A 72089-nucleotide genomic window follows, 5' to 3' on the forward strand; every position below is an offset into this window, starting at 1 on the left:
TGCGAGAGGTTTTAGATTCTTTGGTACCCATATTTACACGTCGTTGCAACATGTGCATGGGTCAAGGTTGATTTGGTACACTTCACTGCAAGTTTAGGTTCTTCTGCATTCTCTTCAACAACTGCAGGTTTTAGGCCCAAGAGTAAGCAATGGATGTCTTCGATGAGATTAAGAGTCACTCGGTACACTTTGTTGATATCTTCGTCGATGCATGTGTGTAGGGACTACCATCAACTGGCCACTAAACAAATTCAGTAACTCATTCTCCATATACTAGTGTTGGTAGTGGACCAAGGGCGTAAAATCCCCCATATAATAGTCCATTCGAAGCCATCTATCCATCCAAGCATTCCATATTATGATCCACTATTGATGCTCCGATGTTTAATTCTTTGCATCTTTTCCCATCTTATTATTGCAGTGGACATTGTCGAAGTTGACTAGAACGTCAAGAACATCTTTGCTTACACCCGAATTGTCGCATATACCACTCAATGGTTGAAACATTCAGGACGGGTGCATTAATACACCACATGTATGAATGGTCGCAAGCCAACCAAAAAATTACACTCGCGACATCTGACGGAACATATAACATCCATACGAACTGCACAATTAATAACATGATTATAATGACATGAATAAAATAACATAACTAAAATAATTACATGACATAAATATAATTTTATTTTGAAAAAAGGTTTACTCGCTCTCCGGTGTATGCCTTATTCATTTGTCCATATAGAGCAAGGGTTTTCGACTTCCTAATCCCCGGGCAAGTACACCATCTAAAAAGAAAACAAAATTGTTAGATAACATTTTCATAAAAAATCATTCTTAATCAATGTTTTAATTTTTTTTTACCTATTTACAAGTGGGAAAACATATTGTTGGTGACTCAGTGATGCTAGAAATGACATCCTGTACAATGTGCAGGATTGTAATAATAGTAGGCAACCACCTATATATTGTGTATCGTGCTTTGTCGCCCGACAAAGCTTATGATACAACATTGCCAATACTGCTGAACCCCAATTATACAAACGAACAACTTGAAAATCTACCAACATAGGCAAGTTCATTAGGTGCACTTTATTATTATATAAGTCCAGAATAAGTACCCCCTATCAGCTCCATTATATACTCTTGAGCAGCGCACATCTTCTCCCACTCAAAGATAGTACTCTATGAAGTTTCAAAATTTTGCTTGAGCCAAGAAAAGTTTAAACTAGAAAATTCAGTAGCACCATTAGCCAATGATTGTCTAAGCAACTAATAGCAAAACGATGCAGATTCAATCTTTTTACTTGAACCCGTTACCACAACATTGTCAACTGGGAGCCTAAGTTACAATGCAACATCTTCTAAGGTGATGGTGCACTTCCTACACAACAAATAAAATGTATGGGTCTCTGGGCATCACCTCTCAACCAAGGCCAATATCAAGTTAGCCTTAAGCTTAAATGTGCTAATCAGTGCCGTTGTTCCAAATTTTGTGGCATCCAAATATGGGAAAATATGTTTGTCCAATTGGTAACTCGGACCATAGACATGCTCTATTAATATGCAGTATTCACCTTGCCTATAACAAATTACCATCTTATTTAAATATGCAAATTAGAATATTAATGACGTGCAAATTTATAAAACACTCATTAATAGCAAGTAGCAATTTTTTTATTGACACATGAACCATCATGGCAATGTGATCGATTGCTCTAATTGATGAATCCATTTTAATATTTGCACAAACAAACTTTAATAAACATATCATTTTAAAACAATAATGCTTCCACAAAATAATATTTAACATAACCTATTTTCATAAATAAATTTATTTTTATTTAAATAAAATATTCACAGAATAATATTAATCACCAACTAAAAAATATTAAAATAAGTTACCTTAATTTGGATGTTTGCAACTGAAATTTTCTATTCTAAACAAATTAATAGTAAAACATAAATATTGTTATTAAGAATATATATATATATATATATATATATATATATAACTAATCCATTCAAATATAATTAAAAACATAAAAAAAGCCAAAAACTTAAAACATACACGCTAGTAGAAACAATTTCACAAGTCAGTAAACACGACAAATAAAATATAAACATAATTTATAATAATATAATTTTAAACATTAAATATAAATATTAAAAATAAAATATAAACATATAATATACAAATTATTATTACAAGCAATAAAAAAATCATACCTTTAAAATTTCACAATCTCTCCTAAAACTCCAACACAAACAATTAGCAATTTTTTCTCCTTTTACTTTAGCTGAGATTTTTGTATTTGGGGTGGGGGTGGGGGACCAAATGCAATATATAAGCTAAGAAAGGAAAAAAATGCTAGTGTTGGATAGGCTGTTATGATTGACTGGTCACGACAACCTATCACGGCACAGACTTGACATCCTACCGCCAACGTTACCAATCAATCACGATAGTCTATCCAACAGTAGCATCTTTTTTTTTCCTTTTCGACTTTTTTTTTTTAAAACCAGTTTTTTTTTTTAAAATCCTAACTAATGCCACCAATGTGTCAAGCAACACTACCTTAAAAAATATTTTTTTCCCTTACACGTACGATATTTATCCAATATTTAAAGAAGATACTCGTATTTTTTGGTATTGCCTAACAAGGTGGCTATACCACTTAAAAAAATATTTTTTTTCCACTTGGAATGACTGGGTGATGATGATGTGTATTTTGGGTTGGTGCCGCCTGATACATTAGTGGCACCCATTTTTACAGTAAAAAATTTAGCATTCTTGTAAATAATCTAAAACATGCCCTATTTTTTAATTAATTTTTTGTATTATCTAGGTAAAAAAAATGAAAATATTTGGTACATTGCTAATAGAATTTTTAAACTTCACAAGAAAAAAATAACTAGCATAAAGGGAAAATATATGATAAGTGATAAAAGTAACATATTTTAATCCCGTTTTTAATGCGTTTTTGGATGATTATTCGATGTAAAATGATGAATTTTATGCTCCTAATCTTTTAAATTTATTTTTCTATACTCAGTAGAGCATTTGGGAGCAAAAGGTGCCAAAAACGAGTGAAAATCAAAAAATTGGAAAATCAGAGCAAGATATAGGGGCCACACGGGCTAGACTCTCCCACACGGGTTGGGCACACAGATGTGTGCCAGACTGTGACAAAATCGCGATTTGCACTCCAAACAGCGGATAAATGTAATTTTTAGGTTTTTCGGGCATTTTAAGACCTATATATGACAAAAATAAGAAGATATGAGAGAGTTGTTATAGAATATTAAAGAAAACAACTTGAAAAACACCATTGAAGTTGGCTCTGAAGTAGATTTTCATCAAAATTGAAGATCTCCTTTTGATTTCTTTGACGTTTCTTATGTGTTTCTTTGTTTCTTGTGGTTATACTTCCTTTCAGATGTTTTTATTTGCTATCGGTCGCGTGTGAATATGTAATGTGAATGTGCAAGTAACACGTTAAATCAAATAATAAAGTGATAAGCGAGATCGTCTTCACAGGGACCAGAATAGGTAAAAATATGGTTTAGTTATTATTAGCAACTATACTAATTAGGCTTATGGTAAAGTAAACAGAACAATAATTTGAAGTGAAGTATTAATGTATGAAATATAAAAAATAAAATAATGTCCCAATTCTATGAGACAGTTGAAAGGATTGATGTTGTTGAATGGGAAGGTTGGAATTACTTGGATTATATCTTAATAACATAATAATGTCATGGCAAAATCTTGACCAAATTACTACTCAGAGTATAACTACTGCATTCTGCTTCTTTCAAGAGCTACAATTAAAGCTATCATTCTAAGTCTTTGTACGTTTACAAGTCTCAAGAACAATACCTAACAATATTCTTCCTCATTATGTACAGATCACAACTCTATGTCTATAGTGCTACGAGTATTCACTCGAGTACTCACTTGTATCATTCGATCATGATCCAACTTATTTAACTTTTTCAGAATTAAATCAAGTCTAACGATATACCATGCATTCATCTACGTCTAAAGCTTGCATGTATATGTTTAAAATAATCCAAACTGAATAAAATAGTAGATCTACTCAAAATATCACCATGATCATCAAATATATCAAGATAAATCTAGTAATTCCAACCCAAATTAAATTAGCTCATAGGTTAGGATTTAAAATCTAAAATTAGAATAACATTCAACATCATCACTAACAATATAGAAATCACATAAATTAATTAATAGAATGAAGGTAGAACTACAGTAAGCTTTTGCCACTCCAGCTTTCACTTTGACGCTACTGAATTGTGCAAGACCCAAGGCTGATTGCTTGTCCCTTTCATTGTGTCTTCGCTCTGTTCTTAAACTTCTACCCTCTCCCTTTTCTCTGGATTTTTTCTCACGAGTTTCTTGCAGAGAAAACCATTCTCCAAAATCCTCGTCCAAAAATCCTCTTCTTTTCTTTCTTTTCTCTTTCCCCTTTTATAGGGTAGGCCCCCCTCTCAGCACGCACTTTTCTCCCTCTTTTTTTAATTGGAATTATCTGGTACATGTCCAGTTGGTTGAGAGTGACAAGGACTGAGTGCTGAGTCAGCATTTTACTAGAACTACCATTGCATTTTTGTTGACAATCCATCCAACCTTTTGCCATGGCAATATTTCACTTCATTCTCTTCCTCCTTTTTCTCATTTTCTTCATCCTTCCTACACCTGTTGCATACAACAACCAATTCCCTTCTTCCCAATAGTAAAAGTAACATGAAATGACATTTGAAGAACAATCCAAGCGTTATTATGCAACGTTCTAAAAATAACCTAAAAATGCAAATATATCTATTTAAGTATAGACATTTAATCAAGCTTAAAGGTTCGAAATATAACTCTTTTCAAGAGTTATCACACCCCAAACCTGAGTTCTTACTTGTCCTCAAACAGAATATGTATTAATGCATGAATGGATAAATTTTCCATAACTTCACAATTACTTCTTGTATTGTTGAACCAAATGAAAGATATTTTTACCTCCATTCTCATCAATATTCAGTCTAAAAAAATTGGTTCAAATTTTATATTTTCGTTTAGCATACAAAGTGTAGAAAATGTTACCTAAAAATACAATTAATAGTCATGCAATTCTAACTATAGTAAGCACCTCCTAATGTACTTAGTTTATCTTTCCACTAAACTCAGTTTTCTTCTCATACTTATTCTATCATTGCATTATAATTTTTTTAGGGAATTCATCTTGTCACATGATTTCTTTACTTGACAATCTTAATAGACCATACACTAGATTGCCAGGTATTACATCACGCCACAATTTGAATGTAATTCACTCATGAAGCTAAAAATTTTGACTAAAAGATGGATGGAGCAAACAACTACCCCTTAGCTACTCAGCCTACTACTACATTGGAGTGCCCCCAAACTTTTTTTTTACTTACTCTTATTTGATCTTGCTTTTCTGATCAATAATACAATGGAACGAACAAAGTATTACTGGTCTACTCAACAATTTCTGTAACGACCCAAAATTCGTGGGCACCGGAAAAGTATATTATCGGGCCTTCGACGTAGTGAACCGAGTTTAAAAATAATTATTAGAAATATTTATGAGTTTAGTGGTGTGTCTAATTAGATTTTAATTAGGTGAATTTAGCTTAATTCAGAGTAATTAGCAAAAAGGACTAAATTGAATAAGAGGTAAAAGTTTAAATCTAAAGCAATAGAAAGTAAAAGGGCCAAAATGGAAAATATACAATTAAGTAATGGTTGAGGCGGCATAAATGTATTAAAAATCTAAGATTTTATTTAGATTTTATATATTATATTATATAATTGATTATTATAATTATTAATTGTTATGGTTTTATATTGTTATTAGTATTAATATTAAATTATGATTATGATTATTATTATTAAAAATAAATTAAAATAAAGACAAATGTGTGGTGATTAAATTATACAAGTGTAATACATATATTTATACATTTGTAATATATTTATTTAATTATTTTTATTTAAGTAAAAGGATTTTATTATATTAAAATATTAAATTATATAAAATAAATAAAATAAGAACAATTGGATGGTGATGACAATAGGTAAGTGTAAAATATATGTGTGTCCAATTGTAATATATATTTGTTATTAAATAAGATATTTATTATTATTATTATTATTATTATTATTATTATTAAGTTAATAAAATAAAATAATAAAAGAAATGAAATAAAATAAAGAAACAAAACAAAGTAAAGAAGAAACAGAGGCCACTTCGAAACAGAGCAGGAAAGAAAAAGGAAAGAAAGAAGAAAGGGAAAATTAAGGTTTTAAAGCTTGAAGGTTAATTGGTAAGTTTAATTAAGTTATTTTCTTATAAATTTAATGTTTTTGGAATCCTAGAGTGAAATGCTCTTGGATTTAAGTTGAAATTTTGAAAGTTAATAGATTTTTGAGTAGGGTTTATGTTGAGAAAATGATGGAATTGGGGTTTATTTGATAGAAATTTTAATTGGAATTATATAAAGGATTGAATTGTAAACTAAGCTATAAGTTTTGAGTTTTAGGGATTAAATTGAAATAAATTCGAAATTATAAAAATATGATAAAAATTAAATAATTAAATGTGAGTTTGGCAAGAAATTCAGTAGCAAAAAGGTATGAATTGAGAAAGAAAAATATATAGGTTTAGTTAGGATTAAATTTGAAATTAAAGTAAAAGTTAAATAACAATTTCAGCATTTAAATTGTGTTATGGTAATAATTGTGGAATTATTTTAATTGTTTGTAGCTAATATCGAGCTTGAAGCATCGGCCCAAAAAGGAAAAGAAAAGATCATCGAGGATTAAATTCGAAGAAAATTCTAGTTTGTATCACTATAACTCAAGCTTTATAATTTATGTGTTTAATTTAATATGTATGTGTGGTAAGTATTTTAAGGTAAGTATTTAATGAACTGATAAAATTGGTGATTGGGTTTTAAAATTGATATTGATACTGAACTGAATTTATGGGTTACTAAATATTATTTTGAATACCGAATTGAACCGTGAAATTACTGAATATTGTTACGTATATTGCATTGAACTGTAAAATTTTTGATGAAAAGAATTACTGTATTACTGTGAAAAATTGATCGAAATAATAAATTATAATTAATATTGAATCGAAATGGAAATTGTACTGAAAAATTATTTGAGTACCCTATTAACTAGACGGGCTAGTCGGATATAGTTGGCATGTCATAGGATATGGAAGACTACGGGTTTTTGCCACCATCGATCGAGGCACTTATGTGCGACTATTATTGTTATTTATCATTCTTTATTACTGATTTAGCACTTTTTGTGTCGAATATTGTTACCGTTACTATTACTGCTACCGTCACTGATTACTTTTTAGGTACTGTGTACCGTTAAGGCACAATGTACCGTACTGGTGTGTTGGCTGGAATCCGTGTATCCGCCGAGTCCGAGTCAAGTTAATAAGGACAAATGAAATAAATTTACTGATAAAACTAAATTTAAATGATATGGCATATGTGAAAGGTGAGAATTGAAATAAAGAAATAAGAATGGTATATATATATATATATTCAAATGATAACATAAAAAGATTGAATTGTTCATTAAGTGATGATAATTGTGATGTAAAAGTATGTGTGTGATTTAATGTATTTAATTATAAATTGAATTATAGTGATACCACTGAGTATATGCATACTCAGTGTATGGTTGTTTCCATGCGCAGGTTGTAAAAGTCAAGTATTGAACCAGCATCTAAAGCCAGACCCGACTTCAGCAAACTTTTGGTGATGCATATTTTCTTTTGGTAATGTGGCATGTACATAGGATGTGTATAAAGGTGTTAAAAATGTTAGTATTACAAGTCTAAGAATTATAATGAAAAAAGTTTATCCATTTCAATTTAATTAGTACATTGATAAATTTAAATTAATATTATATTGATTGAGTTTGATTAGAAGGTATTTAGAATAGAAATTGAGTATGTGAAATGAGTTGGTTGAATTGGTTATGTTTGAAATGGATACGGTTTTAATTGCAGGAGGTTTTATGTAAAAATAAGCAGAAATGCAGTCGAAATTTATAAAAAAAAATTTGGAGTACTTGAATGAGTCTCGTTTCACTTTTAATACATGTTTTTCGAGAGTTCATTATAGGGACTTAGTTATTAAATTATACTATGAATGTTATTTCATTTTTGAATTATTCGTAAGTTGTCTGATATGTCCGGTAATGCCTCGTAACCCTGTTCTGGCGACAGTTCGGGGTTAGGGGTTGTTACAATTATTTGTATCAGAGGTTTAGCCGATTCTTGGACTAAATCAAGCTCATAAATGAGTCTAGAAGTACTTGCCACATTTAAGTAGAAACCGAGTCGGGTTTTTGGATGCTAATATATTTATTTCACTTTGTTTTATAAATAAAATGCCAGATGAAAGAATGAATGATGTTGAATAGGAAATGTATACTAGAAGTCGAGAATTTGAAGAAACTGAATCTGCTGTACCTAGTGTGAATCCGTTAGATAATCAACCTCCTAACGTAGGAAGAGAAAAAGATGACTCACAACTGTTAAAAGCTATAGCTGATGTATTATAGAGTGTAGCGGGAATTGTACTTGCTACTACATCAGTACCTACTGCCAGACGGGCCCCGATTAAAGAGCTACGGAAATATGGTGCCACAGAGTTTTTAGGACTAAGAGGAATTGATCCGTCCGCTGCTGAAAATTGGATGGAATCAACAAAAAGAGTTTTGCAACAATTAGATTGCACCCCTCAAGAAAGTTTGATATGTGTTGTATCACTGTTACAAGGAGAAGCATATCTCTGGTGGGAATCTGCGGTTAGGCATTTGCTAGATGATCAGGTAACCTGAGACTTGTTTCAAAAAGAATTTCAGAAAAAGTTTATTGGGGAAATGTACATCGAAGAGTAAAAGCAAGAGTTTTTAGTGTTGAAACAGGGTTATATGTCAGTACTGGATTATGAGCGAGAGTTCTCTAGACCGAGCAGGTATGCATAAGAATATGTTCCAACCGAGGGTGATAGTTGTAAACAATTTCTACGGGGTCTACGAGATGAAATCAAGATTCAATTGGTAAGTCTCAGAATTACTAAACTTGTTGATCTGGTTGAGCGAGCGAAAATGATAGGACAAGTACTGGGCCTGGATAAAAAGTCAAAAATGGGTAAATCAGCTGGGAAACGTATGGGAACTACCAATTCTAATCCATTATCGAAGAGATTCAGAGAATCAAGAAGTGGTTGGAGATCAAGCTTTCGGTCTGATAGGGGTGACAAAAGCTGAGGAAAACAGGCTATTTTCTTCACTAGTAGTGTAAAAGCTCCGCCCCGGGGAATTGAAAATCATAAATGCGATTATTGTGGGAAAAGACATTTTGGTGAATGCTGGAAGAAAATCGAAGGATGTTTCCGCTGTGACTCTACTGAACATTTTGTTAAAGATTGTCCGAGAACTCAGAGTAGTACACTTGCCACATCTCAGAGATCGGTATCGACTGCCAGAGGTAAAGGAATGTCCAGAGGAAGTTCTGTTTTTAGAAGAGGAGGAGGTGGTAGAGGTAGTGATATAGCTACACATCAATCTGAAGCCAGAGCTCCAGCTAGAGCTTATGTAGTTAGAACCCGAGAAGAAGGCAATTCTCACGATATGGTGATAGGTATATTTTTACTGTATTCTGAGTCTGTTAATACTTTGATTGATCCTAGATCTTCACACTCATATATTAATTCAAAATTAGTAGAGTCGGGGAAATTAAAAACAGAAATGTCTAAAGTCTCAATAGAAGTATCAAGTCTATTGTGGCAAACAATATTAGTTAATCAGGTATGCCCGAGATGCTCGCTAATGATATATGATAAAATTTTTCCGTTGGATTTATTAATAATGCCTTTTGGGGATTTTGATGTTATATTCGGTATGGACTGGTTAGCTGAACATGGGTAATTTTTGGACTGCTATAAAAAAAAAATTCAGTGTTCAGACTGAAGATGGTGATAGTGTTGAGGTAAATGGAATCCGTACTAGTGGGTTAGCTCGAATCATATCAGTAATTAAAGTTAATAAGTTGCTTCATCAGGGTTGTACAACATATTTGGCATATGTTATTAATTCTGATTCAGTCGGAAGTCAGTGTAGTCAGATTAGAGTTGTATGTGAATTTCCTGATGTATTCCCTAAAGAGTTACCTAGATTACCTCTTGATCGGGAAGTTGAATTTGTGATCGAAGTATACCCGGGTACAGATCCAGTGTCGATACCTTCATATCATATGTCACCTACTGAATTGAAGGAGTTGAAGGTACAACTGCAAGATTTACGAGAACGAGGTTTTATACGACCTAGTACCTCAGTGTGGGGAGCTCTAGTGTTATTTATTAAAAAGAAAGATAGTTTGATGCAGTTGTGTATTGATTATCGACAATTGAACAAGGTGACAATCAAGAATAAATATCCGTTACCACGTATTGATGATTTATTTGATCAATTGAAAGGAGCTTCAGTATTTTCAAAGATTGATTTAAGATCGGGCTACTATCAGTTAAAAGTGAAAGAAAGTGATGTATTGAAGACAACATTTCGTACAAGGTATGGTCATTACGAGTTCTTAGTGATGCCATTTGGGTTAACAAATGCCCCAACTGCTTTTATTAATCTTATGAATCAAAATTTTCAGCCGTACTTGGATCAGTTCGTGGAGTTTTTATTGATGACATTTTGGTATATTCAAAGTCCGAATCTGAACATGAGTAGCATCTCTGAATTGTTTTGCAAATGTTACTAGAGAAACAGTTGTATAAGAAATTAAGTAAATGCGAATTTTGGTTATCAGAGGTGGTAATCCTTGGTCACGTGGTATCAGCAGATGGAATTAGAGTGGATCCAATGAAGATTGAAGCAATCGTCCAATGGAAAACTCCCAAAAATGTGTCAGAGGTACGTAGTTTTCTTGGATCAGCTGGGTATTATCGAAGGTTTGTGAATGGATTTTCAAAATAGCTTTACTGATGACAAAATTATTGCAAAAGAATGTTTCGTTTGTCTGGAATGATTAATGTCAAGAAAGCTTTATGAAATTGAAGCAGATGTTGACAGAGGCACTAGTTTTGACTTTACTAGAATTAGGAAAATATTTTATTGTGTATAGCGATGCTTTTTTGAATAGGCTCGGGTGTGTACTAATGCAAAGTGGGAAAGTGATAGATTATGCTTCTAGGCAATTAAAACCACATGAACGTAATTATCCGACACATGATCTGGAATTAGCAGCTGTGATCTTTGCTTTAAAAATATGGAGACATTATTTATATGGTGAAAAATGTTACATTTATACAGATCATAAAAGTCTCAAGTATCTTCTATCACAAAAAAAGAGTTGAATTTGAGGCAGCGTCGATGGATAGAACTTCTAAAAGATTATGATTGTGTTAATGATTATCATCCAAGTAAAGCTAATGTGGTAGCTGATGCATTGAGTAGGAAGACATCAATTGAATTGCGATCGATGTTTGCACAGCTCAATATTAGTGATGATAGAGGTTTATTGGCTGAATTAAGAATTAAACCAGTGATGTTTGAACGAATCAAGTCAGCTCAATTAGAAGATGATAAGCTAATGAAGAAAAAAGAAATGGTTCAGAGTGAGATAGCAGAGAATTTTAGTATTGATGAACATGATTGTTTGATATACCGAGATCAGATTTGTATTCCAATCAATTCAAAGATTAAAGAATTAATTCTCTGAGAAGCACATGACGGTCCATTTGCTCTACACCCTGAAGGTACAAAGATGTACCGTGAATTACAAGAATTGTACTGGTGGCCAGGGATGAAAAAAGATATAGTTGAATATGTCAGTAAATGCTTGGTTTGTTAACAGGTGAAAGCAAAGCATCAGGTCCTTACTAGATTATTACAGCTGATTACTATTCCAAAATGAAAATGGGATCGTGTTATGATGGATTTCATTACGGGATTGCCATTGTCCGTAAGCAAGAAAAATGCTATATGGGTAATAGTTGATCGACTTACAAAGTCGACTGATTTTATAGCTGTCAAACGAACTGGTCACTTTAGAAACTTGTAGAGGTCTACATTGGGGAAATTATAAGGTTGTATGGTATACCGGCTTCTATAATTTCTGATCGAGATCCTCGGTTTACATTGAGATTCTGGAAACAGTTACATGAGTCTTTGGGTATTAAACTTAATTTCAGTATAGCATTTCATCCACAGACTGATGGGCAATCTGAGTGAGTAATTTAGATTTTGGAAGAAATGCTTTGAGCCTGTGTTATTGATTTTGAATCTGGTTGGGAACATTACTTGCCATTAACTGAATTTGTTTATAATAACAGTTTTCAGTCCAGTATTCAGATGGCTCTGTATGAAGCTCTATATAGTAGAAAATGTCGACCACCTATATGTTGGACAAAATTAAATGAAAAGAAGATAATTGGACCTGAATTGATTCGTGAAATAGAAGAAATAGTCAAGAAGATTCAACAAAGATTAAAAGCAGCTTTTGACAGACAAAAATCTTATGCTGATCTGAAACATCGGGACATTGAATACTCAGTTGGGGATAAAGTGTTTCACAAAGTTTCTCCTTGGAAGAAAGTATTAAGATTTGGCCGAAAAGGAAAGTTAAGTCCTCGGTTTATCGGGCCATATGAAGTTATAGAGAGAGTTGGACCAATTGCTTACCGATTGGCTTTACCTCCGGAATTACAAAAAATTCATGATGTTTTTCATGTTTCCATGTTACGAAGGTATCGATCGGATCCATCTCATATTATTTGTACTGAAGACATTGAGATTCGACCGTATTTGTCATATGAAGAGGAACCAGTTCAAATACTAGCTCGAGAAGTGAATAAATTAAGAAACAAATGGGTCCCACCAGTAAAAGTACTGTGGAGAAGCCATAATGTGGAAGAAGCAACATGGGAGCCGGAGGAAACTATGAGATCACAATATCCTCACTTATTTTCAGGTGAAATTTCAAGGACGGAATTTTTTAAGGGGGAGAAATGTAACGACCCAAAATCCGTGGGCACCAGAAAAGTATATTATCGGGCCTTCGACGTAGTGAACCGGGTTTAAAAATAATTATTAGAAATATTTATGAATTTAGTGGTGTGTCTAATTAGATTTTAATTAGGTGAATTTAGCTTAATTTAGAGTAATTAGCAAAAAGGACTAAATTGAATAAGAGGTAAAAGTTTAAATCTAAAGCAATAGAAAGTAAAAAGGGCCAAAATGACAAATATGTCATTAAGTAAAAAGGGCCAAAATGGCAAACATGCCATTAAGTAATGGTTGAGGCGGCATAAATGTATTAAAAATTTAAGATTTTATTTAGATTATATATATTATATTATATAATTGATTATTATAATTATTAATTGTTATGGTTTTATGTTATTATTAGTATTAATATTAAATTATTATTATTATTATTATTATTATTATTACTATTATTATTATTAAAGATAAATTAAAATAAAGACAAATGTGTGGTGATTAAATTGTACAAGTGTAATGCATATATTTATACATTTGTAATATATTTATTTAATTACTTTTTATTTAAGTAAAAAGATTTTATTATATTAAAATATTAAATTATATAAAATAAATAAAATAAGGACAATTGGATGGTGATGATAATAGGCAAGTGTAAAATATATGTGTGTCCAATTGTAATATATATATATTTGTTATTAAATAAGATATTTATTATAATTATTATTATTATTGTTATTATTAAGTTAATAAAATAAAAGAATAAAAGAAATGAAATAAAATAAAGAAACAAAACAAAGTAGAGAAGAAACAGAGGCCATTTCGAAATAGAGCAGAAAAAAAAAGGAAAGAAAGAAGAAAGGGTAAATTAAGGTTTTAAAGCTTGAAGGTTAATTGGTAAGTTTAATTAAGCCATTTTCTTATAAATTTGATGTTTTTGGAATCCTAGAGTGAAATACTCTTGGATTTAAGTTGAAATTTTGAAAGTTAATAGATTTTTTAGTAGGGTTTATGTTGAACAAATGATGGAATTGGGGGTTTATTTGATAGAAATTTTAATTGGAATTGAATAAAGGATTGAATTGTAAACTAAGCTATAAGTTTTGAGTTTTAGGGATTAAATTGAAATAAATTCGAAATTATGAAAATATGATAAAAATTAAATAATTAAATGTGAGTTTGGCAAGAAATTGAGTAGCAAAAAAGTATGAATTGAGAAAAAAAATAGGTTTAGTTAGGATTAAATTTGAAATTAAAGTAAAAGTTAAAAACAAATTTCAACATTTAAATTGTGTTATGGTAATAATTGTGGAATTATTTTAATTGTTTGTAGCTAATATCGAGCCTGAAGCATTGACCCAAAAAGGAAAAGAAAAGATCATCGAGGATTAAATTCGAAGAAAATTCTGATTTGTATCACTATAACTCAAGCTTTATAATTAATATGTGTTTAATTTAATATGTGTTTAATTTAATATGTATGTGCGGTGAGTATTTTAAGGTAAGTATTTAATGAACTGATAAAATTTGTGATTGGGTATTAAAATTGATATTGATATTGAACTTAATTTATGAGTTACTGAATATTGTTTTGAATACCGAATTGAACTGTGAAATTACTGAATATTGTTATGTATACTATATTGAACTGTAAAATTTTTGATGAAACGAATTACTGTATTACTGTGAAAAATTGATCGAAATAATAAATTATAATTAATATTGAATCGAAATGGAAATTGTACTGAAAAATTATTTGAGTACCCTATTAACTAGACAGACTAGTCGGATATAGTTGGCATGCCATAGGACATGGAAGAGTACGGGTTTTTGCCAGCTTACTACAAGCACTTATGTGATGACTACTGTTACTGGTACCATTACTGTTACAGATTCAGCATTTTGTGTGTTGAATATTGTTACTGTTATTGCTACCATTACTGATTACTATTTAGGTTTTGTGTACCGTTAAGACACAATGTACCGCACTGGTGTGTTGGTTGGAATCTGTGTATCCGCCGAGCCAGAGTCAAGTTAATAGGGACAAATGAAATAAATTTGCTGATAAAACTAAATTTGAATGATATGGCATATGTGAAAGGTGAGAATTGAAATAAAGAAATAAGAATGATATATATATATATATATATATATATATTCAAATGGTAACATAAAAAGATTGAATTGTTCATTAAGTGATGATAATAGTAGTGTAAAAGTATGTGTGTGATTTAATGTATTTAATTATAAGTTGAATTATAGTGATACCACTGAGTATATGCATACTCAGCATACAGTTGTTTCCGTGAGCAGGTTGTAGAAGTCAAGTACTGAACTAGCATCCAAAGCCAGACTCGACTTTAGCAAACTTTTGGTGATGCATATTTTCTTTTGGTAATGTGGCATGTACATAGGATGTTTATAAATGTTATTATGTTTTGAATATAAGTGGTTAAAAATGTTAGTATTACAAGTCTAAGAATTATAATGAAAAAAGTTTATCCATTTCAATTTAATTAGTACATTGATAAATTTAAATTGATATTATATTGATTGAGTTTGATTAGAAGGTATTTAGAATAGAAATTGAGTACGTGAAATGAGTTGGTTGAAATGGTTATGTTTGAAATGGATATGGTTTTAATTGCAGGAGGTTTTATGTAAAAATAAGCAGAAATGCTGTCGAAATTTATAAAAAAAAATTTTCAGAGTACTTGAATGAGTCCCGTTTCACTTTTAATACATGTTTTAGACTTCGAGAGTTCATTATAGGGACATAGTTATTAAATTACACTATGAATGTTATTTTATTTTTGAATTATTCGTAAGTTGTCTGATATGTCCGGTAATTCCTTGTAACCCTGTTCCGGCGATGGTTCGAGTTTAGGGGGTGTTACAATTTCAAACATTGGAGTGCTTTATAGTGTCTTTTTACATTTTATTTTATTTTGTTGTGGTATTTATTATTACACGATGATAATTTACTAATCTTAGTTTCAAGACTTCTAAGTGTATTAAAAGAAACCTACTATAGACCAATTGCGATTATACATAGTTCATTCTACTTTTAAGCATCAAATTTCACACAACTATTCTAAGCCAAACATACCTAATCAACTATCACAATTTTCACAGTTTGAAGAGTTATTATCCTCATCAAACATCATAAATAACAATATACATCTCATGGTCTAACAGTTATTTAGCATTTGTATGTCATGGCAAAGTGAGTGACAAAATGATCTAATGTTCAAACAAAATATCTCATTCATGCAATATGTATAACACACCCCCAAACCTAAGGGATGCATTATCCTCCATGCATAATTAGAGACAAAATTTCACTTATGCAAGAACAAATAGATATGTAGAAAATGCAATGAAAACAAATATGAATGCAAATAAAAATGAAAAATATGCAATTGAAAAGAAAAATCAAAAGCTTGAAAAGGATTTGTGTTACTTTAGTTCGGTAGAGTGGATTTCCTGGTAGCGTGCTTGTATCGCTGCTTCCATTTGAGCTGATTGATTGGCACCTGTTCTTCATCATCATCTGATTTCGTGAGATCATCAATTAGTTGATTAATCTCACGATCTTGCTTCGATATGGTTGCAGTGGTTTGAGGTGCAATAGCAAGTTCCTGAGGTACAAAAGTTTGATTCATATTATCTCCTTCCTTATCTGATTCAATGTTCGCCGATTCTATTTTCTCATCTTCCCCCTCTGTTTCGTTGTTTGTCTTTACTGTAGTGGCCAGATGTGTTGTAGTGTCCGTCACAACAGCTTCAACTTCATCCTTTAGATCTGATAATAACTCTTTGGGAAAAGTAGGGAATGCAGACATGGGCCTGGTAAAGTTTTTCTGAAGAGATTTATTGATGGCATTATCCCTCATTGTGATATAGCCCCAAAATAAAGTCATTTAATCTTGAGCCCTTCTTAGATCTGTAGCTGTCCTAAGTTATTGCTTCTCCATCAAACGAAACTTTTGTTTCAAAATATCAAAAGCACCGAGCACTTGTTGCTCGAAATCATTGTGAGATGTGGATGGAGCATAATGGGTACCAGTAGGTGGAGAAGAGGTTGATGTAGAGCCAGGATGCCGTGGCACTTGTTCCCCTGAAAATATCATAGCAACCTATTTGGTAATGGCTCCTTTGTTAGAGATTTTTTCCTCATTTTCTTGGATAGGGACATTGACCTATTGATAAAGTGCAGTAATGAGAGATGGAGAATTCAGGGTGCCAACATTCTTTTGTGCGCAACGATGAACTTCTCTAAAAATAATTTTTCCAACATTTATCTTTCTTTCAGTCATAAAAGAGTGCAGTAACAACATACGTTCCTTGGAAATAAAAGAGTTATGAGTTGAAAGGCTAAGGTGAGATTTAATAAAATGGTATCGTACCCTACAATGAGGCTTCAAAGAAACACGGTTGATGATGTAGCAGTCATTCTGAGAAACTGTCAAATTGGTCCCTTCCACGCCTAAATCCTGAAGAACTTGATTGATTCCTTCTACTGTTACTGTCTTGACAAGTTGAGGATGTTCATCAGGGACTTCAGATAAACCATATTGTACGTTGATGGAGTATTCATCAAATAACACCGAAGCACTGCGTACATAAATGAAAGCATTACCTGAAGAGGTTAAATGGGCATAAAATTCCTTTACAACTTTTGTAATAACATCGTCAGGATGAAGGAAAAAGAGTTGCCATCCATGTTTTTCTACCACGGAAGAAATTGCTTCAGTGTATCCCATAAAGGCTGTGTCTTGAAAAAGAAAGCCTTTTTCCATACACAATGGTCACTTTGATGTGTTCATGTTGTATTTTTCTTCAACGGCTTTGTTGAACAATGTTCTTGGAGGCATAGAGGTTGATGAAGATGACATATGTCGAGCAATTTGAGAAGAAATAGGAACTGTAAAAAGAAAAAGTTAAGACCTTTACAGTTATGTAGGAAAAACTGAAAATCGTGAAAAAGAATAAACTGAAAATAACTTGGAGAAAGAAAATGAATCGACTAGGGTAAAAATGAGAAAGAATATAACAATAACATGAGGTATAATATTAGCCTGAAATTATGGCCTGACATGATAAAGTAAAAATTAGGTGGGAAAAGAGAAAAAATATATATATAAAAATTAAGCTAAAAATTTCACAAGTATCCTAAGTGGGCTAACTATGACAAAGCCTGGGCCAAAATCTTCCTGCAACAAAAGAAATAAATAAAAATCAATTAAACCGATAAAAGAAAGAAATCAAAAGCAAATTAATTAAAGAAAATCAAGCAAAATAAAACACTATGCAATTTGAAGAGCAATGGAATGTTTATCATGAAGCATGGTAGCTCCCCAATAATGCTTCAAACATTGGCCATTAACTTTGAAATTAGAGCCAATCTTGCCATTTTTGAGTTCCATAGCTCCATAAGTGATAAACATATTAATTTACATGATTCTTGTGTTCAATTTGGTTTATTTCTGAATTGATCCCTGCTTAATTGGTGTTTTTATGATTTAATCTTGTCAACGATACAATTGGTCAAAAACAAACAACAAAGGGTCAAATTGAAAGACAAATCGTTGAATTGGGGCCAAATCAAAAAGATGGAGAAAGCCAAGGATTTATCATATATTTTGACTTTGTAAAAAGCTAAAAATAGGAAGATATTATTTTGTTTTATTTTATTATTTATTATTATTTTATTTTATTTTATTAATTTAGGTTAGGCTATTTTTAGTAAACCACATGTATATAAATAGGGGCTTTTAGTTCTTAGAAAATCATCCATTTTTAATTCTAAATTCCTATTTCAATTTGGAATTGAATTACTCTCTCACTTGTATTTCCTTCTTCAGTTTGGAATTGGAATATCAGTTTTTTCTCTTCAAATTGACATTACATTCTGTAGCCTTATCTCCTATTTTTGTTTCTTTTCCATAATTGGGCCAATTGCTCTCAAAGTCCTTTCTATTCATTTTTTCGCCATAATCATCAATCTTCTTTCCAAGCTCACAAAGCATGAACAATTTCATGCTTAACTAAATTCTATCTTAGCTTTAGGCCGGTGTACTTTCCGGTCGAGAATCATGAGATTTGTACTTGAGCTTAAAATCCTTCCAATCGGTATTCACCTTTTTCCTAAGTATCGAGATTGACAACTCATCTCTTAAGGATAATTTGATTTCAAGTCAAAAAGAGCTCATTGGGTTGGAGTCGTGTTTTCTGATAGGAGAAACGAATCGGCCGTGCTGTATTTGGATCTCCGAGAACAAATCGAGGAAGAGGTGATCGGGTTTAAACGACCCACGCGGTTGAGGCCGTTAAATCAAGTTGGGTTCTTCAGAATGCAATTCTGTCGGAATCTTGAATCGGGAACACGTGTATCTCGGTTAGATAATTGGTAATGGTTGGTTTGCAGGTCGTACCGGAACCAACTACTAGAGGAAGAATTGCTGGTTAGGATGTTCTTAACTGCTATAACCAGCTTATCGTTTGGAGGAGAAGATTAATTTTTGAGGATCGATTCTTGATATGAAATTTACCGAGCCTAAGGCTAAGGCTTATTTTATATGTTGCAAAATTTTGAATTTATTTTCTAATTCATTTAATTTAAACTGTTTCAATTATCTAGTTTCTAAACATTTCAAAAACCCCCGATTTACTTTTATTTCTAATTTTTACAGGTACAATTGGAGTCGTGGGCACGACTATTGCTATGACCTGCGACACAACAAAAAATCTGATCATAAGCTATACACGAAAGTAGATTATAACATCCAATCTTTGTGGACTCGACCTTACTACCATTCTTACTACTAATAAGAGTTATTTTGTAGGAATTATATTTGGTGGTTTCGACGCCCATCAAATTTTGGCGCCGTTGCCGGGGATTGGAGATATTTTCTAAATTTTGTTTGACTACCTTATGACCAGATCAGAACCAGGAAATCTAGAGTTTGAGCCAGAAATTGAGAAATTAGCCCGAAAACTACGAAGAGAAGCCATACGATGTGATAAATGACCAATTCCCGGATTTGAAACTATATCTTACACCGAAGAAGTTTTTGACAAGTCAAACGAGATGGTCGAACAGACGATATGCCAGCTTGCAGCGGCACCGTATGAATAACAACCCTTATGTATAACCTATCTGGAAGGAAACCGTTCAAGCTAAAGTCGGGTTTGATCCATCTACTGGCCACTTTTCGTGGACTACAAAATGAAAATCCGTACACCCACCTTAAGGAGTTCCATATGGTGTACATAAGCATGAAGCTTCAGAGAGTAACAGAAGACCAAATCAAACTTCGTGCTTTTCTGTTCTCATTAGCCGACTCTGCTAGAGGGTGGCTATTTTATTTGCCTTCGAGATCTGTCAACACATGGTCTTACATGTCTAGTTTGTTTCTTGACAAGTTCTTCCCTACAGCGCGAGTGGCTGAACTAAGGAGGGACATTGTAGGAATCCGTCAGAAGGACACTGAATCGCTCTACGATTACTAGAAGTGATACAAAAAGTTGTGTGTGAGATGCCCACAACATGGACTGACTGAGCAGTCACTCTTGTTGTATTTTTATGAGGGTTTACTCCTGATGGAAATAAAAATGATAGATGCTGCAAGTGGGGGGGGGTGCTTATTAACATGACGCCTCAAAGAGCAAGAGAGTTGATTTCAACAATAGCTGCCAACTCTCAACAATTCCGGCCAGTTGCAGAACCCACGAGACGGGTTCATGGGTTAAGTTCTTTATCTCTAGAAGATAAGATTGATAAGCTGACTAATGTTGTTCAAACTTTGCTTTTAGATAAAACAAGCTAGCACGGTTATGCGAAATTTGCGCCAAGCCAGACCACCCGATGGACTCATGTCTGATTTGACAGGAGGATTCGACAAAACAAGCAAATGTTGTAGGAAACTTTTCAGGACTACCCCAAAGACGATATGACCCCTACTCGAACTTGTATAATGTGGGGTGGAAAGATCACCCAAACCTAAGTTATGGGTCGAACCCTCAATTCAATCAACCGTACAAACAGAGCCACCCCAGAATCAACCGTTACCACCCCCAAAGTCATCTTTGGAAGCCATAGTGGAAAAGCTAGCCAATAGCACTGAAAAATTCCAACAAAAAACTGACATGCATTTGCAGGAGTTGGATAAGCAAGTGAGCAAGCTCGCGCTCGCGGTTAGCTATTTGGAGTCCCAAGGTAAACTTCCATCCCAAACAGAATCAAACCCTTGACACAATACAAGTGCTATGACATTAAGGAGTGGGAAGGTTTTGAAGCTTGAACCTGACACGAGTCACGCCCACGACACTAGTCTTGATAAGGAGAAACTCGACACGGAAGCTTCGATAGAACCAACGCCAAAAAACTCATTTGGAATACCACCTCCGTTTCCTGGAAGGCTTGTCCAGTGCAAGAAGGAGCGTGAAGAGAAATAAATCCTCGACACCTTCCGGAAGGTAGAAATCAACATACCTTTTCTCGATGCGATCAAACAAATCCCACGATATGCCAAATTCTTGAAATAATTATGCACGAGTAAGAGGAAACTCCTGGGAAATGAAATGTTAAGGAGAAAATGTATCCACTGTTCTGCAACGGAAAATACCACCCAAATGTAAGGACCAAGGTATGTTTTTCATATCTTGTAAAATAGGTAGTGTCAGTATCAAAAAGGCAATGTGTGACTTAGGTGCATCAATTAATGTTATGCCTTTGTCAATCTATAAACTACTTAACACGAGTCTTTTGAAGGAAACAAGTGTAATTATTCAACTTACAGATAGGTCTGTGGTGCATCCGGAGGGGGTGTTGGAGGGTGTTCTTGTCAAAGTAAACGAACTAATATTTCCTGCAAACTTTTACATTATCGACATGGAGGATGACAATTCGGCCAATACATCGAACATACTTCTTGGAAGGCCATTTTTGAGTACTGAACAAACGAAGATTGACGTACGAAGTAGGATACTCACTATGGAGTTTGATGGGGAAGTAGTGAAATTTAATGTCTACGAGGCCATGAACCATCCTATCATGATTTCTTATGTTTTTAACATTGATATTATTGATCCTTTAACTGAATTACATTTGGAATATCATGATGAGGATGAATTACGAACTGTCCTTTGCAGGAGTTTAGACTTTGACGCCATTAAGGAACTAGAGGAGTGGATAATCATTGAAGATTCTGTTCATGAAACAGTAGCACATATGGAGGCATCGCAACTACGGAAAGCTTCAGGTAAAACTTTTGAATTATCTCCCTCACAAACTAAACTCGTACTGTCTGTTTTGCAGGCTCCGGAGTTGGAACTCAAAACACTCCCAGGCCACTTAAAGTATGCTTTTCTTGGTGAAGGAAATACACTATCGGTGATAATCTCGAGTAAACTCTCAAGGGTAGAAGATGAAAACTTGGTACGAGTACTTAGGGACTATAAAGAGTTAATTGGATAAACGATAGCTGACATTAAGGAGTTGATCCCCTTGACTTGCATGCACAAAATTCAAGTGGTGGATAATGCTGTACCTAAAAGAGAGGCTCAAAGGCGCCTTAATCCGCCCATGATAGAAGTGGTAAAAAAATAAGTCCAAAAGCTACTTGATGCTAGGATGATCTATTCCATTTCCGATAGTAATTGGGTTAGCCCAGTCCACTTAGTACCAAAAAAGACCGATGTAACCGTAATTCAGAATTCTGCAGGTGAGATGGTTCCCACTCGAGTCAAAAACGGGTGGAGAGTCTGCATTGATTACAGGAAGTTGAATTAACTAACTCAGAAAGATCAATTTCCACTTCCTTTTATTGAGCAAATGTTAGAACATTTAGCTGGAAAGTCTCACTATTGTTGTCATGATGGTTATTCAGGGTTTTTCCAGATTCCAGTGGCACCGGAGGATTAGGAGAAGACGACGTTTACGTGCCTATTTGGCACATTTTCTTATAGACGGATGCTGTTTGGACTCTGTAACACACCGGCCACTTTTTAGAGGTGCATGGTAAGTATATTTTTGGACTACGTTGAGAAAATAATCGAGGTGTTCATGGATGACTTTACTGTAAATGGTGAGTCCTTCGAAGTATGTCTGACGAATCTTGCAAAAATTCTGTAAAGATGCTTAGAATTTAATCTTGTTCTAAATTATGAGAAATGTCATTTTATGGTAGACAAGGGATTATTCCAGGTCATATTATTTCTACTGAGGGAATTTCTGTCGATAAAGAAAAAATCGACATCATTAACTCACTACCATACCCCACAACTGTGAGGGAGATTCGGTCTTTTCTTGGTCATGTAGGTTTCTACAGACAGTTCATTAAGGACTTTTCGACAATTACGCAACCTCTCTGCAACCTATTACAGAAGGACAAGGAATTCGAGTTTGACCAATCATGTAGAGAAGCATTTGACACGCTCAAACATAAGCACGTTTCGGCGCCTATTGTTCAACCACAAAATTGGAGTTATCCTTTCGAGATAATGTGCGATGCTAGTGACCATAGCATAGGAGTAGTCCTTGGACAAAGGATCGAGAAAGAACCGCATGTTATCTCTTATGCCTCTAAAACTTTGGACGTAGCCCAAAGCAACTATTCAACTACTGAAAAAGAGTTTCTAGCTATAATCTTTGCCTTAGAAAAATTTTGTTCATATTTATTAGGAACTAAGATTGTGGTTTTTTCTGATCATGCAGCCCTCAAATATCTGATTGGGAAGAAGGAAGCAAAACTGAGACTTATAAGGTGGATACTACTTTTGCAAGAGTTCAATCTCGAAATAAAAGATAAAAAGGGATGTGAAAATTTAGTGGCTGACCATCTGAGCCGAATTCCTCCATCAAAGGATGTAACACCACTTTAAGATGATTTTCCAGATGAAAACTTGCTTGCTACCCAGACAATTTTTCTTTAGTATGAAGATATGGTGAATTATCTTGCTACAGGTATAGTCTTTCTTAACTTATCGCAATCTGAAAAAGACAAGATTAAACATGAGTCTCGATATTATATTTGGGACGACCCCTATCTTTGGAAATATTGTTCTGACCAGGTAATTCGTTGATGCGTTCCTAAAACTGAGGTAAAATCAATTCTATCTTTTTGTCATTCTTATGCATGTGGTGGACATTTTGGCCCTAAACGAACTGCGCATAAAGTACTTGAATGTGGACTATATTCGCAAATATTTTTTTGTGACGCATATCTGTTTTGTAAAACTTGCGAAAAATGTCAAAGGATAGGAAACTTGAGCCAAAAAAATGAAATGCCTCTAACCCCTATGCATGTCTATGAAATTTTCAATATATGGGGCATTGATTTTATGGGCAAGTTATATTTTTTCCAGGTTTGACACACTGTAAGCTTTAATCAGCGATCGAGGGACGCATTTTTGCAATAAAGTAATTGATACGCTTTTGAAAAAATATGAAGTGGTGTAATGAGTCGCTATAGCTTATCACCCACAATCGAACGGTCAGGTGGAAGTGTCGAATCGAGAAATCAAGTTGATTTTGGAGAAGGCCGTTAAGCCAGATAGAAAAGACTGGAGTTTGTAACTTAACGATGCATTGTGGGCATACCAAACAGCTTATAAAGGATGTAACACCCCAAATTTGGGCCTAGAAGTATTGGGCCTTGAGTGTGGGTTTGTAAGGAGGTTTTATATAGGTATTTAATTGTCCATTGAAAGGACACAATTAAATGTTTGCTTTAGTGGTTAATGGCTTTGAGAAGTGTTGGAGAAATCTTGGGTTCAAACTTGGGCTTTAGCAAAAATTTTGGTATTAAGTGAAAAAAAACCTGGATTCTTGGATGAGGGTTTTTAAATTATTGTGTTAAATAAATGACACAAGGAAGCTTGTAGTCTAGTGGTTGTGGCGTCATTAAGGTTGTATGGGAGCCTGGGTTCAAGCCTTGGCTCTTGCAATTTATTTTGGGTTTTTAAAGGGAACCAGGACTTTGGCCTTTAGACCTTATAATTAATTGGGGATAAAATATAACACAAAAAGCCTTGTGGCTTAGTGGCAAGTAGCGTGTGGAGCATTTAAGGGGAGGCATAGGTTCGAATCCCATGGCAAGCAAAGAGCATTTATTTTGCTAACAGGTGCAAGAGTTGGTGTTGAATTTAAACTCTAATGTTGGAGGATCCCACATCGAAGCTAATATAAGAGTGGTTGTGAAGCTAGCTTTAAATAGAGGGAACCATGAGGAGAGTAAATGTACCTTTCTTGGCTGATCCCTTTCGCTGTATAGCGTGCTCGTTTGGGTTGGGCGTCGGCTAAGGGTGCTCGGAGTGTGGATTAACTCCAGTCTCCTATCAGGTGTGTATTTCTTACTACTCTAGCTGTAGGATGGCTACTTCGGGCCGCGATGGGCCGAAAGGGGTCATGTGGGCCTAATGGGCCTACAGGCCCAATTGGATAGTTATTTGATTGTGTAGTAAATATTGGGCTAGGCTAGGTGAATCTCATATTTGTGGCTAGATTTGGGCTAAAAGGGCTACACGAGCGTGTGGGCCCATTTGGGCCGAGAATAGGCTTTAGGCCCATTCGTATTATTATCCCTGTTTAGAATACTTTAGTTTACTAAAGTTACCGAAATACCCTTAGTTTGTAAAAATACTGAAATACCCTCGATTTGTAAATTTACCGAAATACCTTCGACTTGTAAAATTACCAAAGTACCCTCGATTTACAGAATTACCGTTTTACCCCTAATTTACATAATTACCGTTTTACCCCTGATTTACATAATTATCGTTTTACCCTCGACTTATAGAATTACCGTTTTACCCCTAATTTACATAATTACCGTTTTACCCCTGATTTACATAATTATCATTTTACCCTCGACTTACAGAATTACTGTTTTACCCCTAATTTACATAATTACCGTTTTACCCCTGATTTACATAATTATCGTTTTACCCTCGACTTACGTAATTCTTGTTTTACCCTCGATTTATTGAATTACTGTTTTACCCTTGATTTACAAAATTACTAAAATACCCTTGGTTTGTGAAATTATCGAAAAACCCTCAATTTGTAAAATTACCAAAATACCCCTAATTTACAAAGTTACAGAAATACCCTTGACTTTCTAAAAATTATAGAAATACCATTGGTTTACAAAATTACTGAAATACCTTTGGTTTGTTGATTTACCAAAACACCCTTGTAGGATGAAATGACTAAAATACCCCTAAAAGGTAAAAAGACCGTAAAGCCCCTGTAGGGTAAAGTGACCGTAATACCCCTGTATGGTAAAATGACAAATATGCCCTTATGTTTCGTATGACTGATGTGCTTAGGATTTACATATATTGATATTGGATTAGTTAAGTTTGAGTGACAGGTGGTGGTTATCGTAGGCGATTGATTTTGGAAACGTTTCAACTTCAACCCGTAACAGGTGTGTACTAACCCTCGTAATAGCTTAGATTAATATTTGCTGAAAAGCTGAAAGCTTCATATTTTAGTGATTCGAGAATTAATATTTAGATCTATTTTCTACGCACGTTTAAGTTGGATTCACAACGGATATGGGGTAGGAAGGTATTTGGAACGTTCTTCAACGAGTAGATATCTTGTGAGGATTAAAGGCTACCGATCGAGGAGTGTGTGAAAAGCTTGGATCATCGGAGTGACTAAATCTAGTCATCAACTTCGGCAAAGGTATGAACCCAAGGGCCATTGTGGATGGTGGCCGAATGTGTAAGTGATGATAATAGGTTGTTTTCGATTTGGTTTAATAATAACATGGTCTAATCTATAAGTGGTTGATTATAGGAGAAATCGCATAGGAGATCTCGTCAAGGAATATCGCAAATCAGGTGTGTAACGAACCCTTTTCATAGTTTGACGATGAATGCCGAAAAGTTTAAATGCCAAATTCGGCATTTCGAGGACTTGTGAGCAATGACGCTCACTAGTTAGTTAGAATCGATGAGATTATGATCGGGAACATTGGAAGCGGTAAGAACGTGATTTTTGGCATTCACGGTAAGTTGGGCCTCGAGGGGCTGCAATAGGGCCCAATAGGCTTTTGGGCCCATTTGGGTATAATTGGTAGAAAATGAAAATCTGTTAAATTGCCTGTTAAGACTATTAACACTATTATGGATATAGGCTAAATGGGCCTAGATGACAAAATCGGCTAAGTAAGGCCCATTAGGGGTTTTAGGCCCAATAACTCGGTTTCGTTAAAAGTGGGCTAGAAACGCGGTTTACACAAATGAATAGTTAGTAACTGATGATGAACATGGAACAATCCCTAATTTTTGGTAAAATTACGATATTACCCTTATAATATGAAAATGACCATTTTGCCCCTAGGTAAAAATGACCATTATACCCCTAGGGTTTATATATGAACTTAATGCATGGGATTTTGATAAACATGATATGTATGATATGCACATGACATGCATGATATGCACATGATATGCATGATATGCACATGAGATGTTCATAAATGCATTGGGTTGGGTTTTTATATGGATGGAGGAAGTGCAAAAGGGCTTATGCCCCAGTTATTAAAGGGCTTATGCCCCAGTTATTAAAGGGCTTATGCCCCAGTTATCAAAAGGGCTTATGCCCCAGTTATTAAAGGGCTTATGCCCCAATGATCAAAAGGGCTTACGCCCCAGTTATTAAAGGGCTTTTACCCCAGTTATTAAAAGAGGCAAGGCCTCCAGTTATATGATAAAGTAGCTATGCTGCCAGTGGAGAGTTATGGCGGGGTGGGTCGAGTTAATCCCACATGGTGTCTTTGGTTGGTGCGGGTGGAGAGTAGCGGATGGTGGGTTGAGTAGTCTCCCCAAATGGGTTTGCATACATTCATTGGTATTTCATGTGATATTGAAATGGGCTTGCATTCTTTCATTGACATTATATGTGATATTGAAATGGGCCTATGGGCCATACCGTTTACAGTAAAGGCTTCGGCCCAGTGTTATGAATTGTGAAATATGAAAAGGGCTATGGTCCAGTAAATGTTTGAGATTGGTTTTGGGCTTAGACCCAACAGGCTGCTATTGTTTTGGGCTCTAAAGGGGGCTTGTTGCACACTGAGTTTCCAAACTCACCCCCTTTCCTTAACCTTGCAGGTGAGCCTTAATATGGGGACTTGGGCCGGAGGGGATTCAGAGTGGCCACGGTGATCGCTTTTGGACCTTTAAATAAGCGTTGGTTTTCATTTAATTTCCTTTAATTATTATTTATTTTTGGGTTGTAATAAGGCCATTTTTAACTTTTCTTTTATTTCTTCTCGAGATTATTTTATTCTTAATAACTTTAAAATTGGTTGATAATTATTCAATTGGGCTAGACTTAGGACGTGTTTTCAAAACGATAATTGTTTTTAAAATATCTCAACGCCACGATTAATTGATTTATCAAAGACGTTCACTTAAACAAATTTAAACTCGATATAACAAAGTGTGGCTATGGTTGTGGGCATGTCTAGGATTGGATCCAATCAAAGAGCTTGGTACTTAAGCAGCCTTCATGGCTCACCTCCTCTATCTCGGATACCTACCTGGTGCCTAGCTTACATACACTTTGTTAACTCAACAAAATATATGGTTTTTAAAACACTAAAACGGAACGTGGGTTTTCAACTCCAATGTGGCACGTCAGATTCGGCCATAACGTCTGGGCCGGGTTTAGGGTGTTACAAAGGACCCATAGGTATGTCTCCTTATCGACTAATTTTTGGTAAACCGTGCCATCTTCCTGTTGACCTGGAACATTAGGCGTTTTGGGCAATCAAACTATTCAACATGGAATTGGAAGTTACAGGTAAGCATCGTAAATTACATACCCAGGAACTTGAGGAAATTCGATGAGAAGCGTACGAGAGTGCCCAAATTCACAAAGATAAGGTCAAAGTGTACCATGACTAAAAGATAAACCGTAAATAATTTATCGTGGACAGAAAGTATTACTTTATGACCCTATAATGAGAATTTTTATAGGTAAGATTCGGACTAAGTGGTTAGGGCCTTTTATTGTTACTTACGTATTTCCACATGGTGCAGTTGAAGTTAAAAGCGAAGAATTCAAAAAAAATTTCAAAGTTAATGGACAACGATTAAAGCCTTTTTACGAAAACTTTCAAGTCCAATTGGTTGAGGAATTAGTCCTTGATACGTGATATTCGTGACAGGTTTTAAATATTTATAATGAATTGTTATTGAAACTAACTATTATCACGATGAAGGCAAGTGTACTTATCGAACAGTAGTATAGCTTTAGCAAGACCGGATTGTCGAACCCAAATGAACTAAAAGTACTAGTAATGACTGTGTTTTTATTATCTAGCCTAATAATAATAGGGTCTGTTTTAACTAACTAATTAACTAAACTAAGAATTCACAAAAAATAGAATTGGGGAATTACTTTTGGAAAAACGATTGAATTAAGACAATACCTAAGGAAAAATCCACCTAGACTTCACTTGTTATTTGACTCTGAATCAGACGATTTATTCATTTGACTTGATCCGTAGAAATCCCTAAGTTATATTATTATCCCTCTTGAGACTAACAACGTCTAACCCTAGGTTGAATAATTGAAATCTCTTTCTAACTAAGGTTGCATTAACTCGATCTATGGATCCCCTTATTAGGTTTCACCCTAATCCGGTAAAATCTTGTCACCCTATCTCTAGGTGCGCAACCAACTCTGCTTAATTATGACAAATGTACTCTTAGACAGGGTCTATTCCTCCTCTGAATAAGAGCTTAACTTGAATCAATATCCTGGAATATCAAAACAAGAATTAAGAACACATAATTAAGAACAAGTCAAATATTTATCATAAATTTAGATAATAATAACAAGATCTATCTTATGTTTCATTCCCCTTAGGATCAATCGGCTTTCCTTGAGCAGTTCTCTACTTCCTCCTCCGTGTGTGTCCTTTTCCTCCTCCTCTAGGGTGTATTTATAGGCTTTAGAATGCCTAAGAACCCTCAAAATTGGCCTTTTTCGAATTGGACTAAACTTGGGCTCGGTAGGAACACGCCCGTGTGCGATTGCTTAAGGCTGTGGTCAAGCCTGTTAAATAGGCACGGGCGTGTGGTCCACCCGTGTGAGTCGTGCTTTGATTCTGCCAAATTGACACGGCCATGTGGTCTGTCCGTGTGAGGAGGTCCAAGCCGTGTTGATTTTGTACGTTGGCCCATTTTCTCTTTTTTTGGCCCGTTTCTCGTTCTTTTCACTCTCTTATGCTCACCTAAGTATAAAACATGAAATTAAGGCATTAGGAGCATCGAATTCACCAAATCTAAAGAAAAATCATCCATAAAATGTGTTAAACATGGTATAGAAATATGTATAAATTATAGTTTATCAGTCCTCGAAGAGCCGGCTGAACAAATTTCCAGGTATTCGAGCTAACAACGTTAAAAAGCGCTTTTTGGGAGGTAACCCAAATTTATTTTCATTTATTTAAAAAAACGCTTTTTGGAAGGCAACCCAAATTTATTTTCATTTATTTAATTTTTAGTTTAAAGTAAAATTTAGGGTGTAAATAAATAAATTAATTACTATTTAACTCAGTCAATTTGATGTCTTCAGGAACACTATGGAGGTCATGAATTTTCAAGAAGATGAATAATGATGGTGGCATAGGCACGGCATACTTCAAATAAAGGAAAAACAAAAAAAAATCCTAACCTTCATAAAATCCCCAAAATCCAACACCCATCCACCAAATACCCATCCCAAGTCCACTTGCCCAAATTCTATATACCCCCAAAAACTCAAATCCATTTAACCCACCTACCCTATACCCAAATACCAACGCAACAAAACAAATAGCAAACCCAATACCCAAGAACCAACTGAGAAAAAAAAGAAAAAGAAAAAGAAAAAGAAAATTAAACACCTAAATCCCTAAAACCCATTTTTCCTTCATCTTCATCTTCTTCAAACTAAAAAAAAACCCTAACCCAAGCACAAGCCACGTCACCGCCGTAGTCAAACGTTACTACCATTGTTGCCATTCGTTATCCTTGTCGGACGCGCGAGTCGTCGCCATCGTCAAGCGCCGCTACCGTCGTCAACCCCAAATGCCCAAGTCTCCATTTCTATTTTTCTTTTCTCCATCCGCCCTCTTCTACCCGATGCCCCATCGTCGACTTTTTTCACTGCCGAAACACCGCCGAACAAATCCCTTCTCCACCGTTGCACCCTAAACGGCCTTAACCTTCACCACGCCGTCACCTCTTCTATGCCAAAACACCGTTTTTTTTTATTTTTCCTTTTTTCTCCATCACCAAAAACACCCAAAACCACTTCCCATTACCTTAACAGCCACCACCCACCGTCACCCTTCAAAAATTGACCCAAAACATCATCGCCACTGTCACCACTGCCGTGCGCCGCCGCTACCCATCACCGCCGAAACCATCTGAAACATCTACTTATGACGCTACGATGGGGACCATGGTTCAAATTCAAAACCAAACGGCCGACAAATTTTCGGTCTCACTCAATCAAAGTCAGAATCGATTCTCTGTGCCTTCTATCATCGATATAGCCAACGATGAACCTTCTCCACCTCTTCCTAGAGGAACAACCCCACCAACGAGAGCACGTCGCCAACAACGTTCAACTCCAGTCTAACTAGAACAGTAAGACAACAGCTCCGCTATTCCCGAAAGGTCAATCCTTAACCCTTAATCTACTTTACCTTTACTGACATATTATGCAGGTAATTCGGACGAGGCCCGAATGTCTAGTGACTATGGCGAGGCTCACTCATCTGCAAACGAACCTATTTTTCAATGACAGACATGATCGTCCACCGCTCGAAACTGTCGACAATAGACACGTGAGCCAGCCACATCACCGCACAACAGTACTGATGCTGCTAAAAATTTAAGTCCACCCGACTTGCCCAACAAATACGTTAGACCAACACGCAACGGTCAACGTAATAGAAAAGGTCGTGCCAACACCATTCTCACTAAAGGACGATTGCGAGGTTTTCAGATTTTTTGACCCTGGAGCATCGCACATGATATGACGACATTCGAAAACATCCACTCCCGGTCTGTAAGCAAATTGATTCCACCACTCTTGATATGTTAAATATTCATGATGCTGTGATTAATTATTTTGATGCTATTGGTTGGAGCTCATTTGCAAATATTTCTTGTAATGCATATTATGAGTTGATCTATGAGTTTTACACCACATTTAGCTTCAATATTAATGCATTATAGACTATTGAAACATAAAACATTGTCTGTTTTTGTTTGCTTGGTAAGGACTTTCGGATGTCAATTTTTGAATTTAATATTGCCATGGGTTTTGTTGACCTTGACAATATTTAGTCCGATTCCTATCTTACTGCTCTGTTAGATATTCCAAGTGATTTTAATGCTCAAGATGCCTAACGTGTTTTAACCCATTCTGATAAACTTTATAATCACAAAATCACAAAAGACTTATTGGTGCATGAACCTGCTTTAAGATATATTCACTGATTTTTGGCATTTAGTTTTTCAGGACGGAACGATTCGTCCTCTATCTTAATTAGAACTAAATTGTTTTTCTTATGGTGTATGCATTTTAGATTTAAAGTTAATTTAGGATATTGGTTTGCACGAAATTTCCATTCTATTTTGCGATGTAATCGTCCACTAATACTTGGGTCACACATTGTGAACTTAAGTTCTACACTTTTTTCCTCTGAAATCAATTTCTCGTCCTTGACATGTGCATATAGTACGGACAGCCTAGATAAATATTGTTTGGATTCTATAGATTTGCTTGCTGGCACCCCTACTGCATGTTATTTTGTTCCTCTAGGTACACGGACTACTTGTGGGAACATGGTTTTTTGCCAACGTCTACACTTCGCTACTAGGGAACAAGAGGAACAACCTCTAACTGTGGAGGCACGTTTAAGTTGGATTGAAGCTCGACTTGGAACAATGGAAACCCAAGTCTTTACAATCCTCGACATCCTGCAGAGTCATTACTTCCAACACCAACAATGTCATTAACATATATGGGGAGTGTTCTTAACTTTTTCTTTTATTTATTTGGGCTGTTGACTTTTATTTCATATAATATATGCATGAGGACAAGCATAGATTAAGTAGGGGGTTGGATGGTAAATATGCATGATTTTTGCTGCATGTCTCTCTTTTTTATGTGTTCAATCTTACTTGAATTCATTCGATAGTTTATTTGACATTGGGCCTTTAATCTCATACTTAGTTAATTTGGACAATTGGGCAAATTTTGAATTAAAATGTTCAAGTATATAGATTAGTCGACATTTGTGTTTTAAAGTTGACATATGTAGCTAGATTTTTCGTATAAATTGATTGTTTGGAAAAATTATATTTCTTGTGCATAAATAAATAAATAAATAAATACATAAATAAATAAATAAAGGTTCAAGTTATGAGTGAAGTTTCGAAAACGTGACCGGATTGAGTAATCGGGGTAAGGTGCTTGGGTTGTCATCTTATCTCGCGTAAAAAGGTTCGAGTGACAAGTCAATAACTTATAAACATTCCGCTAACTGAGCTTTCACCCAAAAAAAAAATAAAAAAATAAAAAAATAATTTTTTTAAAGACTATTTGAACTGAGTAACTGGGATAGGGTGCTTGGATTGTCATCCTAGTTCGCGTAAAAAGGTTTGACCACGTCAATAATTTTATTTAATTAATGATTCCTTGCAAATTATTGGATTCAAACTCAATTTAATGAAATTATTTAGTTCACATATTTCAATTTTATGACACTTGTTGATCAAGCTATATATCTTGAGCATTTATTTATTTTTGCCTAAGTTGTTTACATTGATTATGTATGCGAAAAAGAGGCTTAATTTTTAATAAATTGTAGAATAAATTCTAATGTTTGAAAGAACAACATGCTTGAGGGCAAGCATGAGCCAAGTAGGGGGAGTTGATAACATATTAATTTACATGATTCTTGTGTTTAATTTGGTTTATTTCTGAATTGATCCTTGCTTAATTGGTGTTTTTATGATTTAATCTTGTCAGGGGTGCAATTGGTCAAAAACAAGCAAAAAGGGGCCAAATTGAAAGACAAATCGTTGAACTGGGGCCAAATCAAAAAGATGGAGAAAGCCAAGGATTTATCATATATTTTGACTTTGTCAAAAGCTAAAAATAGGAAGATATTATTTTGTTTTATTTTATTATTTATTTTATTAATTTAGGTTAGGCTATTTTTAGTAAACCCCATGTATATAAATAGGGGCTTTTAGTTCTTAGAAAATCATCCATTTATAATTTTACATTCCTATTTCAATTTGGAATTGAATTACTCTCTCTTGTATTTCCTTCTTCAATTTGGAATTGGAATATCAATTTTTTTTCTCTTCAACTTGACGTTACATTCTGTAGCCTTGTCTCCAATTTTTGTTTCTTTTCCATAATTGGGCCAATTGCTCTCCAAGTCCTTTCCATTCATTTCTTCACCATAATCATCAATCTTCTTTCCAAGCTCACAAAGCATGAACAATTTCATGCTTAACTAAATTCTATCTTAGCTTTAGGCCAGTGTTCTTTCTGGTCGAGAATCGTGAGATTCGTACTCGCGCTTAAAATCCTTCCAATCGATATTCGCATTTTTCCTAAGTATCGGGATTGACAACTCATCCCTTAAGGATAATTCGATTTCAAGTCAAAAAGAGCTTGTTGGGTTGGAGTCGTGTTTTCTGAGAGTTGGAGAAATGAATTGGCTGTGCTGTATTTGGATCTCCAAGAACAAATCGAGGAAGAGGTGATTGAGTTTAAACGACCCACGCGATTGAGGCCATTAATTTGAGTTGGGTTCTTCAGAACGCAAGTCTACCAGAATCTTGAATCAGGAACACGTTTATCTCGATTAGATAATTGTTAAGGGTTGGTTTGCAAGTCGTACCGAAACCAGCTACTAGAGGAAGAATTGGTGGTTAAGACGTTCTTAACTGCTATAACCAGCTTATCGTTTGGAGGATAAGATTAATTTTAGAGGATCGATTCTTGATACGAAATTTACCGAACCTAAGGCTAAGGCTTATTTTATCTGTTGCAAAATTCTGAATTTATTTTCTAATTCATTTAACTTATACCGTTTCAATTATCTAGTTTCTAAACATTTCAAAAACCCTCGATTTACTTTTACTTCTAATTTTTACAGGTATGATTGGAGTCGTGGGCACGACTATTGCCACAACCTGCGACACAACAAACAATCTGATCATAAGCTATACACGGAAGTAGATTATAACATCCAATCCTTGTGGACTCGACCCTATTACCACTCTTACTACTAATAAGTTGTAGGAATTATATTTAGTGGTTTCGACGCCCATCAATGAGGGTAAACATGAACTACCTCGAATGGGCTAGACCAACGAGACTTCAATTTGCAAGGAAACAATTTCATCCTGGAGTTGAACAACAACACTTGTTGTCCAAGTTCAAATTGCCATGGCAAAATATTATTATCATGTCATTGTTTTGTCTTTTATTTGTATAGTTTGGCATTCTCATAAGCTTGAGCTCTGAATTCCTCCATCTCATTCAGCTCCAATAGTTCGTTATTGCCAACATTAATCCAATCCATGTTCAATTTCTTAATTGCCCAAAATGCCTTATGTTCTAGTTCAACAAGCAAATGGAAAGGCTTCTTATAGACGAGCTTGAAAGGTGACATTTCCAATGGTGTATTGAATGTAGTACGATACGCCCAGAAAGTGTAATCCAATCTGAATGACCAATCTTTGCGGGTAGGACGGACTACTTTCTCCAAAATATGCTTAATTTCTCTATTTGAGACCTCAGCTTGTCTATTTATCTAGGGATGATATGCCGTGTCAATTTTATGTTTAACCCCATATCTATTCAAGACAGTAGCAACTAATTTGTAGTCAAAATAGGAGCCTTAATCACTAATAAGGGCATAAAGAGTACCAAAGCTGGTGAAAATATGCTTATGCAGTAACTTTAATATAGATTTGGCATCATTTTAGGGAGAGCGATAGCTTCAACCCATTTGAAGACGCAATCTACAGCTACAAGGATGTATACATTGGCCCAAGAGGGTGGAAACGAACCCATAAAGTTGATTCCCCACACATCAAACAATTCAACTTCTAAAATATTTTGCAATACATTTCATACCTCTTTGATAAGTTCCCAGTTTGTTGATAACGATCGCAAGCTTGGTAAAATTCGTGTGCATCTTTAAATATGCTTGGCTAATAAAAACTAGATTGGAGAAATTTTGTAGCAGCTCATATTCTCCCAAAGTGTCTTCCATATGGTGCTAAATGACAATGGTGTAAAATACTCTGAATCTCGTCATTCAGAACACATATCTGAATTATTTGATCTGCATAATGTTTGAATAAAAATGGCTCATCCTAATAATATTGCTTAGCATCATGGAGAAATTTTCTTTGTCTTTCATTGTTAAGCTTAGGTGGCAGCAATCCACTTACTAAGAAATTAATAATATCGGCATACAAAGGTAATGCCATGGCAATTAATAGTTGCTTATTTGGAAAATCCTCCTTAATGAGTTAAGTATTGTCGTATTCATTTGCTGCTTCAAGTTTCAACAGGTGGTCAACCACTTGATTCTATGTGCCTTTCTTATCTAGAATTTCTAGATTAAATTCCTGTAGCAGCAATATCCATCGAATCAATCTTGGCTTAGTGTCTTTCTTGGTCACCAAATACTTAATCATAGAATGATCCTTATAAATTGTAACTTTGGTTCCAACTAAATAGCATATGAATTTGTCAAATACAAATACAAATACCACAACCAATAGTTCCTTCTCAATAGTGGTGTAATTCAACTATGTATCTGTCAGCGTCCGACTGGCATAGTAGATGGCATGAAACACTTTATCCTTCCTCTGCCCAAGCACTACTCTTACAGTGAAATCACTAGCATCGCACATAAGTTCAAAAGGTAATGTCCAATTCGGTGCTATGACAATTGGTGCTATTACCAGTTACTTTTTTAATTCCTGAAATGCTTTCATGCAAGGCTCATCAAACTTGAAAACTCTATTATATTCTAACAATGCACATAGGGGTTTGGATATCTTCAAAAAATCCTTAATAAATCATCGATAAAATCTTGCTGGCCAAGGAAACTTCGAATACCTTTAACTTTCGTGGGTGGTGGCAATTTTTCAATAGCCTTAATCTTCGCTTTATCTACGAAAATTCCTTTCTGTGAAATCTTATGTCCTAGAACAATGCCTTCACAAAATATGAAATGACATTTTTCCCAATTTAGAACAAGGTTAGTCTTTTTACACCTACAAAGAACTAGCTACAGATTTTTTAAACAACCTTCAAAAGTATTGCAAACACTGAGAAGTCATCCATAAAAACTTCCAAAAATTTATCCACTATGTCCAGAAATATTGCCATCATGCAACATTGAAATGTTGTAGGGGCAATGCATAATCCAAACTGCATTCGTCTGAAAGTGAAGGTTCCATAGGGACACATGAACGTAGTCTTTTCTTGGTTAGTAGGGGTTATGGCTGTAACACCCTTACTCGTATCCGATATTGGGATAGGGTTTGAGGCATTACTGAGCTAAAACATAAACATTCATACAAAACCAAGCATAAAATTTCATCCAAATTAAAACCATTCATTAACATGTATATTGTCCCTTATACGGGCCTACGAGGCCCAAAACATACATTGGGTGTGGTTCGGGACTAAATCAAGAATTTTCGGAACTTTTACAACACTTATAAAAATTTTCATGATTTGGAGGGTCACATGGCCGTGTGGGTAGGCCGTGTGGTCACACACACACTCATGTGGCTTGTGACATGCCCATGTCCTCAGCCCTTGTAACTCTCTGTGTAACATCCTGATTTTTGGATTTTTCGCGATTCTCGATATTTGGGTAAAGTTTTTAAAAATTTGGTATTTGGTTGTGGAATTCAAAATTTGAGTAGGTAAATAGGCTTATGGAAAGCCCATGTGTTGGCCAAAACCCGGTGGATTTTTTGAATTTTGGACTTAAGAAGTTAGGGGCCTTGGATAGGTGGTCTTATTAAAATTTTTGGGTGAAATGTAACACAAATGAGCCTTTGGTAAAGTGGATAAGTGACGCCACTAGGGAGCTATAAGGGTGGCGTGTAAGTGTTAGGGGGGAGACCTGGGTTCGATTCCCTGTGATGGCAAAGGTAATGTTATTTTTATGCTTGTGCATGCTAGAGTTTAAAGCTGAACGGAACTCTGTGGGGGAGAGTTTGAAACAGTTAGATGTATGGATTAAGGAGGGATAAGGGGAGAGATTTTAGGGATTTGAGAGAAGGATAGAGCTTAGCCGAATTGAGGGGATTTCGGTAGAGGGGTTTTAGGGTAGCATTTTCGGCAATAGGAATTAGGGTGTGCCGTTTTCTCCTTTTGGTGTAGTATTTTTTCTCTCTTTTCTTTTCCAGCCGAATCTACCTTCCTCCCATTCATCTTTTCTTCCTTTTCCTTCTTTCAAACCAGCTCACTACTCCCCTTCGTTCACCTATTGTTTTTCTTACCTCCACTTCTGCCTAAATACCGTAAAAGTCGAAATCCGTGGAGACTGGGTGGTGCCGATTCTTTGTTGACCAGAAAACCTCTTTTTCTTTTCACTTTTTGGTGGCCAATCCCTTTATCTTTTAGGCATAAATGGATTCAAGAAGAGAGACTGTGGTAAGTGCTCAAACTCTAAACGAAAATGTTGACAAAAAGCCGAAACTCCTATAGTTTAGGGAAGTGGCCGAATATGGGTAGAGGCCTTATTGGGATTTTCTTTTAATCTTTTTTATGGTTTGTTTAGTGGAGGAGCAGCAAGGAGTAGGATCGACTTGGATTAGTTTGGATCATCGAAGTGGCTTGAGCTAGTCATCAATTTCGGCAAAGGTAAGGTTCTTAAGGCCATTATGGATGGTGGCCGAATGTGTAAGTGTTGATAATAGATGGTTCTCATTTTGGTTTAATTATTGTGAGATGATTTATAAGTGGTGGATTATAGAAGAAATCGTATAGGAGATCTCGTCGAGGAATATCGCAAAATAGGTGTGTAACGAACCCTTTTTCATAGCTTAACACGATAAATGCCGAAAAGCTGAAATGCCAAAATTCTGGCATTTCGAGGACTTGTGAGCAAGTAAGCGCTCATTGGTTGGTTAGATTCACTAAGTTGATGATCGGGATCGTTGGAATAGGTAAGAGCACGATTTTTGGCATACGGTAAGTTGGGCCTCGAGGGGCTGAAATTGGGCCCAATGGGCTTTCGGGCCAATTTGGGTAAAATTGGTAGAGAATGAAAACCTGTTAAATTTCATATTAAGATGGGTAACAACATTACGGAATATAGGCTAAATGGGCCTAGATGACAAAATCGGCTAAGTAAGGCCCATTAGGGGTTTTTGGCCCAATAACTAGGTTTCGCTAAAAATGGGCCAGAATCGCTGTTTAAAACATATGAATTGTTAGTAACTAATAATGAACATGGAAAACCCTAATATTTGGTAAAATTATGAAACTACCTTTATAATATGAAAATGACTGTTTTGCCCTTAGGTAAAAATAACCATTATACCCCTAGGGTTTAATTATAAATTTGATACGTGGGATATGATATACATGATTGATATGATATGTACATGATATGTATGATATGCACATGATATGTATGAAATGCACATGATGAATTCATAAATACATTGGGTTGGGTTTTTATATGGATGGAGGAAGTGCAAAAGGGCTTATGCCTCAGTTTATTGAAAAAGGGCTTATGCCTCAGTTTATTGAAAAGGGCTTATGCCCCAGTTTACCGAAAAGGGCTTTGCCCCAGTTATTAAAGAGGCTAGGCCTCTAGATATATGATAAAGACTATCTTTGCCGGTGGTGTGTTGGTTGGGTGGGTTGAGTTATTCCCCACATGGGGTGTTGGTTGGTACAGGTGGAGAGTAGCGGATGGTGGGTTGAGTAGTCTCCCCAAATGAGCTTGCATATATTCATTGATATTACATGTGATATTGAAATGGGCCTATGGGCTATACCGTTTACAGTAAAGGCTTCAGTATACGCTGAGATTGAAGTTGGGCTTAGGCCCAGCAGGCTAATATTGCTTTGGGCTTTGAAAGGGGCTTGTTACACATTGAGTTTCCAAACTCACCCCCTTTCCTTAACCTTACAGGTGAGCCTTGATTTGGGGACTTGGAGCCGGAGGGGATTCAGAGTGGCCACGGTGATCGCCTTTGGGCTTTTGAATAAGTGTTTGGTTTTCATAAAGTTTGCTTTATTTATTATTTATTTTTGGGTTGTACTAAGGCCATTTTGACTTGATTTTCTTTCTTTTGTAGGATTATTTTATTTTTAATAACTTTAATCTGTTTGATAATAAGTGGGCTAGACTTAGGACGTGTTTTCAAAATGATAATTATTTTCAAAATAACACCACGCCACGATTATCCGATTTATCAAAGATTTCAACGTAAATAAATTACAACTCGATTTAACCAAGTGTGGCAATGGTTGTGGGCATGTCTAGGATTGGATCCATTCGAAGAGCTTGGTACTTAAGCAGCCTTCATGGCTCACCTCCTCTGTTACGGATTCCTACATGGTGCCCAGCTTCCATTCACTTTGTTAGCTTAACAAAAGTCGGTTTTTAAAGCACTAAAATGAAACATGGATTTTTAACTTCAATGTGGCACATCAGATTCGGTCATAACGTTTGGGCCGAGTTTGGGGTGTTACATTTAGTGGTATCAGAGCCCAGTTGCAACAACTCGGCTTTGGATCGGGTCTGAAAAACTTTTCGAAAAAAATTTACCAAGAAGGGTATTTTTTGGAAATAGTTTTGAAAAGATTTTCTCAAAAATATTTTATAAAGGTATACATGATAAAATGGTTTAAGTTTTTCTTGGTTTTTTTAAAAACGGGTCTAAAATCGAGAATTTCAAAAACAAAGATATTTTTTGCAAATTTTAAGATAATCTATTTTCTGTGATTATATACATGGTTTGTGGTTTTTGGTTTGGAGAAAGAAGTGGCGCACTGAATCCCCGGCACCAAGTCTGTAAGTATATTCTCTTTACGATATGTGATAATGATTTGATGCTATAAATAGAACTGAGACCCTACTATGATACTTTAGATAGGGTAGAACTGAAAAACAGTAGGAAAGAAAATTGTAGCTAGGCTACGACGATGCGAAAACAATCCTTGAACTCTTATATTTCCATAAGACATCTCGTAATAAACAATTGAACATTAGAATAATGTCATAAAATTCATAATCAGATAAGTCTGTAACACCCCTTACCCGTTACCGTCGCCGGAACAGGATACAAGGTATTACCAGAACATAACATATACCAAGATAGAAATATGTCATCCCATTTGATAATGCATCGTATAACATATATCTTGAACAATATTAGCCAACTTTTATGGCTTGTACAAAGTAACTGGTCGAAATCTTGTAACTAATATTTTAAACCTAGACAAATATGACACATAACAAAATAATTTTTGCCTACTATACATGCCATAATTCAAAACATTTAGTTCAAATACCCCAAAGTATGATAGTGCGGGTAGATCTTCACGATCCTTGACTCTGAGCAAGTTGGAGAACACTATAAGACAAAAGAGAGAAAGCGAAGTAAGCTTATAGCTTAGTAAGTAGTATGTAAATACTAATTTAAGAATCTAACATGTTTACACAACAATTCAAGTATGTCTACTTTAACTTCACTACTTATTCCACTTCGATTAAAGCTCTCTCTGCGTGTCATTATTCACTAAATAAATCATAACTCGAGTTACAAAACTCGAAATTCATATCCGTAAAATTTCCTGAATCTAGACTCATAAAGATTCTTGCTAAATTTTTTTTTATAATTTTTGGTTCAGCAGATTAGTACAGTTTATTAGTTAAAGTTTCCCCTGTTACACAGCTCGACTGGCCTGACCTCTGTCCACTACGAATTGAATTTCTCTCAGTACATAACTCAAACAACCCTGAAGTCTGTTGTATTTAAAACTAGTCTCAATAAGGAATTTAGGCATGTAAACTATATTTCTTAGTTTGCTTGTTACAATTTTTAATGATTTTTCAAAGTGGAAACAGGGGATCACGTATTCATCCTGAGCAAGTCAGTTACAATTGTAAATATCTCAAAATATAGAATTCCTTTGCTTGCCCTGCTTCTTTTATATGAAAGTAGACTCATTAAGCTTTAATTTCACATCTCATTCAACCTCTAATTATATTCCTCCTATTTTTGGTGATTTTTCAAAATCACGTCACTGCTGCCATCTAAAAACAGTTTTAATACTAATTTCACTCTTTCACACATTCTTTATGCTAACCTCATTTTATCGTATATATGTATATGCCACAATTCATTTTCACCACATTTCATTCACTATAAGTGTAGGTCCAAACCACAATGTCACCACAAAACCATCCCGTTGAACAATTCGGATCAATCCTCGATATTTAACGGTTTCAAAGACACTGACCCCACCATCATACTTCATTTAGTTCGGCTCTCTTGTACACATGGGGAACACTTAGTACCACTCATGCGACCTAGCCGATTTGTCTCGTAGCTCTCTTGTCTACATGGTGTCCTTCACTTGGAATCACGCATGCGACCTAGCTACATTTATCTTTCACGTAGCTCTCTTGTCTACATGGTGTCCTTCACTTGGAATCACGCATGCGACCTAGCTACATTTATCTTTCACGTAGCTCTCTTGTCTACATGGGATACATCTCGTATCACGCATGTGACCTAGCTACTACTGGGTGTCTCGTAGCTTTCTTGTACACATGATGTGCACTCAGCATCATACATGTGACCTAGCTACGCCCTCTATTTCATTCGATCTCTCCAATGTTCAACCGGATCTCTCTCTCTGTATTTATTTCCATTCTTCCCATAGTCAATTTATATTTTAACATCAGCTAGTATATTTATATAATGGGCTGAAATATAAGAATGTACATGAAATTATTGTAATATTTACATACAACTTACCTTGGTGCAAAATATGGAAATTTTGCAATTTAGTCCAAAACTTTTTCTTTCCCAGATTCGAGGTCGGGTTCAGCGCCTTTCTTGATCTATAATAACACATTTAGCTCATTTAATACTCATACTATTTATTTCAATCCAAAAATCACATTGTAGAAAAATTACATTTTGCCCCTAACTTTTACAAAATTACAATTTTGCCCCTAGGCTCGGAATTTAATTTCAGCCCTTATTCTTATGTTTTATGATATGCTGAACATTTTCTCTTCTACAACAACATCAAATTCCCACTCTATCATATAGTTATGAACATTAGGTATTTTACCGATTATCTTGCTTTTACTCGTTTTCACTTAAAATCGAGTAGCACAAATTATTTAACACAATTTAAAACCTCATATTCTATCATAAAACATCAAAATACACAAATTTCACCTATGGGTATTTTTCCAAATATGAACCCTAGGTTAAATTATTACTAGCATAAGCTTAATCGAGCTTCCGGATTCCAAAAACGTAAAGAACATTAAAAGCGGGCTTAGAATCACTTACTATGGAGCTTGAAAGTTGAAGAATCCTAGCTATGGAGAGAGTGAAGTTTGGCAGCAACTAAATGGGGAAGATGACTATTTTGTGTTATTTTTCCCATTTTATTTCATTTAATATCAAAATGACTAAAATACCCTTACTACTAAACTTTCCAAAAATTCCTTCCATGTCCTAAATTTGTCCATGAACTTAAAATTGGTAGAATTGCTATTTAAGACCTCCTAATAAATATTTCAAAACAATTTCATACTAAAATTTCTAGTATGCAAATTTTGCAACTTATTCGATTTAGTCCCTACTTTCAATTTAAACACTTTAGGCATAGAATTTCATCACGAAATTTTCACACAATCATGCAATCATATCATAAACCCCAAAATATTTATAAAACAATTATTTCTATCTCGGATTTGTGGTCACGAAACCACTATTCCGATTAGGCCCTAATTCGGGTTGTCACAATTCTCCCCCCCTTTAGAGATTTTCGTCCCCGAAAATCTTACCCAGAAAGAGGTTTGGGTCTTTGTTTCCTCATAGCTTCCTCGGGTTCCCATGTAGCCTCTTCTATCCCATGTCGTGCCACAATACTTTCACTAAGGCTATACTTTTGTTTCTTAACTGTTTAACTTCTCGAGCCAAAATCTTTATTGGTTCCTCCTCATAGGTCATATCCGATCGAATCTCAATTTCATTGGGAAATCACATGTGAAGGATCGAACGATAACATCGCAACATTGATACATGAAACACGTTATGAATCTTTTCTAACTCTGCGGTAAGGCCAACCGATATGCCATCTTGGTCCAATTCTCTCAAGAATCTCAGACGGCCCAATAAAACGCGGACTCAACTTGCCTTTTCGACTAAATCTCGAATCTTTTTCCATGGTGACACCTTCAAGAACACTTTATCACCCACTTGAAATTCAATCTCTTTTCTTTTAAATCGCATATGACTTTTGTCGATCTGAAGCGACTTTCAAGCAATCCCGAATTACTTTTATTTTCTCTTGGTTTCTTTAACTAGATCAACTCCGTGAATCTGTTTCTCACTAAGCTCGGTCCAATATAAAGGAGTCCGACACTTACGACCATATAAGGCTTAAATGCGGTGCCATTTGTATACTTGATTGATAACTGTTATTGTAGGCAAACTCAATCAAAGATAGATATTTCTCCCAACTACCTCCAAATTCTAAAACACAGCATCTAAGCATATCTTCGAGTACCTGGATTACTCTTTCCGTTTGACCATCTGTTTGTGGATGAAATGCGGTACTAAAGTTCAATTTTGTACCCAAAGCTTCTTGTAACTTTTTCCAAAATCTCGAGGTAAATCTTGGATCTCTATCGATATTATAGACATAGGTACTCGTGCAACTTCACAATTTCAGCAATATATAATTCGCTAATTTATCAAGTGAGTAATCAGTGCGTCTTGGTATAAAGTGGGCTGACTTTGTTAATCTATCAACCACTACCCAAACAGCATCCTTCTTTTTAGGAGTTAAAGGCAAACCGGTTACAAAATCCATGGTAATCTTGTCCCATTTCCACTCAGGCACCATTACCGGTTGAAGTAATCCTGAAGGTACTTGATGTTCAGCTTTTACTTGTTGATGATCAAACACTTAGTTACAAATTGAAATGTCCCTTTTCATACCGCCACCAATCTGACTTCTTTAAATCATTATACATTTTGTGCTACCGGGGTGAATCGATAAATGACCATTGTGCGCCTCATGTAATATTTTTCGAATCAATTTATCATTTTTCGCACACATATTCTATCTCGAAACATCAAGCAGTCATCCGGTCCAACTCGAAAATCGAGTCATAACTCGATTCGCATTGAGTTCTCTTGATCCGCAACTCACTATCATTCTTTTGAGCATCACAAATCAACTGGAGAAATAACGGTTTAGCTCTCATCTCTGCTAAAATTGACCCGTCATCGACAATGCTAACCCGTGTTCATGGCTCTCAAAGTGAAAAGAAATTTTACGCTCAAGGCGTCAAGAACTTACATTTGCTTTTCAGGATGATAATCAATCACTAGATCATAATCCTTTAATAATTCAAGCCATCTTCGCCGTCAGTAAATTTAGGTCCTTTTGATTCATCAAGTACTTCAAACTTTTGTGATCGGTAAAAATTCGGCATTTTCACCGTATAAATAATGTCGCCAAATCTTCAAGGCAAAAACAACAAATGCCGCCCAAATCATGTGTAGGATAGTTCTTCTCATGCGGTTTTAAGCGCCTCAAGCATAAGCTACTACTTTGCCCTCTTGCATCAACACACATCCAAGGCACATCAATGATGCATCACTATAAATTACGAACTCCTTTCGACTCGGGTCTGTACTAAAATTGGTGCTTCAGTCAATCGTGCTTTCAACTTTTCAAAACTCGTTGACATTTATCAGTCCATTCAAACTTAACATTCTTTCGCAACAATTTAGTCATAGGAGAGGCAATTATCGAAAATCCTTCAACAAAACGCCTATAATACCCGGCCAAGCCTAAAAGCTTCTAACCTCAGATACATTCTTGGCGGTTTCAATCAACGATCGCAGAAATCTTGCTTGGATCCACCGAATACCATCACCGAGACTATATGCCCCAAAAATCCGACTTCACGAAGCCGTAACTCACTTTTACTAAACTTGGCAAACAGTTTCTTTTCTCTCAAGATCTGCAATATAGTTCTCAAGTGTTCGGCATGTTCAAACTCATCTCGAGAATAAATTAAAATGTCATCTATAAACACTACTACAAACTTATCCAAATATGGCCGGAAAATCCGATTCATTAAGTCCATAAATATGGTGGAGCATTTGTTAAGCCAAAAGGCATCACCGAAACTCATAATGTCCATACCTTGTCCTAAAGGTGGTTTTCGCACATGTCGACTCCTTAACTCTCGGTGATAGTAACCGGACCTCAAATCAATCTTTGAAAACACTGTGGCCCCTTTAACCGATCGAATAAATCATCAATCCTCGGCAATGGGTACTTGTTCTTTATAGTCACCTTATTGTCGACGGTAATCAATGCAAAGTCTCATTGAACCATCCTTCTTCTTTACGAATAATACAGAGCACCCCAGGAGAGAAACTCGGTCTCACAAATCCCTTGTCGTTAACTCCCGCAATCGAGCCTTCAATTCTTTTAATTCAATGAGCCATTCTATATGGAGCAATCGAGATCGGTGCGATGCCAAGCAACAAATCAATGGCAAAATCTATCTCTCTGTTTGGAGGCAACCGGGCAATTCCTCCGAAATACATCCGAAACTCACAGACTATAGGTATTGATTCAAATTTCAGTTGAGACATCTCAACATTCATTACATAAGCGGATAAGCTTCACACCTTTTCTCATGTATTTACGTGCGGACATGTGCGAAATCACCATAGGCAATTTATTTGATTAAATCTGTTTCAACCCACGAATTTCTCCATTTTCACATTTTAACTCTAGTGTATTTTGTTTACAATCTACCTTAGCATCATACAATGTTAACCGGTCCATTCCCAAGATAACGTCAAACTCACCAAATGGTAACAACATCAAGTTGGCCGGAAAAAAGTGACCTTGAATCATTAATGGGCAATTCTTGCAAACCTTGTCAACTAGCACATATTGGCCTAAGGGTTCGACACTTTAATCGTAAACTCATAAATTCAACAGCAACTTTTTATTGGATACTAAATTCATGCAAATATAGGAATGGGTGGACCCGGATCAATCAATGCAATAACAATAGTATCATAAAGAGAAAATGTACCAAGAATGACATCGGGAGATGATGCATCTTCTCGAGCACGTATAGCATAAGCTCTAGCAGGTGCTCTAGCTTCTGATCTTGCCGTTAAATCTTTCATCACAGTTCTACTACTAGTCCCACCTCCAGTATTTCTCGGTGGTCTACCTCTACTAGCGGTGGTATTACATCTAACGCTCTGAAATCTTTCTTCTTTAACCTTCTCCGGACGGTCTCTAATAAAATGCTCGCGAGAACCGACTTTGAAACAAGCTCGCTCGGTCCCCAACACTCACCATAATGTTGCTCGCCACATTGTCGACACTCGGGCTTTCTAGGTCGCACATTACCCACACTTGCCATCAAGTAGCTTGAGCTTTAGACCCGAATATGCTCTACCACGATCTCTGTAAATCCCCAATTGAAACTGTCATTCGAGGGTTTGTCTCTTTGGACCTTTTGGTTGAGATTGAAATGGCTTACTTATCTCGTCTTTTTCGACATCTCGAGCCTCAATAGCGACTTTTCTTCTTTCTTTGTTCAATTCTTTGGCTTTAAGAGCTCGATCAACCAATACTACAAATTCTTTCAACTCCAAAATCCTACAAACACTTTAATGTCCTCATTCAGCCCATCTTCAAATCTTCTACACATAATGGCCTCGGTGGACACACATTCACGGGCATACTTTTGAGTCTTACAAATTCACGTTCATACTCTGCGACAGACATTTTTCCTTGCTTCAATTCAAGGAACTCCTTCCGCTTTTGATCAATAAATCGCTGACTTATGTATTTCTTTCTAAATTCTTCTGGAAGAAATCCCAAGTAACTTTTTCTTTTGGCACCACTGCAACCAAAGTCTTCCACCGTGGTAGGTCAATCTCTCAAAAGTGATACTGACACTTTAAGCATTCCTCGGTGTACATGAGAGCTCATCAAATACACGGGTAGAATTTTCAAGCCGAATTCCGCTTTCTCGGGATCATCATCAACCTTTGCTCTAAACTCTTGACCCTTGTTTTCGAATCTTGTCAACCGGAGGCTTGTTCATTCTTACCAAATTTATACCTTGAGCGATTCTGAGAATCGTCCGAGGTATAGGAGGGGTGGAGGAGGTTGAGCATTTGGATTTGCTCGAATAAATTCAAGATACCAATTGTTCATCATTTGGAGAAAGGCGCCCCGAGCCTCATCTCCTTGTCCCAATGTCTCAGTCTACTTTCCACAGTAGCGGTCCCTTCAAAGGGAGCCGGCGCATTAGCAAACATCATCACCGCAGTTCCTTGGGATCCATTACTATATTAAAACAAAACACAGTTTAGAATAATCAGAGTCACCACACTATCACAATATTTTTATGGCATGTATAGCTAGACTTTTACACACACTTTATTAGTCCGAGAACCGACTAAACCATAGCTCGATACCACTAAATGTAACACCCTTACCCGTTATCTGTCGCCGGAACAGATACAAGGTATTACCGAACATAACATATACCAAGATAGAAATATGTCATCCCATTTGATAATGCATCGTATAACATATATCTTGAACAATATTAGCCAACTTTTATGGCTTGTACAAAGTAATCTGGTCGAAAATGTAACTAATATTTTAAACCTAGACAAATATGACACATAACAAAATAATTTTTGCCTACTATACATGCCATAATTCAAAACATTTAGTTCAAATACCCCAAAGTATGATAGTGCGGGTAGATCTTCACGATCCTTGACTCTGAGCAAGTGGAGAACACTATAAGACAAAAGAGAGAAAGCGAAGTAAGCTTATAGCTTAGTAAGTAGTATGTAAATACTAATTTAAGAATCTAACATGTTTACACAACAATTCAAGTATGTCTACTTTAACTTCACTACTTATTCCACTTCGATTAATTTGTCTCTCTCTGTGTCATTATTCACTAAATAAATCATAACTCGAGTTACAAAACTCGAAATTCATATCCGTAAAATTTCCTGAATCTAGACTCATAAAGCTTCTTGCTAAATTTTTTCTTATAATTTTGGTTCAGCAGATTAGTACAGTTTATTAGTTAAAGTTTCCCTGTTACACAGCTCGACTGGCCTGACCTCTGTCCACTACGAATTGAATTTCTCTCAGTACATAACTCAAACAACCCTGAAGTCTGTTGTATTTAAAACTAGTCTCAATAAGGAATTTAGGCATGTAAACTATATTTCTTAGTTTGCTTGTTACAATTTTTAATGATTTTTCAAAGTGGAAACAGGGATCACGTATTCATCCTGAGCAAGTCAGTTACAATTGTAAATATCTCAAAATATAGAATTCCTTTGCTTGCCCTGCTTCTTTTATATGAAAGTAGACTCATTAAGCTTTAATTTCACATCTCATTCAACCTCTAATTATATTCCTCCTATTTTTGGTGATTTTCAAAATCACGTCACTGCTGCCATCTAAAAACAGTTTTAATACTAGTTTCACTCTTTCACACATTCTTTATGCTAACCTCATTTTATCGTATATATGTATATGCCACAATTCATTTTCACCACATTTCATTCACTATAAGTGTAGGTCCAAACCACAATGTCACCACAAAACCATCCCGTTGAACAATTCGGATCAATCCTCGATATTTAACGGTTCAAAGACTGCCCCACCATCATACTTCATTTAGTTCGGCTCTCTTGTACACATGGGGAACACTTAGTACCACTCATGCGACCTAGCCGATTTGTCTCGTAGCTCTCTTGTCTACATGGTGTCCTTCACTTGGAATCACGCATGCGACCTAGCTACATTTATATTTCACGTAGCTCTCTTGTCTACATGGTGTCCTTCACTTGGAATCACGCATGCGACCTAGCTACATTTATCTTTCACGTAGCTCTCTTGTCTACATGGGATACATCTCGTATCACGCATGTGACCTAGCTACTACTGTGGTGTCTCGTAGCTTTCTTGTACACATGATGTGCACTCAGCATCATACATGTGACCTAGCTACGCCCTCTATTTCATTCGATCTCCAATGTTCAACAGGATCTCTCTCTGTATTTATTTCCATTCTTCCCATAATCAATTTATATTTTAACATCAGCTAGTATATTTATATAATGGGCTGAAATATAAGAATGTACATGAAATTATTGTAATATTTACATACAACTTACCTTGGTGCAAAATATGGAAATTTTGCAATTTAGTCCAAAACTTTTTCTTTCCCCGCTCGAGGTCGGTTCAGCGCCTTTCTTGATCTATAATAACACATTTAGCTCATTTAATACTCATAATATTTATTTCAATCCAAAAATCACATTGTAGAAAAATTACATTTTGCCCCTAACTTTTACAAAATTACAATTTTGCCCTAGGCTCGGAATTTAATTTCAGCCCTTATTCTTATGTTTTATGATATGCTGAACATTTTCTCTTCTACAACAACATCAAATTCCCACTCTATCATATAGTTATGAACATTAGGTATTTTTACCGATTATCTTGCTTTTACTCGTTTTCACTTAAAACCGAGTAGCACAAATTATTTAACACAATTTAAAACCTCATATTCTATCATAAAACATCAAAATACACAAATTTCACCTATGGGTATTTTTCCAAATATGAACCCTAGGTTAAATTATTACTAGCATAAGCTTAATCGAGCTTCCGGATTCCAAAACGTAAAGAACATTAAAAGCGGGCTTAGAATCACTTACTATGGAGCTTGAAAGTTGAAGAATCCCTAGCTATGGAGAGAGTGAAGTTTCGCAGCAACTAAATGGGAAGATGACTATTTTGTGTTATTTTTCCCATTTTATTTCATTTAATATCAAAATGACTAAAATACCCTTACTACTAAACTTTCCAAAATTCCTTCCATGTCCTAAATTTGTCCATGAACTTAAAATTGGTAGAATTGCTATTTAAGACCTCCTAATAAATATTTCAAAACAATTTCATACTAAAATTTCTAGTATGCAAATTTTGCAACTTATTCGATTTAGTCCCTACTTTCAATTTAAACACTTTAGGCATAGAATTTCATCACGAAATTTTCACACAATCATGCAATCATATCATAAACCCCAAAATATTTATAAAACAATTATTTCTATCTCGGATTTGTGGTCACGAAACCACTATTCCGATTAGGCCCTAATTCGGGTTGTCACAAAGTCGATATGAGTACAAGAGGAACTCGTGGACGTAGCCGTGGACGTGGTCGCGGAAGGGTGCAAGCTGAATCTTCATCCTCAGGGCATAGGCCAACTGAGGAGGCATCTGTGCCACAGGCAACAGAGACTGGGTCTTATGATCGGGCTGCAGGGGATGAAGCTTTGTCCCAAGCCATGTTAAGGGTTTTAGAAAGAGTTGCTAGAGCTAGCACTGGGACAGTGAATAGGGGATCCATCTTCGAGCGACTTCGGCCTAACGGAGCAGAAGTTTTTAGGGGCGTATCTGGAGTAGCCCCAAATGTGGCGCAGTATTGGCTAGAGGCAACAGAGTGGATTATGGACGATTTAGATTGCTCTATGGAGCGACAGCTGAAGGGGGCTGTGTCACTGCTACGTGACGAGGCATACTGATGGTGGATCATCGTAAGGGAGAGTACCCTAATTAAGCTAGTAACTTGGGAATTGTTCAAAACTGCTTTTAAGGGGAGGTATGTTGGAGCTAGTTATGTGGATGCTCGTCGGAAGGAATTTTTGAATCTGACTCAGGGTAATAAGACTGTCGCAGAGTATGAGGCAGAGTTTTTGAGGCTGAGTCGATATGCCAGCGGGATAGTTGCAACTGAGTATGAGCGCAGTGTTTGGTTTGAGGATGGCCTCCGCGATGAGCTTAGGATATTAATAGCTCCACAAAGAGAGCGTGATTTTGCTGCATTGGTGGAGAGGGCTAAGATAGACGAGGAGGTAAAATGGACTGAGCGGCAGAATCGTGAGAAGGAATGACCCAGATTTAAGAGGGATTTTAGACCCTCGAGTACTACGAATAGGAATGTTAAAAGAGCAAGGATGGAGGAACCGGTTCGAGTAGTTCCAGTAAATACTTTTAGACCGCAGGCTTGCAGGGACTGTGGTAAGGTGCATATAAGGGAGTGCTGGAAACGAAATGGAGCATGTTTTCGATGTGGGTCCAAGGAGCATAAGTTCAGAGAATGTCCTCGGAGAACAGCTCAGGAACTAGCTGCGAAGCAAAGGGATGTCCAACCACAGCGAGGAGGACCACCACCACAGAGAGGTCGGGGGCAAGGTAGAGGTGGCAATGGTAATGGACGAGGACGTGGGGCACCTGGCAGGGGTGCTGGGCATGCTGAAGCTCGGCAGCCGACATTGGTTTATACTGCATGACGTCGTGAGGAGGGTGATGCTCCTGATGTTATAACCGGTACGTTCTTCATTCATAGCACGCCTTACACTATTTTGATTGATGTGGGTTCCACTCACTCGTATGTTGCTTGTAATGTATCTGAAGAATTGGGTGTGCTTCGTGAGGAGATGGTGAGTGGGGTATCGGTGATAAGCTCATTAGGACACTTGGTTAAGGTAGATAAACTCTTTAGGGTAGTGCCTTTAGAGACACAAGGTAAGATTTTTGAAGGAGATTTGATGGAGCTGCCATTTGGGGATTTTGATCTTATCTTGGGAATGGATTGGCTAACTAAGCATAAGGCGACGTTGGATTGTGTTGCAAAGAGAATGGTACTAAGAATTGCTGAAGATGAGGAGATAATGGTCATAGGGGAACGAAGGAATTATTTGTCCAATGTTGTTTTGGCTTTAAGGGCCGAGAAGTTGATTCGGAAAGGTTGTGAGGCGTACTTGGCCTTTGTAAGTCAAACTGAACTTAAGGAGATAACGGTAGATTCAGTTAGGACCATTAAGGAGTTTCAAGATGTATTCCCAGAGGAACTTCCTGGATTACCTCCGAACAGAGAAGTCGAGTTCGGAATAGATTTGTTACCTGGTACAGCTCTTGTGTCCATTGCGCCTTATAGGATGGCACCAAAAGAGTTGGTGGAATTGAAAGCTCAGATTCAAGAGTTGTTGGATAAAGGGTTTATAAGACCAAGTGTATCCCCGTGGGGCGCACCAGTGTTGTTCGTAAAGAAGAAAGATTGACTATGCGAATGTGTATTGATTATCGGCAGTTGAATAAACTGACCATCAAGAACAAGTATCCGTTACCAAGAATCGACGATCTGTTCAATCAATTAAGAGGAGCCTCGATATTTTCTAAGATCGACCTTAGGTCAGGATATCATCAATTGAGAGTCAAAGAAGTAGATATTTATAAGACAGCATTCAGGACTTGATATGGTCATTACGAGTTTCTGGTAATGCCTTTTGGTTTGACTAATGCACCGGTAACATTCATGGATTTAATGAATCGGGTGTTTCAGCCATACCTGGATCGGTTCGTAGTCATTTTTATCGATGATATCTTGGTGTATTCAGAAACGGAAGAGAAGCATGATAAGCATCTTCGTGTTGTGCTACAAGTGTTAAGGGAAAAGGAACTTTATGTGAAGTTTAGTAAGTGCGAGTTTTGGCTGAGGGAAGTCACTTTCTTGGGGCATGTGTCTGCTGAGGGGATCGAGGTGGACCCTCGAAAGATTGAGGCAATTCTGGAATGGAAACAACCGAAGTCGGTAATAGAGATCCAAAGTTTTCTGGGCTTGGCAGGTTATTATCGAAGATTCGTGGAAGGATTTTCTGTGTTGGCAGCACCGTTAATGAAACTTATAAGGAAGGGAGCACCTTTCGTGTAGACGAATAAGCAGCAAGAGGCTTTTGAGAAGTTGAAGAAAGTTTTGACAGAAGCGCCAGTGTTGACTCAGCCAGAGTCTGGTAAATATTTCACTGTTTATAGCGACGCGTCACATATAGGTTTGGGCTGCGTGTTGATGCAAGAGGGTAAGGTGGTCGCTTATGCGTCGCGAAAACTTAAGCCTCACGAGGTGAACTATCCTACACATGACTTGGAGTTGGCAGCGGTGATTTTTGTGCTTAAGATATGGAGGCATTACTTGTATGGGGAGAGATGCATTATCTATACGAATCACAAGAGTCTTAAGTACTTGCTGACTTAAAAGGAGCTGAATCTTAGATAGCGAAGGTGGATAGAGTTGTTAAAGGACTATGATTGCTCGATTGAGTATCATCCAGGAAAGGCAAATGTCGTGGCTAATGCATTAAGTCGAAGGACTGTGGTGGAGTTGAAGGCAATGTTTGCTCGTCTAAGTTTGTATGACGATGGAAGCTTATTGGCAGAGTTACAAGTGAGACCGACTTGGGTAGAACAGATTAAGAAGCAACAGTTGGAAGATGAGTTGTTGGTTTCTCGGTTGCAGCAAGTTGAGAAGGGGGAGAATCCAGATTTTGGGTTAAATAATGATGGAGTTCTTTGTTTTCGAGGGAGAATTTGTATGCCGAAGGACTCTGACTTGAGATTGATGATTTTGAGAGAGGCACATAATGGACCTTGTGCTATGCACCCAGGAGGGAGTAAGTTGTATCGAGACTTGCGAGAGCTATATTAGTGGCTTGGGTTTAAGCGAGAAGTGACCAAATTTGTGGGGAGATGTTTGACATGTCAACAAGTGAAGGCCGAGCATCAACTGCCTTCAGAATTGTTACAGCCGGTAAAGATACCACTTTGGAAGTGGCAAAGGGTAACTATGGATTTTGTGAGTGGGTTGCCATTGACACCTTCTAAGAAGGATTCAGTTTGGGTAATTGTGGATTGGCTCACGAAATCTGCCCATTTCATACCCGTCCGAACCCATTACTTACTTCAGAAGCTGGCCAAGTTGTATGTGGCAGAGATAGTGCGGTTGCATGGGGTGCCAGTATCGATAATTTCTGACCGAGACCTAAGGTTTACATCTCAGTTTTGGCAGAAATTGCATGAGGCATTGGGAACGCGATTGGATTTTAGTACGGCTTTTCACCCTCAGTCGGATGGGCAGTCAGAGAGGGTTATTCAGATTTTAGAAGACATGTTGAGAGGTTGTGTTATTGAGTTTAGGGGCAGTTGGGAGGACTATTCGCCATTAGTGGAGTTTACGTATAACAACAGTTACCAAGCAAGTATTCAGATGGCTCCTTACGAGGCACTATATGGGCGAAGGTGTCGTTCGCCTACTTGTTGGGCGGAATTGGGGGAAAGGCAAGTACTTGGGCTGGAGTTGGTAACAGATACCGAAGAAAAGATTTAGGTGATCAGGAATCGGTTAAAGGAGGCAGCGGATTGACAAAAGTCTTATGCCAATTTGAAGCGTAAGGCTATTAAATATGCAGTTGAGGACATGGTCTTTTTGAAAGTTTCGCCTTGGAAGAAGATATTGAGATTTGGTAAGAAGGGCAAGTTGAGTCCACAGTTTATTGGGCCTTATCAAATTATTAAGCGGATAGGGCCGGTGGCTTATCAACTAGAGTTACCTCCAGAGCTGGATCGTATTCACGACGCTTTTCATGTGTCCATGCTAAGGCGATATCGTTCGGACCCAACTCATATCGTGCCAGTTGCAGAAATCGAAGTACGATCGAATTTAACCTTTGAAGAAGAACCTGTGCAAATACTTGATCGCGACATCAAGGTGTTGAGAAGGAAGTTAGTCCCATTAGTGAAGGTACTTTGGAGGAACCATGGCAAGGAAGAAGCTACTTGGGAGACCGAAGAGGCAATGCATCAGCAGTACCCTCAACTGTTTGGATCAGGTAAATTTTGAGGCCGAAATTTCTTTAAGGAGGGTAGAGTTGTAACATCCTAATTTTCGGGTTTTTTGTGATTCTCGATATTTTGGTAAAGTTTTTAAAATTTGGTATTTGGTTGTAGAATTCAAAATTTGAGTAGGTAAATGGGCTTATGGAAAGCCCATGCGTTGGCCAAAACCCGGTGGAATTTTTGAATTTTGGACTTAAGAAGTTAGGGGCCTTGGATAGGTGGTCTTATTAAAATTTGTGGGTGAAAAGTAACACAAATGAGCCTTTGGTAAAGTGGCCAAGTGACGCCACTAGGGAGCTATAAGGGTGGCGTGTAAGTGTTGGGAGGGGGGAGACCTGGGTTCGATTCCCTGTGATGGCAAAGGTAATGTTATTTTTATGCTTGTGCATGCTAGAGTTTAAAGCTGAACGGAACTCTGTGGGGGAGAGTTTGAAACAGTCAGATGTATGGATTAAGGAGGGATAAGGGGAGAGATTTTAGGGATTTGAGAGAAGGATAGAGCTTAGCCGAATTGAGGGGATTTCGGTAGAGGGGTTTTAGGGTAGCATTTTCGGCAATAGGAATTAGGGTGTGTCGTTTTCTCCTTTTGGTGTAGTCTTTTTTCTCTCTTTTCTTTTCCAGCTGAATCTACCTTCCTCCCATTCATCTTTTCTTCCTTTTCCTTCTTTCAAACCAGCCCACTACTCCCCTTCGTTCACCTATTGTTTTTCTTACCTCCACTTCTGTCGAAATACTACAAAAGTTGAAATCCGTGGAGACTGGGTGGTGCCGATTGTTGACCAGCAAACTTATTTTTCTTTTCACTTTTTGGTGGCCAATCCCTTTATCTTTTAGGCATAAACGGATTCAAGAAGAGAGACTGTGGTAAGTGCTCGAACTCTAAACGATTCCTATGGTAAATGTTGACAAAAAGCCGAAACCCCTATAGTTTAGGGAGGTGGCCGAATATGGGTAGAGGCCTTATTGGGCTTTGCTTTTAATCTTTTTTATGGTTTGTTTAGTGGAGGAGCAGCAAGGCGTAGGATCGACTTGGATTAGTTTGGATCATCGAAGTGGCTAGAGCTAGTCATCAATTTCGGCAAAGGTAAGGTTCTTAAGGCCATTATGGATGGTGGCCGAATGTGTAAGTGTTGATAATAGATGGTTCTCGTTTTGGTTTAATTATTGTGAGCTGATTTATAAGTGGTGGATTATAGGAGAAATTGTATAGGAGATCTCGTCGAGGAATATCGCAAAACAGGTGTGTAACGAACCCTTTTTCATAGCTTAACACGATAAATACCGAAAAGCTGAAATGCCGAAATTCTGACATTTCGAGGAGTTGTGAGCAAGCGAACGCTCATTGGTTGGTTAGACTCGCTAAGTTGATGATCGGGATTGTTGGAACAGGTAAGAGCACGATTTTTGGCATTACGGTAAGTTGGGCCTCGAGGGGCTGAAATTGGGCCCAATGGGCTTTCGGGCCTATTTGGGTAAAATTGTTAGAGAACGAAAACCTGTTAAATTACGCATTAAGATGGGTAACAACATTATGGAATATAGGCTAAATGGGCCTAGATGACAAAATCGGCTAAGTAGGGCCCATTAGGGGTTTTTTGGCCCAATAACTCAGTTTCGCTAAAAATGGGCCAGAATCGCTGTTTAAAACATATGAATTGTTAGTAACTAATAATGAACATGGAAAATGCTAATATTTGGTAAAATTATGAAACTACCTTTATAATATGAAAATGACTATTTTGCCCCTAGGTAAAAATGACCATTATACCCCTAAGGTTTAATTATAAATTTGATACGTGGGATATGATATACATGATTGATATGATATGCACACGATATGTATGATATGCACATGATATGTATGAAATGCACATGATGAATTCATAAATGCATTGGGTTGGGTTTTTATATGGATGGAGGAAGTGCAAAAGGGCTTATGCCCCTGTTTATTGAAAAGGGCTTTGCCCCAGTTATTAAAGAGGCTAGGCCTCCAGATATATGATAAAGCAGCTATGCTGCCAGTGGTGTGTTGGTTGGGTGGGTTGAGTTATTCCCCACATGGTGGTTGGTTGGTACGGGTGGAGAGTAGCGGATGGTGGGTTGAGTAGTCTCCCCAAATGGGCTTGCATATATTCATTGATATTACATGTGATATTGAAATGGGCCTTTGGGCCATACCGATTCTGAGAAAGGCTTGCCCAAGAATATGAAATATGAAAACTCTTCGACCCAGTATACGCTGAGATTGAAGTTGGGCTTAGGCCCAGTAGGCTGATATTGCTTTGGGCTCTGAAAGGGGCTTGTTACACATTGAGTTTCCAAACTCACCCCATTTCTTTAACCTTGCAGGTGAGCCTTGATTTGGGGACTTGGAGCCGGAGGGGATTCAGAGTGGCCACGGTGATCGCCTTTGGGCTTTTGAATAAGTGTTTGGTTTTCATAAAGTTTGCTTTATTTATTATTTATTTTTGGGTTGTAATAAGGCCATTTTGACTTGATTTTCTTTCTTTTCTAGGATTATTTTATTTTTAAAAACTTTAATCTGTTTGTTAATAAATGGACTAGACTTAGGACGTGTTTTCAAAATGATAATTGTTTTCAAAATAATACCACGCCACGATTATCCAATTTATCAAAGATTTCAACTTAAATAAATTACAACTCGATTTAACCAAGTGTGGCAATGGTTGTGGGCATGTCTAGGATTGGATCCATTCAAAGAGCTTGGTACTTAAGCAGCCTTCATGGCTCACCTCCTCTGTTACGGATTCTTACCTGGTGCCCAGCTTCTATTCACTTTGTTAGCTTAACAAAAGTCAGTTTTTAAAGCACTAAAACGAAACATGGATTTTTAACTTCAATGTGGCACGTCAGATTTGGCCATAATGTTTGGGTCGGGTTTGGGGTGTTACACTCTATTTATGATGTCATCAACGTAATAGGGTCAAATGGCTAAGTCCCACGCTCATGTGCTAGGCCATGTGGCGAATTTAATTTTCATGAATTTTCATGAATAAGGTGCAGACTTCACACGCCCATGTCCTAAGGCTGTGTCTCTCACACGGTCGAGACACACGGCCGTGTCTTGTGCCTGTGTGTTTACTACTGGGCATTCTATTTCTTAAAACTAAGATGCAAGAGACACACGGCCGGATCACACACCCATAAGGCAAGCCGTGTGTCACACATGGCCTAAACACATGCCCGTGTGTCAACCTGTATGGACAAAAATAAGGCTATTGACCAAGCTTTTTTGCCACCCTTACATTGCACCAACCTACACAACATCAAACAACACCCATTCAAGCATATACACACTACCAATTCAGCTACAACTAAGACATCCACACATCAATTTCATGCTATTTTCTATAACATACAACATCTCATACTTATAATCATAATCCATGCAATAACCACATCCATGAAAGGCATCATCACATGTATATATATACTTAACCAATATTAGCCAATACCATTTGGCCATTTACAAAATGAATCAATTACCGTTACAAGCGAAGACACTTGGCGAAATCAATATGACACGTAAACAAAAAGACCAAGTCCCCTATACATACCATACTCAAAATGTGAAATCATAAATACCCAAAGGATTAATTTGATAGTGTGATCGATGCTCCAACGACTTTCGATCCCCGAGCTAGCTTGGCGACACTATAAGAAAATGGGAAGGAAGGGGAGTAAGCATAAAGCTCAGTCAGTTAGCATGTAAATAATTAACAACATTAGTCATGCATTATTATACACATAACATAATATAATTTATTACAATATCATCAAGTATCATAGATACATCTTAAATCATGTTATTTACATAGTATACAATAAAACTCATGATCATGATTCATTCATCCACTTCTTACCGAGGTCTTATTGATTCATAATCTCAATATTTATGAGCTTTGTGTACATACCTGTACCCTTCCAACATGATTATACCTTGTCATGTTTTTGACATAATCTTTGGATTACCCGTTGAACCACTTAGAATACTAAAGGATACCCGGGAAATCTCATACACATAGTGAGATGCCAATGCCATATCCCAGATATGCTCTTACATGGGATCACATATCAAAGCCAATAGCCCAACTATGGTCATACACGATGTCTCATATCGATGTAATATCCCAGATATGGTCTTATAAGAAGTCTCATTTTTAAAGCCATGTCCCAAACGTGGTCTTATACAAAATCACATGCCTATGCCATATCCCAGATATGGTCTTATACAGAATCTCAATAACCCTAATGTCATAACATTTGTATCCTATCTATTCCTAAGGTTCAACTAGGATTTCGAAGTACCAAATCTTCGTCAAATTGTCATTGAGTCATCATTAACCAAATCTATAGAGACAAATAAACATTTCATGCAATATCAAAGAATTAGATACATAATAACATGATGTTGAATTATTTACACACGAACTTACCTTGGTATCAAAATATGGCTAACTATTCGATTTAGTCCTCAACTATGTTCTTCCCTCGGTTTAGGTCCGAACTTTGTTTTTCTTGATCTTTAATAGAAAATTTCACTTATTTAATTATCAAATTGTTCAAAACATCCCATAAATCATACTTTGGGAAAATTATAGTTTTGCCCCTAAACTTTTGCATATTTACAAATCAATCCCTAGGCTCGTAAAATGAAATGTACTCATTTTCTTTATTACCCAAGCCTAGCCAAACCTATATCATACTTATAACAACCCACATTTTCTTTCAAATTAGATTTTTACCACCTATTTACAACTTTTACAAAAAAGTCCTTTTTAGGTGTTTTCGTGTAAAATCTCTTTGTAAAAGATGTTTATCATACATCAAACTTTCATATTCCTCCATTAAACATCAAAATACATGCATGTCATACATGGGTAAGTTTTTGAACATGAACCCTAGCTCAAAATAATGGTAGAAATAGCTAGATCGGTTGATAACAACTTCAAAAATGCAAAGAACATTAAAAACGGGGCTAGGTTGTACTTACTATCAAGCTTGGAGAGTGAAGAAACCCTAGCTATGGCTCCTTAGAAATTTTGGCACCCATATGAGAAAGATGAGAAAATTTTTCTTGATTTTTCCCTTTTTAATCTTTTATTAACCAAATGACCAAAATGTCATTTTTACTAAACTTTCAAATTTTATGCATGCATGCCCATTTTTGTCCATAAAATTAGAAATTGGGAAAATTTCTATTTAATGACCTTTAATTAATAATACAAAGCTATTTCATACTTACAGCTTTTAGAATCTCATATTTTGCAACTTTTGCAATTTAGTCTTAAAAGTTAAATTGGACACTTATTCACAAAATTCTTCATGAAACTTTCGCACAATCATACAAACATGTCATGGAACTCAAAACAATCACAAAACAAATATTTCTACTTCAGATTTGTGGTCTTGAAACCACTATTCTAACTAGGCCCAAAATCAAGATGTTATAATGGCAATCTGGTTATACCCCAAATAACCATCTAAAAAGTAATAAAAGGTTTTTCCTACTAATTTATCTAACATTTGATCAATGAATGACAAAGGAAAATGGTCTTTCCTGTTTGCTTTGTTGAGCTTCCAATAGTTCATGCAAACGCCTCATCCCATGACAGTATGAGTTGGAATGAGTTTGTTGTTATCATTGCTAACCATAGTAACACCCCCTTTTTGGGGTACATATTTAATAGGGCTCACTCACGAACTATCAAAAATATGATAGATTATTCCAGCATCAAGCCCTTTGATAATCTCATTTTTAATGACTTCCTTCATAATAGGGTTCAATCTTCTCTATTGCTCGATAGAATGGCTAAGGCAATCCTCCAGTGAAATCTTATGCATGAAGATGGCTAGACTGATTCCTTTACTATCCACCATTTTCCACCCCAACGCCTTCTTAGATCTCTTCAAAACTTCTAATAGTTGAGTCTCTTGATCAAATGTTAATTCTGTAGAGATAACACTGGTAATGTGTTGTTGTCTCCCAAGTAGGCATACTTTAAATGTATTGGCAAAAGCTTCAACTCCAAAGTAGGAGGGTCCACTACAGAAGGACGAGGAGGTTTAAAAGAATGCTCTGGTAAATTTAAAGATTTAAAACTCCTCATTGCTCTATTTTCAAGTTGATTAGCCTCCATCAGTTCACTAAGTTCTTTAATCAGTTCCTCTTTATTTAACTCCACTGTGTTTGCTTCATTATCAAAATTATTGTAACAAAATTCTGCCAATTATTCCTTCACTGTTGTGTCAATAATCCCAATAGTGTGACAATCTTCATCTGTATTTGCACACTTCATTGCATTAAATACATTAAAGGTTATCTGCTGGTCATTAACTCTTATTGTTAATTCACTTTTCTATACATCAATTAATGTTCTATTAGTGGCTAGAAAAGGTCTTCCAAGAATGGTTGGTACATCTTTATCAGTTTTACATTTTAGAATAATAAAATCTATCGAAAAAATGAATTTGTCAAGTTTTACCAACACATCTTCAGTTTTACCTTTCGGATGTGCATAAGAATGACCAGCTAACTGCAATGTGATAGTTGTAGGTCTTGCCTTCCCAATTTCCAATTTCCTGAAAATAGCCATAGGCATTAAATTTATGATTGCACCTAAATCACATAATGTCTTGCCTACATAATGATTTCCAATTGAGCAAGGAATAGTAAAACTCCCTAAGACCTTCAATTTTGGTGGCAATTTTTTCATCAACATTACTGTGCACCCTTCAGTGAGAGCAACAGTTTCAAATTCCCCTAATCTGTGCTTCTTTGATAATATGTCCTTTATAAACTTTAGATTATTGGGCATTTTCTTCCACTAGTGGTATGTTGATATGAAGTTGCTTTAGGACATCCAGGAATTTTTTGAATTGAAAATCTTACTTTGACTTCTGAAATCCTTGAGGAAAATGTGGCGGTGGCCTTCATTCAACTTGTTAAGGTTGTTTTTCCATGGCATTCTTATTTACAACACGAGCTAATTCTATTTCAACATTTTTTTGTTTGCTTTTTTCAATTATAGATTGCTCCACTATTGGTTCTAAATACGCCTTCTGTGTGAAATCTAAGCTATCTTCTGAGTGTAAATACGCCTTGTGGGCCCACACGGGCAGCTGAGTACCACTTCTGAGTGTAAATACGCCTTGTGGGCCCACACGGGCAGGCCACATAGGCATGTGATCCTATTTTTCTAAAATATTCTGTAATGCTGCATGGGTCGCCCAAGTCGATTGTGACCTGTCGTAGGGTCGGTAAGCCTTACTTAGACCCTTGATTCTGTGATCTGATATTTCGATGTACGTACTCCCATGTTACACTTAGCATGTATATCTGTCTGTTCTGAATATAAAAATATGTGTGTTAATCTGCATTATAGCATGCCATTCTTGTATGCTACATTACATTGGGGTGGGTTTGATGAAGTTGAAGAAAGTATTTGAAAGGCCTTTAAAGCCTGTTATCTGGAAACTAAGCTGCATATTTATGACGTGTCGTTTTACAGTACCCTATGGTGTGTAGGGTTAGATGGGTTGACTTTATCCCCACATGGTGTGTTGGGATAGACGGAGTTGGTGTGTAGGGTTGGTGGGCATGTTTCTATTATTTCGATCTATTATGCATGCTATATCTGATATGAGCTAAGGCTCTAAGTTATATCTGATTCTGTTTCTGAGCGGAAAAAGCCCACACCAATTTTGTAAAAGGTTCAGGCCCAAATTATGACTGTATTCTGTTAACTGACTGTATGCATGCTGAACTGTGGGATGTACGCACTGAGTTGCGAAAACTCACCCTTTATTTGTTTTATTTGTTTAGGTAATCCCCAACAGTAGGTGGATCGGTGCAGTGGAGGACTCGAAGGTGACCATGACTACATACATTTTAGTTTACGAACTTACTGCTTTTGTTTTGTCCATTATTTTTGATAAACCGTAATTTATACATATTTTTACCCTATGCCTAACGCATTCATGGATGGTTTCTCCTTAGATTTGGTGAATTCGATGCTCCTAATCTTTTAATTTCATGTTTTATGCTTAGGAGAGCATAGGAGAGTAAAAAGAGTGAGAAACAGGTCGAAAACGGAGAAAATGGACTCACATAGGAAAACGACACGGCCTGGACTTCCTGAAACAGGCGTGTCACAGGGCCGTGTTAATTTGGCAAGATCGAAGCACGACTTACACGGGTGGATCACACACCCGTGCCCATTTAACAGCCTTGACCACAGCCTTCAGTAATCTCACTCGGGCATGTCACACGGACGTGTGCTTGTCGAACCCAAGTTTATTTTGAGGGCTCTTAGGCATTCCAAAGCCTATTTAAACACTTGAGGAGGCACTTAGAAAGGGGGATGCAGAGTAGGAAGCAAGGAATTACTCAAGAAAAGCCGATTGATCCATCTCAAGAGTCGGATTCATCATCAAGACTAGAGATCTCCCTTCAAGTTCCTTCAGGAGTTTTGGGTTTCTTATGTTTTGTTATCTTTATGCTTTTGAAATGTTTTCTTTCATAAGTATGAACTAAACCCCTAAATACCTAAGGGGAATGAAACCTAAGACAAATCTTGTTATTATTATATGAATTGTATGATAAATATTTGACTTGTTCTTAATTATGTGTTCTTAATTCTTGTTTTGATATTTAAGGATATTGATTCAAGTTAAGCTCTTATTTAGAGGAGGAATAAACCTTGTCTAAGAGAAAATTTGTCATAATTAAGCGGAGTTGATTGTGCGCCTAGAGACAGGGTGACAAGATTTTGCTGGATTAGGGTGAAACCTAATAAGAGAATCCATAGATCGAGTTAATGCAATTCTAGGGTGTTAATTAGAAAGAGATTTCAATTATTCAACCTAGGGTTAGATGTTATTAGTCTCGAGAGAGATAATAATATAACTTAGGGATTTCTACGGATCAAGTCAAATGAATAAATCTTCTAATTCAAAGTCAAATAACAAGTGAAGTCTAGGTGGATTTGTCCTTAGGTATTGTCTCAATCAATCGAATTTTCCCAAAAGTATTTTCCCAAGTTTTTCTTTATGTGCATTCTTAGTTAGTAATTAGTTTAGACAACCAAACCTCTAAAATTTTAGGCTAGATAATAAAAAAGGAAGTAAATACTAGTGCTCGTAGTTCCTTTGGGTTCGACAATCCGGTCTTGCTGAACTATACGACTGTTTGATAGGTACACTTGCCTTAATCGTGATAATAAGTTAGTCTCAAGAACGTTTCATTTATAAATCTTTAAAACCTATTACGAATATCACGCAACAAGATTTTGGTTTCGTTGCCGGGGAACTAGGATATTAGGAAAACTCGATTTTTATTACTTTAGTCACTTTACTTTTATTAAAATTTAAATTTTTATTTTATTTACTAATTTTTCTCTTATTTCCTTCTGACAGGTTTTTCTAGTTTATGACCAGAAGAAACCCGTCAGGACCACTACTTTTTGACGGTGAGATCGACCGTACAGTTCGCAGAAATCGAAGAGAAATAAGGCGAAGCCTAAGATACACAGAGGACGAGTAAGAGGATGATACTTCAACCACAACCGAGGAGATGACTGAAAACCAAGAAAATCTGCTACCTCCTACGATTGCTGTTAATCAGGAACTGAATCGAGCATAGTTTGATTGGCTGTAGCCACAAATACTTTTGAACTGAAACCTGATGGTTTGTAGGACGAGGATCCCAACGCTCACTTGGCAAACTTTTTGGAACTATGTGATACATTTAAAACTAATGGCATTTCTGATGACGCCATTTCTCTTTGGTTATTCTCTTTTTAATTGAGAAACAAAGCTAAACAGTGGTTGAACTCGTTGCCACGGGGGTCAATCACTACTCGGGAACAAATGACCGAAAATTTTTTATTAAAATATTTTCCGCCGGCTAAAACAACTAAATTACGTAATGATATTTTTTCCTTTGTGTAGATGGATTTAGAAACACTCTACGATGCATGGGAGAGATACAAGGACCTCTTGAAAAGATGCCCTCAGCATGGGTTACCACTTTGGTTACAAGTTCAAACCTTTCATAATGGCCTGAAGATGCCTATGAATTTATAGAGGAAATGTCACTGAATAACTATCAGTGGTAAGTCATGAGGACAAAGCCAACGAAAATAGCCGGCATTTATAACGTCGATACGGTCACCATGCTCTTTAATCAGGTAGAACTCTTGAATAAGAAAATTGATGGTTTCCTTAGTTCTTCACAGGTTCACCTAGTAATGCAATGCGAAGCAAGTGGAGGCGGATCAAGCAGTTCAGAATACCCACCATATGGCCACAACATAGAGAATGAACAGTTAAATTACATGGGTAACAATCCTTGATCTCAAAACAATCCCTATAGCAATACTTACAATGCAGGTTAGAGGAAGCACCCTAATTTTTCATGGGGAGGCCAAGGGAATCAGAGACCACCACCTCCAGGCTTTCAACAACCACTCTACCAACAAGGGAAAAAACCAAACCTTGAGGAGATGCTAACAAAATTCATCTTAGTGTCAGAAACTCATTTTTAGAATACCGAGACCACACTAAAAAATCAACAAGCATCAATCCAGGGGCTCGAAACTTAGATTGGACAGCTCACCAAGTTGATTTTCGAATGACCACAAGGTAGCCTGCCAAGCAACACTGAATCTAACCCAAGGGAGCAACTCAACATGATTGCCATTCAAGATGAGGAAGGGCTAGTTGTAGAACCAAGGCTAGAAACAGTGGTAAGCATAGGTAAGGATGAGGTCGGCCACAATGAGCCAAAGCTGGTGATTACAGAATTTAAACCTCGCGTGCCATACCCCAATGCGACAAGGAAAGACCGCTCAGACAAACAATTTGGTAAATTCCTTAAACTTCTAAAGAAACTACATATTAACTTACCGTTTATTGAAGCCATTTCGTAGATGCCAAATGCAGTCAAGTTTTTAAAGGAGCTTTTGGCAAATAAACGGAAGTTAGATGAAGCATCGCATGTGGAGCTGAATGCAGTCTGGTCAGCCATTCTATAGAATAAGTTGCCTAACAAACTAAAAGATCCAGGGAGTTTTACAATTCCTTGTTTAATTGGTAGTTTAGATTTTAATAATGCGTTGGCTGATTTAGGGGCTAGTATCAATGCTATGCCTTACAAATTATTTAAGCAACTAGGTCTAGGGAAACCCAAACAAACTAGGATGAGCATTCAATTAGTAGATAAAACTATCAGATTTCCTAGGGGTATTATTGAAGATGAACTCGTTAAAATCGAAAATTTTATTTTCCCAGTTGATCTCGTTGTTCTAGACATAGAGGAGGATAGCAACGTCCCCTTAATTTTAGGAAGGCCCTTTTTAGCAACCGCCAGAACAATTATTGACGTTGGCACAGGTGAACTCATACTTCATTTGGGAGACAAAACAATCACCCTTCAAGCCCGTAATTCGAATAACACATCAAAAATCGAAGGTGACTGTACAAATCATTTGGCTAAAACTAACCATATAGTACAACCTTCTTTGCAGAAAATAGGTTCGAAGAACATACATAAGCCAAGCAACAACAAAGAACCTATCCATGAAGAACGAAGGTTACAAATTGAGGAGCTAGCCGAGAAAACACGATAAACCAAAACCACGCTATGAGGAGCTTAATTCCTCCAAAAATCAACTTAAAGTTGGAGACAAAGTACTACTCAATGCAGCAGATCCTCGAATCGCCACTTCTAAACCAAATGAAGAAACCCCTCTTACGGTAATTAGTATTTTTCCATACGGTACGGTCGAGGTAAACCATTCCAAATTTGGCACGTTCAAGGTAAATGGTACTCGTCTTAAACCTCATATGGATAAAATTGATAGCAGGGATGAGGAGTGTAAACTCCTCGATTCACCATGATCACACACTAGAGAAGTAAGTCGAGCTTAGACTATAAATAAGCGCTTCTCGGGAGACACCCCGAGCACTAACGCTGCTAACTTCTTTAAATTTTAGTCTTTAACATTTAATTAACTAACTGAGTCACTGAACACAGGATTTTCAGAACCACACGGCCAGGAACACGGGCGTGCCGTAGGCCATGCACATGCCATGGGATGAAACACGGTCGTGTGAAAATAGGGAAAAAATTTCTTCCCCAACACGAGATGCGATAAGTTGCCACGGTCGTGCGACGTGGTCATGGGTGAAACTGCCAAAATAACACAGCCGTGCGACACACCCGTGTTTTGAAACCGTGGGCAAACCTATCAATTTAACACGGGCGTGTGCCTTCATACACGGGCGTCGGAGAAGCGAACGAAGATTGACACAGTCGTGCAACATGGCCGAGTACACCGATGCACCCAATTTTAAAAACCACGAAACGCTCGGGCTGAAACGAAGGCACACGGGCATGCCCCACTGCCGTGTGCCCCAATTTCTCTAAAAAAACCTATTATCTATCTTAGCTTTATCTTTATATTTTGAAATTACTTTTTATTTCTTGTTTATACTATTTTATCTTGAGTTTTTACAATTTTCAAATTCAGCTATTTCATTACGAGTAATTATACTTCCTTATAGTTCCTGATTCTGTCACAGTTATAAAGAGCTCCAAAGCTCATTGTCGCATAGGAACTAAAAACTCCACCGGGAAAGGTTCTCTATGACTGCCATGTCCTGTTCGACCACGACCATAGCTACCACCAGATACAATATTCTTTTGGCGCAGGACTTATGGACTAATGAACCTTTACCACCACAGGAGTATCCTCCTCCACTCTCACGCCGATGATTCTCCAAAAATCCAATTCAAGGAATTCATTAATCATTCAGGAAGTTTCACTTCTCTCCCTATCTTATGATTATCAATCTATCTTTTTCAATATATCTGCCTTTGTACATTGAGGACAATGTACATCTTAAGTGTGGGGGGGTCTTTTATATCATCATTAGAAATCCCTGAATTATGTCTTATTCTTACGTAAATCACTCATATCACTATTAGAATGAATTGTAATTAAATTATGATTTTTATTGATATGTCTTGAATTAAAACTTAGGCATTCATACATTGATTGTTTAAACTTTAAGATATTAAAAAATCAAGCATGAAAAGTTGACTTTTGAATTTAAAATTTTATAGGTTGTTTCTCCCAAGTTTAGGTATTATCTTGAGCTGAAATTCACATGTTTAAACATCAAAAAGCCGTAATTTTTGTGAGATTTTGAGCCTTTAGAGCATCTACTATTTCATTCATGCTCACTTTTATTGTTGCTTTGAGTGTGTCAGTATTGAATTGTTATTCGAGAACTTGCTTGACTATGCATGTCAAGACCACACCATTTGATTTGATATGTCAAAATGATAAAGGCACTTAGGTTTAACCCACTCACTCCACAAAAGCCTACCTTCATAATTAACCCTTAATAAACCCCTTTGAGCCTAACAAGCCATTAATTGATTTACCCTCAATATTAACCCATAAACCATTATTGTTGAAATCCCCTAAATTAATTTGATCCCTATTTTTGTCAAGATTTGATTTGAAATAATTGCTTAGCTATGCTTTGCTCTTCTATGTATTTGACTTGCTCTTAAAAAAAACATTCATACTTACATATTAATAGTAATTCGGTAGTGTTGAGCCGCAGTATCTAAATTCCATCTTCTGAGAAGAAGCACACTTGTACTCAAGTGATGTTTAATTACTTTTTCTAGTTAGGAAATTTTTCAATTCAATCTCAATTCTAACCTTTTCTTTCAACTTGTGACCACACCCCCTAACCAAAGCCACGTTACAACCCTTTAAAGACCTTCTGATTGATGTTCATTTCAATATATAGTGGTGGAGATTTGATTTTCATGCAAGCCTATGGTAATGAATTTTCATTATTGACTATTAAGTGCTTCATGTATTGTCTTTAAACACCTCGAGTGATTTGAGTGAATCTTTAGTGAGGATGTGAAACTTTGTGATATTTTGAGTCAAAGGTAATTACTTAGATGAGGGGAGACACCTATGCTTTCATGATAAAATGCTCAACTTGGAATGTTTTGGAACTTTGATGTTCTTTCAGTCAAATTCTCAATGTATGATTACTTATGGATTATTTTGAGATATTATTAATAGGAATTATAAGTTAAGAAGAATTTATTTTGATTGTGAGTTGAGGGTTTTGCTTGAGGACAAGCAAATGCTTAAGTGTGGGGGTATTTGATAAACTGTAATTTATACATATTTTTACCCCATGCCTAACACATTTATAGATGGTTTCTCCTTAGATTTGGTGAATTCGATGCTCCTAATCCTTTAATTCCATGTTTTATACTTAGGAGAGCATAGGAGAGTAAAAAGAGCGAGAAATAGGCTGAAAACGGAGAAAATAGACCCACATGGGAAAACAACACGGCGTGGACTTCCTCACAAGGATGTGTCACACGGCCGTGTCAATTTGGTAGGATCGAAGCATGACTTACACGGGTAGATCCACTTTGTGCCCATTTAATGACCTTGACCATGACCTTGATGTCGTGACACGGGCATGTCCCTATCGAACCCAAGTTTAGTCCAATTCGGAAAAGGAAATTTTGAGGGCTCTTAGGCATTCCAAAGCCTATTTAAACACTTGAGGAGGCACTTAGGAAGGGGGATGCAGAGTAGGAAGTAAGGAATTACTCAAGGAAAGCCGATTGATCCATCTCAAGAGTCGGATTCATCATCAAGACTAGAGATCTCCCTTCAAGTTCCTTCAGGAGTTTTGGGTTTTCTTATGTTTTGTTATCTTTATGCTTTTGAGATGTTTTATTTCATAAGTATGAACTAAACCCCTAAATACCTAAGGGGAATGAAACCTAAGACAAATCTTGTTATTATTATCTGAATTGTATGATAAATATTTGACTTGTTCTTAATTATGTGTTCTTAATTCTTGTTTTGATATTCAAGGATATTGATTCAAGTTAAGCTCTTATTCAAAGGAGGAATAGACCCTGTCTAAGAGTAAATTTGTCATAACTAAGTGGAGTTGATTGCGTGCCTAGAGATAGGGTGACAAAATTTTGCTGGATTAGGGTGAAACCTAATAAGGGAATCCATAGATCGAGTTAATGCAATTCTAGGGTGTTAATTAGAAAGAGATTTCAATTATTCAACCTAGGGTTAGACGTTATTGGTCTCGAGAGAGATAATAATATAACTTAGGGATTTCTACGGATCAAGTTAAATGAATAAATCATCAGATTCAAAGTCAAATAACAAGTGAAGTCTAGGTGGATTTGTCCTTAGGTATTGTCTCAATCAATCGAATTTTCCTAAAAGTATTTTCTTAAGTTTTTCTTTCTATGCATTCTTAGATAGTAATTAGTTTAGACAACCGAACCTCTTAAATTTTAGGTTAGATAATAAAAAGGAAGTAAATACTAGTACTTGTAGTTCCTTTAGGTTCGACAATCCGGTCTTGCTGAACTATACTACTGTTCGATAGGTACACTTGCCTTAATCGTGATAATAAGTTAGTCTCAATAACGTTTCATTTATAAATCTTTAAAACTTTTTACGAATATCACGCATCAATTTTCATTAATTTTGGGGGAATTTTGATGTAATTTTGGACTTGGGCTTTTGGTTTTAATTTAGGTTTTTGAACTAAGATTTTGGAATATAAACTGCAATGGCTAAGCGTGTTTTCCTAAAATTAACTAAGGTTTTCGTAAGTAAAACGGTACCAAGAGTTGAGCCAATTAATAAATTAACGGTTTTTCAAACTAAGTAAAAGATAATAATTGGAACGGTTTTTATGTATTGAAACAGTTTTCCAAAAATACTTTAATATGATGTTGCCGGATTCAGCTGTAACGTCTAG

The 72089-nt window shown here is 36.4% G+C and overlaps 1 long non-coding RNA gene and 1 other non-coding gene across 4 annotated transcripts; one reads left to right on the forward strand and one right to left on the reverse strand.

The window, feature by feature from the left end:
* The first annotated feature begins 25325 nt into the window (after window positions 1–25325).
* LOC128280910 (uncharacterized) lies at window positions 25326–28429 on the forward strand. 3 transcript variants are annotated; one of them, XR_008271112.1, is made up of 5 exons: window positions 25326–25436; window positions 26470–26526; window positions 26640–26828; window positions 26904–26947; window positions 28223–28429. It is a non-coding gene; the product is annotated as an uncharacterized LOC128280910 (long non-coding RNA). The 3 variants fall into 3 exon arrangements; XR_008271111.1 differs by having other exon boundaries at window positions 25335–25436; window positions 26458–26526; XR_008271113.1 differs by having other exon boundaries at window positions 25335–25436; window positions 26458–26526; window positions 26640–26789.
* A 37729-nt stretch (window positions 28430–66158) lies between these two features.
* On the reverse strand, window positions 66159–66265 carry LOC128281223 (small nucleolar RNA R71). Its single transcript, XR_008271436.1, has one exon. It is a non-coding gene; the product is annotated as a small nucleolar RNA R71 (small nucleolar RNA).
* Window positions 66266–72089: the final 5824 nt, after the last annotated feature.

This window comes from Gossypium arboreum, chromosome 9 (genome assembly GCF_025698485.1).
Source record: "Gossypium arboreum isolate Shixiya-1 chromosome 9, ASM2569848v2, whole genome shotgun sequence".
NCBI classification, from domain to species: Eukaryota; Viridiplantae; Streptophyta; class Magnoliopsida; order Malvales; family Malvaceae; genus Gossypium; species Gossypium arboreum.